Here is a 72,089-nt window from a genome sequence, read left to right as displayed (position 1 = left end):
AATAGTCACTGTTGATGGTTTTTCCCTTCTCAAGATAATCGTTAAAAATTATTCCATGCGCATCCCAAAAAACAGAGGCCATTACTTTGCCAGCGGACTTTTGAGTCTTTCCACGCTTCGGAGACTGTCGATTGGACTCAGGAGTGTAGTGATGGAGCCATGTTTCATCCATTGTCACATATCGACGGAAAAACTCGGGTGAATTGTTTTGGTCAAATGTGAGCTCGCGCGGCACCCATTTTGCACAGAGCTTCCGCATATCCAAATATTGATGAATGATATGACCAACACGCTCCTTTGATATCTTTAAGGCCTCAACTTCATTTTACGGTCATTCAAAATCATTTTGTGGATTTTTTGATGTTTTCGTCGGTAACCACCTCTTTCGGGCGTCCACTGCGTTCACCGTCCTCCGTGCTCATTTCACCACGCTTGAATTTTGCATACCAATCAATTATTGTTGATTTCCCTGGGGCAGAGTCCGGAAACTCATTATAAAGCCAAGTTTTTGCTTCCACCGTATTTTTTCCCTTCAGAAAACAGTATTTTATCAAAACACGAAATTCCTTTTTTTCCATTTTTTTTCACAATAACAAAAGTTGCTTCACAAAAGACGCTCTATCTCACAAACTAATTGACTTACAGACGTCAAATTTTGACACGAATCGTTTGAAGGTTGGTACTATATAAAAATAATATGCATTTAATACTAGCGACGCCATCTGTGTGTCAGACCGGGGACTTATCAGCCAACCTGTTACAGACGTCAAATTTTGACATGAATCATTTGAAGGTTGGTACTATATAAAAATAATATGCATTTAGTACTAGCGACGCCATCCGTGTGTCAGACCGGGGACTTATCAGCCAACCTGTTAAATGAATATCAACTTTCCTAGAATGTTGGACTAGCAGATGGGCTGGATCGATCCATTTTAATGCCCATATCAATTTATTTGAAATATTTCGAACAATCGAAATAATTTTTTTTTTAATTTTATTTTAAGGCCATATACATAAGTGGAATATTGGCAGAAAATTTTTTCAAAGTTTTTTTTTATAGAAAATTTTGTCAAAATGTTATTTCTATAGAAAGTTTTGTCAAAATTTTATTTCTATAAAAAAATTATTCAAAATGTTATTACTACAGAAATATTTTTTTTCTATAGAAAATTTAGTCAAAATTTTATTTCTATAGAAAATTGAGTGAAAATTTTGTTTCTATAGAATATTTTGCAAAATTTTATTTCTATAGAAAATTTTAAAAAATTTTGTTTGTTACACAAAAATTTTTTCAAAATTTTATTTCTATTGATAATTTTATTTCTATAAAAATTTAAGTCAAAATTTTATTTCTATAGAAAATGTTGCCAAAATTTTATAGTAATAGATTTTTTATTAGAAAAAATCTTTTGTTTGCTACACATTTTTTTTTTAATTGTGTTTCTATTGATAATTTTTTCAAAACTTTTATTTCTATAAAAAATTTTGCAAAATTTTATTCAAAATTTTATTTCTATATATTTGGTCAAAATTTGATTTCTATAGAAAATTTTGCCAAAATTTTATTTCTATAGAAAATTTAGTCAAAATTTTGTTTCTGTAGAAAATTTTGAAAAATTTTTTTTCTATATAAAATTTTGCAAAATTTTATTTACTAGACAAAAACTTTTCCAAAATTGTATGCTCACTGATACTCACTGCTAAGTCGAAAACTTGTAGAAATGACTCAAATTTTTCAATGAATGAATGATAAATGCATTTTTGCGAAATTGTCTAAACAATTATAAATATTTCCCAAATATTGTCCGTGATTTTACCCGAAGTCGACTCCGGAGTCGAGCTGATGAAAAATGCTGGAGTCGGAGTCGAGCAAAATTGGCCCGACTCCACAGCCCTGGTTATATATATGTCCCGTTGTACTTCACACAGTCCTCCATAAGTACCATGACATTGTTCTTCACTCAAAATAAAGTGAATTCTTTATGACACTATGGTAAAGTCAATTTAATTCGATTTACTAAATTCGTGTCTCCCACAAACTAGTTTTGTATTTCTTAAAATTTGTACATTTTTCGTGAACTTCGTATGGTACACAGAAAAAACTGAAGCAAAATAAAAATCAATTATTGGCATAGTTGAATGAAAAATAATATCAAATACGATTTTTATTAAGTCAAACATGAAAATAATTGGTTGAATGAAAAAGTGGCAAAAATATCAAAATTCACTGGTAGTTGAATTCACAACACATCAATTACTATGTTCAACTGGACCAAGTATAAAAGTTATTGATTTAAGTATAATGCGTAATTGCCTGATAAAACTGTTTATGACGTTGCTACGTAACGAAAAATAAATTAATACAATTAATTGTTATTATTAAGAATCTTCTTAAGAACATGGTCGAATTTATCCGCAAATAAACCGTGGTATCGGTACCGCAATTCGAAATGTTAACATTTACAACATTTTTGGCGCACCATTTTGCATTTTTATCGCAGGTAAGTACCTTTATCTAAATACCAGTTTTTTTGGTCAAGCGCGTTTTTTGGAAACTACACTGAAAGAATTCTCTTCGTAAAAATGAACATTTTCATTGTGAGTCTAACCTGTGACGTGTTGGTAGAATTCTTTCTCTCTCTCAAGCACATTCACGAAATACTCATGTACGTTCACGCAAACAGAACTTTTAAAGACGATTAACGGTTCACAACAATTTTTAGACTCACGAGAATTCTCGTGACTTCGACTATTAGTAGGGATCACGACGAATCACGAAAGTATCACAGCGCAAACTTTTTACATATTTTCAGAATTTCTTTTTTATAATAAAAAGCATAAAACCTTTTTTCAGAGTGTATTTATATAATTTTCTTAAATTAATATAGATTATATAGTACAAAGATTGTATTGATTAACATCGTAATAAACACAATTACGATAGGAATTGTATAGGTTACAAAATTCTATAAACATTGTACTCAGTTCAATTACGACTGTAATTGAAAACACTTTATATACTTCAAATACTAATGTATTTGGATTGAGTACTATGTCATTTGAATATTTTGACAAATTCCAATTACATTTATACTCAACGCAAATATTACTTCATTTGAAAATAGTTTTATGACAACCTTACAATTTGGGTAATTGGATTTACAATTTTCGCCATAAGCTGAAAATCAAATACAAAAATAATTGAATTCACAATTTTTGTATTTGATTCAATTATTCACTTTTTTCTGTGTACTAAAGACTACAAAATAATTATGTCTAATAAATTTTCTGAATTTGTTCATGAATATTTACTTATTTTCGTGAAATCAACGTGGCATCTGTGTTTGTAATATAGTTTAGTTAAAATTTTCTATTTTCTACAATTTTGTAGTTTCAATTCGCTTTCCTTTGTACCTACTGTTGGTCATCAGAAAATAAAAAAATAATTGGGAAAAAATAAAAAAATATATAAAACTATTTAAAACTATTTTGCTTTAAATGATTACAATAAAACATAATACAGATAATAATAAAAAATAAATAAAAAAATAAATTTTCATTACATGCAGCGGTGCCAACTCTGACAACTTTTCGTCGTCATTTGGACGATTTTTGATGGTAAATTTGGCTTGTGACGATTTAACGACGATTTTAAGCAACGTAGTCATAAGTTGACGACTTGTGAAAATGTTCAACTCAATTGTTTTCTATTAACGTTTTTTTATAACGATTTCACGATTATTCAAAACAACGTAGTTATAGACTGCCTTTTAATAAGTATGACAACTATGACAATTTGTATCTAGATTGCTCTCAGCCACATTCGTCTCCAATGTAGAAAGGAATTTCAAAGCAGCCAATATTAATAAAACTAAATTTTGGAATTCCTTTGAATTTTCAAATTTAGAACAACTATTTAAAGGTAAATAATTCTGAATACAATGAAATCAGTTTAATTAAATGGTAATAATAATAATAAAAATTGTACATAAGCATGAAAAAGGATTTTAAATCCGCTATTCGCTCTGAGAATAGGAAATTTTGCAAGCAAGAAACCTGTATTAAACATTTTGAATCGGAACATTTAGTGCTTAAAAATGTAGTCACTATTAAAAATAAATTTACACTGAAAAAACAGTGAACCCACCAGGAAGAAACATTTTGGTTAATTTTAGAAAATTTCGATTATTTGTAGAAAATGTTAACTAAACTGTATTACAAACGCTGACATCTCGTCGATATCACAAAAATAAGTAAATATTTTTCGACATATTAAAGAAAATTTATTAGACATAATAATTTTTTTTCACTTGTTAAAGAAAATTTTATAGTTTGAAGGCAAAAATTGGAGTTCAAAATTGCAAGAATGTCTTTAGTGCCATACGAAGTTCAAGATGGGCGCATTATTTGTAAAATTTACAAATTTTAAGAAATTTTGAACTATTTTGTGGGAAACACGAATTTAGTTATTCTTTATGCTTCATTTGTGTATAATTTTTTCCTCTGTTTTAGTTAATTTAACTAACGCACACAACAAAATATTACCGTCATGGAAACTTTCTTAAAACTTAATAATTCCATGAACTAAAGGAGAGTTAAATAAGCTTTAGTGAAATACAGGGTTCATATTTTTTTGAGTGTACGTTTAGGAAAACTGGAAGTTAGATGACTGAATTAGAGATTTACGGCCATTTTCATGTAGCTCCGTTAGGCTTTAACTGCCAATTAAAAGAAAGTAAATTGCAAAATATCTCTCCTACGGTTAACTTTAAAAATTTTCAGCAGTTAAGTTCCTAACAGACATATGGAATATATAGGCATATTGACAGATAAGTCCATAGAACGTAGCGCTAACGGAAGTTGATGAAAATGGGGGTTAAACTCTATTGTTGATTTAGTAAAATTAAATTAAAGCCTTTTCTTATGTTTTTATTTGAATAGAACTTGTAAGTTCTTCCTAAATGGGCTGTTTTATGGGTAAAAATTTTTTGGACGGCTTGACGGTTTTGATGAAAAATATTTTATAAATTTACGATTTTCAGCTCAAAACAGTTGACACCATTGATTACAAGTGTTGTTTCTGAAGTATAACTTTTTCAAAGATGCTGACACTTGACACCACCTGACAGACTTGTTAAAGTCCTTATCTATTAAATAATTCGATATTATGAGGTTGTTTTTATTTTTATGTAGAATGTAATTTATATACATTTTCGTGGGGGAAATATTTCTTTTGGGGTTATACTATCGAATTTTGGGGTATCTCTCTCGAAAAAATCTTGCAACCGTGAAAATAAATTTCAAGTTGTAGAGGGCTATGAAAAAAAATGACCTGATGTTCCAATTCTTTTCAAGGCAACTCTGGCCAGGAATAAACTAAAACAGCAACATTCTCAAAACAAAAACAATAAATATTCTCTTTACAACACACATCTTTCTTTTTTTTTTAATTTTCTTTCATCCTTTTGTGGTTTTTAATTCTATAATTGATCAAAAAACAAATGTTATTGGTATTTTCCTGCGCAAAACGGCCCTTTGTATTGCAATCGATTGGTGGCTAACCTAATCCCCCTTTTGCAATACGATACGCAATCATGAACGTGTACTCAGCATCTTACATTTTTATTTGTTGTAATTAAACTTGCAGTTTTACATACATATCTATACATCTCTTTCGTTATCTGCATCCGTCGCCATCTGGGTGTGGAGGAAACCCAGAGAATGTTAGGTTAAAGGTCAGGCTCACTTAGACTATTCAGTCCATTGTGATACCACATTAACTAAAAGTACCTATTACATATGGGCACTTCTAACCGTTGAATTATTTTCTTCTGTTGAACCAATCAGATTGTTCCAAAAACATTAGCAGACTGCTTAAGTTAACGTTTTCCAGGTCCGCCAGTAATCTAAAGCTAAAATTTGCTTACGCCTTACACAAAATGCAGGACACTCACACACGAGGTGTCATTATACTTCGCGCCAATTGTTTTTGCAAAATCGCCTATCAGGCAGCGACCCGTTATAACAGATATCAGGAGTGATATCTGACGTGTCGAGAACACTAGCATATCTAGTGTGCGGTTTAAGTTTAAATGGGGCCATATTTGCTTGGTGTCGTTACAACCCTTGTAATTCTCCCATCGAACATTTGCCATCACAACGGCCTTATCATGCAGTAAGAGCTTGCAAGTAGCCAGAGGCATACCAACAGATTCTAGTTCCCCTGGAATATGTAAGGTAGTTCCTAGCCTTGCTAACTCATCTGTTTCGCAGTTCCCCGGTATGTTCCTATGGTCAGGCACCCATATTAGGTGAATATTGTACTGATCAGCCATCTCGTTGAGAGATTTGCGGCAGTCGATGGCCGTTTTTGAGTTAAGGAACACAGAGTATAAGGATTTTATTGCAGGTGGACTGTCTGATTATATCTTAATGCCAACATTTTTTGGAACATTACTTCTCATCCAATTCGTCATCTCTCTTATTGCTAATATTTCAGCCTTAAAAACAATAGAGTGATTAGGTCATCTTTTCGCTATTCGAAGTTCCAGATCTTTAGAATATACTCCGAAACCCACTTGTCCATCAAATTTGGAGCCATCAATGTAGAAATCCATATAACATTTATTCACTGGGGTTTGTGTGCACCACGCCTCACGGTTGGGAATTAGAGTTTCAAACTTTTTGTCGAAAAGTGGTTTTGCCAGGGTGTAATCCACTACGTTAGGCACATCTGGCATTACTTTGAGGACCGAACTATGACCGTAAATTTTTTCCGACCACAGCGATAGCTCGCGCAAGCGCATAGCCGTTGTTGCAGCTGACTGTTTGGCAAAAATGTCTAAAGGCAATAGATGCAGCACATTAAGGGAATCTGTTCCTGTCTTACTGAATGCGCCTGAGATACACGAGCAAGCCATACGTTGAACTTTATCTAAATCTAAATATCGGCTGCTGAAGTGCCCGCCTCCAAACTACAATATCATATAGCTAACCACTGCCAATGCAAAATTTTCGGATTTAGTCCTCACTTTTTTCCTATTGCCCTTTTGCACTAATACAAAGCTACCGTGGCTTTTCTCGCCCTTTTTTTCAATATTAAGCCTAAATTTCAGCTTCCTATCCAAAAATAACGCCAAGGGTATGGGCTTAACCGCGGGAGTTTTACGATCTTTGCAGTACATGACTAATTCTGTATTTGCAGGATTTACTCCAAGACCATTCACTTTCGCCCATTTCTCAGTCATCCGGAGAGCTCTCTGTATAATATCTCTGATTGTGGATGGGAATTTTCCCCTGACTGCTAGCGCCACATCATCTGCGTATGCCACCACTTTTATCCTTTCTTTTTCTAGGGAAACCAGAAGGTTGTTTATAGCAACATTCCAAAGAAGAGGTGATAGAACTCCTCCTTGGGGAGTGCCTCTGTTCACATACCTTTGTATGTTTGCTTGGCCTAGTGTGGCAGAAATGCGTATCTGCGTTAGAAGTTCGTCTAACAGCCTAAGTATACCTGAATCAACATTCAGAGCTGTCAGTCCATTTAATATCGAGCTCGGATGGATGTTATTGAACGCTCCTTTGATGTCTAGAAACGTTACGAGTGTGTATTCTTTGACAGATAGTGAGCTTCCAAGCTGACTAATTCATGTAATGCAATCTCAGTAGACCTGCACTTCGAGTACGCTGCTGTCGTTTCGAGAGCAAACTTGAATCGACGCTAGTTCTAAGATATATATCTATCATCCTCTCTAGAGTCTTAAGTAGGAATGAGGATAAGCTGATTGGTCGGAAATCCTTCGCACTCGAGTGAGAGGCTTTTTCCCACTTTAGGTATGAAAACGACTTTTGTTTCCCTCCACTTTCCTGGAATATATGCTAAGTTGATACATCCTATATATATCGCCGACAACCAGGGGATGATTCTGTCAGTCACTGCTTGTAACTCCGCCGGGGTAATTCCTTCAGGTCCGGGGGATTTAAGTAGTCCAAAGAGCCAGTGTGGCACCGCCAGAACTTCGTTCGACCGTCTTATTTCCAGGAAAATGTGTGTCCAATAGTAACACCAGCGTCTCCTCATTGGACGTTGTCCAATTGCCCTCCGATGTTTTAATGAAACCTGAAGCGGAATTCGTGGATGCTAGTACCTTCCGTAGTCTGGAAGCCTCGGACGTATTCTCAATACTGCTGCAGTAATCATTCCAAGAGTTGTGCTGAGCCTTTCTCAGTTCTCGATTGTAGCCTATCAGATTCTTCTTGTAAGCGTCCCAATCCTCAGGAGCTTTGGTGGACTTTGCTTTGCAGGACTTCCTCATACTACTTGACTCCGTAGACCACCATTGGGGTCGATTTTTCTCCCCTGGCTTCCCTCTAGGGTATGTAGCTTTCAGTGAGATGTTGAAGGCCTTAGTAATCCTTTCCACAGCGTGTTCGATATCTTGCACAGTGCTCATATTTGTGTCTGGTATTTCCGGTATCATCATATTGAACGATTCCCTATACCTATTCCAATCAGCTTTCCTAACATTTGCCGGAAATATGGTCTTGGTGGTATGAACATCAAATTTGAAACTGATGTAGCGATGATCTGAGAAGCTACATCCAGAAAAAAGTGACCCCCTCTTTAAGTTAAAATGAACTAATTGTGAAGAAAGTTGAACTTCGTATAGCGCCAAAGGCATTGATATTTGTTTGGACGATGTGATTTTCGTAGAAATTAGGTAGAATGCATTCCATATATTAGTTAACATTTTCCTATATTTATGTACCTCTATACTACAGGATGAAAAAAATTAACTGAATTGAATTCATATATGGAATGATTTTATTGAACTTTTTTCATTCATTGGGACAAATCTTACATATTTGTGGTAAACCTTTTTACTTCAAACTTAGAACTGCTTACCTTCGTTTTTAAATACAATTTTATTTATTTACGTAGGCAATGTTTTCTTCAATAAAATACACGTTTTATTATTATATGAAATTTATTTATTAAGAATCAACAGCATCGACTGGCCTTGATATATTAGTTTATTATTCCACTATGTCCAAATTCCATGCAATGTCATCAACTGTAAACGCATTTTTCTTCTTCTTGTACCTTTCACTTTTAATAAGTTGCTGTGTAACGATTTTGTCCTCTTTTTATACCCTCCACCATAGGATGGGGGTATATTAACTTTGTCATTCCGTTTGTAACACATCGAAATATTGCTCTAAGACCCCATAAAGTATATATATTCTGGGTCGTGGTGAAATTCTGAGTCGATCTAAGCATGTCCGTCCGTCTGTCCGTCCGTCCGTCTGTCCGGCTGTCCGTCCGTCTGTGGAAATCACGCTAACTTCCGAACGAAACAAGCTATCGACTTGAAACTTGGCACAAGTAGTTGTTATTGATGTAGGTCGGATGGTATTGAAAATGGGCCATATCGGACCACGTTTACGTATAGCCCCCATATAAACCGATCCCCAAATTTGGCTTGGGGAGCCTCCCGGAGCAGCAAAATTCATCCGATCCGGTTGAAATTTGGTAAGTGGTCTTAGCATACGGTCTCTAACAACCATGCAAAAATTGGTCCATATCGGTCCATAATTATATATAGCCCCCATATAAACCGATCCCCAGATTTGACCTCCGGAGCCTCTTGGAGGGGCAAAATTCATCCGATCCGATTGAAATTTGGTACCTGATGTTAGTATATGGTCTCTAACAACCATGCAAAAATTGGTCCATATCGGTCCATAATTATATATAGCTCCCATATAAACCGATCCCCAGATTTGACCACCGAAGCCTCTTGGAGGAGCAAAATTCATCCGATGCGGTTGAGATTTAGTACGTGGTCTTAGTATACGGTTTTTAACAACCATGCAAAAATTGGTCCATATCGGTCCATAATTATATATAGCCCCCATATAAACCGATCCCCAGATTTGACCTCCGGAGCCTCTTGGAGAGGCAAAATTCATCCGATCCGGTTGAAATTTGGTACCTGATGTTAGTTTACGGCCTCTAATAACCATGCAAAAATTGGTCCATATCGGTCCATAATTATATATAGCCCCCATATAAACCGATCCCCAGATTTGACCTCCGGAGCCTCTTGGAAGAGCAAAATTCATCCAATCCAGTTGAAATTTGGTACATGGTGTTAGTATATGGTCTCTAACAACCATGCAAAAATTGGTCCATATCGGTCCATAATTATATATAGTTCCCATATAAACCGTCCCCAGATTTGACGTCCGGAACCTCTTGGAGGAGCAAAAGTCATCCGATACGGTTGAAATTTAGTACATTTGGTCAATATATGGCCTCTAACAGCCATGTAAAAATTGGTCCATACCGGTCTTTAGTTATATATAGCCGATGACTTATTACACAAAAATTGGTCCATATCGCCAAAAATAATCTACCAAAACTTTATTTCCATAGAAAATTTTGTCAAATTTTATTACTCTAGAAAGTTTTGTCAAAATTTCATTTCTATAGAAAGTTTTGTCAAAAGTTTATTTCTATACAAATGTTTGTCAAAATTTTATTTCCATAGAAAATTTTGTCAAAATTTTATTTCTATAGAAAATTTTGTAATCTACCAAAACTTTATTTCCATAGAAAATTTTGTCAAATTTTATTACTATAGAAAGTTTTGTTAAAATTTCATTTCTATAGAAAGTTTTGTCAAAAGTTTATTTCTATAGAAATGTTTGTCAAAATTTTATTTCTATAGAAAATTTTGTAAATAATTTATTTCTGTAGAAAATTTTGTCAACATTTTATTTCTATACAAAATTTTGTCAAAATTTTATTTCTATACAAAATTTTGTCAACATTTTATTTCTATAGAAAATTTTGTCAAGTTTTTATTTCTATAGAAAATTTTGTCAAATTTTTATTTCTATAGAAAATTTTGTCAAAATTTTATTTCTATAGAAAATTTTGTCAAGGTTTCATTTCTATAGAAAATTTTGTCAAAATTTTATTTCTATAGAAAATTTTGTCAAACTAGATTATATACGTATTTAATTGGCTTTTTTTTGTTTAATATATACCCCGTATGGGCTAACTTACAATTTAGAAGACAGTGTTAAAAAGTTTTACGATACCTTGCCATCGGCAAGTGTTATCGCAACCCAAGTAATTCGATTGTGGATGACAGCCTTTAGTAGAAGTTCCTACGCAATCCATGGTGGAGGGTACATAAGATTCGGCCTGGCCGAACTTACGGCCGTATATACTTGTTTTTGTATCAAAAGTCACATTTTTGATTGAAATTTAACAAACTTAATGGCTTTATTTCACTTAAAATGCATATTATTTTAATTGTATTCATTTTATTTCCATTTCTGTGAGACTGTAAGAAAATCTATGTCATATTAGCTCTGTTTGCGTACTCGATACATTTTGATTACTATCACAAATTTTTACTGGATGTCCTTCATTTATATTTCCTAGTAAAAACTTTTTTCCCGGTAAACTTGCAATTATCAGCTGGTTAATCATCAACAAGTGCAATGTCACATAGAACTGCATTAGAAAATATCAATATATTTCGTTTTAACTGAACTAATGATAAATTCGTGAACGTGTACACTTCTCCTAATATTACCCAAGAGAATAAAACCCATTCTAACTGTCTTGCAAGTTTATACTGAATAACTTTTATTCGAAAATTTCCCATACAAAACTATTATCCAATTTTCGTAAATGTAAATCCATTCCATTAATAAATAACAGATTTGTTTTGATCCTATCACTACGAATTTTTTATTGCATTTTTTTGATGTTAAAAAAATAATACCACCTTCAAAACTTTATTTCCTTTATTATTTTATGTTCAGTTCCAAAGATTTTGTACACTAATGATTTTGGTATTGATTCAGAGTCAAATTTGAATTTATTCGTTTTTTCAGCTTTTCCTTCATGAGCTATCACAGTGCTTTAAAAACGTGCTAACGACAACTTAAATTTCCAAATTCAGACTCGACTTTAAGTAGAAACTATTCTGTGTATACGTTTTTAAAATAAAATGTTGAAAAACCTCTTCTATTTTTGAACGCTGTTTTGGTTTGTGGTCAAGATACAAAAACTCCACAAATTTGAAGACTATTTAATTAATTTTAAGAATTTTTTAGAATTGACGCTAGCCTTCTTTCATGAAAAGATACCCATATTTAAGTTGAATCACTTAACTATAAGGACAAAACGAAAACAGTTTATAACATATAAGAGAAATTCACAAATGCTATTATAACCAAAATTCGCGTTCGTATTTTAAAGACATGAAATCTTTGGCCTCATGACAATATTTTTTCAGTGAACAAAGCATTTCACATCTACTATTTTAATTTAGTAATATCATAATAACTTTAGAATATGTATTAAAATAACATAAAAAGGATAAACGAGTCAAATGCTATTATTCCTAATAATTTACTGACAGTTTATATAAGGAATTTGTATGGTAATAGTAGATTTAAAGTTTACTATAACTTTTATGAATACGAGGAAAAAACTTTACAACAAGGTGTATTTGCTGCAAAAATGCCCGCATAATGGCTGGAATAATTATTAAGACTTCAATTGAGCTTTGAAATATGCGGAAAACCTTATTCTGGCAGCAAGACTTAGATAAAAACGAAGTTTTATCCATATTTCAATAGGAACATGTCGAAAATAAAAAAAGCCAAAATAGCTAAACGGGTCATGAAAAAAAGCCAGAAAAAAAGCTAAAAGCTAAATGCATTTTTTCCCGCTAAACGTCTTCAAAAAAAGCCAAATCTAGCGGGAAAAAAGCTAAATTGGCAACGCTGTCTTGGAGGAGCAAAATTCATTCAATCCGGTTGAAATCTTAGTGTAAGGCCGCTAATAACCATGCCAAAATTGGTCCATACCGGTCTATAGTTATATATAGCCGATCCCCAATCACACAAAAATTGGTCCATATCGGTTCATAATCATGGTTGCCACTCGAGCCAAAAATAATCTACCAAAATTTTATTTTTATAGAAAATGATGTCAAAATGTTATTTCTATAGAAAATTTTGTCAAAATTTTATTTCTATAGAAAATTTTGTCAAAATTTTATTTCTATAAAAAATTTTGTCAAAATTTTATTTCTATAGAAAATTTTGTCAAAATTTTATTTCTATAGAATTTTTTTTTTTCCAAATTTTATTTCTATAGAAAATGTTTTCCAAATTTTATTTCTATAGAAAATGTTGTCAAAATTTTATTTTCCCAAAATTTTATTTCTATAGAAACTTTAAATTTAATTATATACGTATTTAAATGGCCGTTTTTAGTTTAATATATACCTCGTATGGACTATGTGGTATATATTACGGTGTTAGGAAGTTTTAAGATACCTTGCCATCGGCAAGTGTTACCGCAACCCAAGTAATTCGATATTGGATGACAGTCTTCAGTAGAAGTTTCTATGCAATCCATGGTGGAGGGTACATAAGCTTCGGCCTGGCCGAACTTACGGCCGTATATACTTGTTATGATTCCAATACCTACAAATAAAAAAAATCATAAACCAAATTTTTCCTAAAAGGTTAGCGTAACCGAATGTTACCTGTTAATTGAAGATTCCAAAATGAAGACGAATGAAGGGGTTCTTATTCTGTTTTCTTTCTTTATACACCATCACGAACATAATTTTTTCTCACTAATTTAAAATAACAAATATTTTATACAGTCGACTCCGCTTTACTGAAACGTTAAAAATGCAGCCATTTAATTTCAGTTATCCGAAGTTTTTGCTAAAGCGGACTACGGATAACTGAAAAAAACTTCCAGTAATGCGAACTTCGGATAACTGAAAAAGTTTCAGTAAAGCGGACTCCGTATAACTGGAAAAAAATCCACTCAATTTCAGTTAACCGAACTTATGACCAATGCTATGTACATAAAATAATAAAAACAAGGTGTTTGATTCCGTGTGTGTGCCATCTACAATTTTACCTTTCAGTTGATTTTATTTACAGAGTGATTTAAACTGTTTTGAAAGTGCCATCTTCACTTGAAATAAAGCGTTCTCAATACGGAGAAGAAAATGTACTCTCTCTCAATAGCGAGAATGTGGCATTTTCAGTAAAGCGAAGTCATACTAATGTGACGAAACTCATTTGAACACAAAAAACTTTTCAGTAATCCGATTTTTTCAGTTAAGCGGAGTTTCACTAAAGCGGAGTAATTTAAATGAAATGGACAGAAAAAACAACTGGGGAATGCGATCGATTTCAGTTATCCGAGGTTTTTCAGTAAAGCGCATTGCGCTAAAGCGGAGTCGACTGTATATTTTGTTTGTTATTTATTATGTTATTTCACTATATTATTTTTAACAATCCCTCCGTATACCATAACAACGCGATTCCAACTAAAAAACCAACCCACGCGCAAACATATCGATTACATCGATGACAGGTATCGATTACAGGTAGATAAAAAAAAATGTAGGAGAATTTCCTATATTCTAACAAGTGTGTTTCCTTAAGTTTTAAACGGATTGAATACTTTTTAGTACGAATAAACTAAAATATTTTTCTATGCCAAGTGTTATTCGTATGTATGATAAGCTTTCTATAATAAAGGAAGTAAGAATTATCATTTTATAAGAAATTTTACTAAACTGGAGGAAACTTGGTTTTAGTTCATATTTTGTTTATTTTTACGAATGCTTTGTTATCAGTGCATAAAATTGTCTTGTTCAGTAGTAAATTCTTATACCCAGCGAAGAAAACAGTATTAATAAAATTCTATGCCTTATTCTAGTTAATGAACTATTCCTAACTGCTTTCAATTTAGGATTTTTACTGAAGCAAGTAAATTTTATTATTTTAAACAATAATTTAACTTAATGGAAATAAATTGGCTAAACTAAATTGATGAATATTTTTTCCTTTAGTTCCGAAGGCATTTTTTCTGGGAGTATGTTCACTTGAAACTAGAGGTGTGCACGTGAGCAATAGTTTACTCACGCACACTCACGACTGAAAAAAATGATTAATTTACCTCACGACTGAAAAAATGATTAATTTACCTCACCGAAGTGTCTGAAAACATGAGCATTATTAAAATCGAGAGTGTTATTAAACTCTTAACATCCCGGGTGTCACTAAAATTGTAATTGAATTTAACTCTTAAGCGTTATATGTTGGTGAGCAGGAATATTTTCGTGAGTGTAATTCGTTTCTCACGCACACTCACGAAGATATTATTTTCTTGACTCACGCTCGCGCACGACATTTTGGTTTGTTAATCACGCTCACGCACACTCACGCTGTTGTCATGAGCGTGACTCACGACTCACGCACGAAAACTTTCGTGAGTCACGACAATTTCGTGTCACGAGCACACCTCTACTTAAAACCTGCCAATCAGATATCAATTCATTCAGTTCTTGCGAGGGTTTTAGTGACAAAGGTTGAGGCATATCCCTTATTGCAAACTACCAAATTAGCACACAAAATTAACTCTAGGAGTGACTCTCCTCTTGTTTAATGTCACCACTTCCCCGTATACTATGATGTGCATTTGCATCGCCAATTGGTTACTTCCATTCTTTTACTTGCAGCATACTCTCTAGGTCTGTCTCTCTAAACACATATATGCTTATAGGCTATTTCTAAATTAATACATACTTGCATCCAAGCATATTATTTTATGTCCCAAACATAATATGTTCTAACATATGTGTTAATATATGTCCCAAAAATGTTATGCTAGTTTATGAACATTATATGCTTGCACTTAAAAATATTGTTTTAAAAAATTTGAGTTCCAAACATACAATTTTTACACCCAAACATAAGAAAAACAGTCTTTTTCGTCCGTGTACTTCCTTCGCTTACCAAGTTGCACTTCTGCAAGCTTTTTGTATTTTTTATCACGACTTCTTATGAACGAACAATTTTGTGCGAAGATATATTGGTAAAAATAAATTTGTTGAATTCTTGTGTTTGAAGGACAAGGATATGTTATGCGAACGGTTCAACTCACTTCGTGTTCTCTTATTGTGTATATTGTTTAATTTAATTTAAGGTAAAATAACTTTCGGGCCAGAAACGACCGTTTTTTTCTAAATCTGTGCTATTTTTTATTGCACTATTAATGATAATTTCAATAAATTTAATCGGTAAGATTTATTTTAAATATGAATATTTACCCATAATTTCCTAGTGGGTTGCACATCAAATAAAACAAATAAAGTCACACGTGCTCATATATTTATGGAACACCATTTACGGACTACAACTACATACGTTCGTGCATTATAGAATTTACGTGTTATTGCGGTTATAGTTTCAGTTGTAACTATTAACATAATTAGTCACGTTTAAATTATGCTTGGGCTTAATGTTGTGGTAAATGTTATAATAATGCCACGTAAAATATGGAAACGATTTAGCCAGGTATTATGTTTACGCATTACAGATGCACGACCATATAAATGGCAAATTTGAGTGAAAAAATAGTTTGCATTATTACGCGTTCGTGAATCTCTCACATTTTAAAGTTATTACAAGAAAAACCCCTACACACTAATCAATTCGCAAACAAAATTTATCTATTTCTTTATAGAGAATATCAATTATTTGACAGAATGAGTATCAGCTTTGCCGAAGATATTTCGATTAGTAAAAAGTGAAATTCATTACAAATCAAGTGAATTTAGCTTATACCTCATTCACACTACACTCAAAAAATAGTTTACTTGGATCCAAAGATTTTGACCTTCCTTTAATGATTTTGGTATTGATTCCAAGCCAAAGATGCGGCTTCTTTAAAATAAAGACATTTTTAGGGACCTCCCTGGCTTTAACTCTAGGATCGATAAAATTAAAATTGGATACAGATCTCATTCATCGAATTTTTATTCTCTGTTTGTGATATATTAATAAAGGTATTCATGTACAAACAAATTCCAGTTTCAAAATCCAAATTATACCAAGTACTTCAAAGTAAAAACTGTTTTCTTAATGCTAAAAAAACTTTAAACCAAAGATGCAAATCTTTAAAATAAGTCTTAGCCTATATTTGAAGCATTTTTATCTTAAATTTAAAAATTCAATATGTCAGTTGAGTTAGAGACGATTTCTTTAAATTAAAAATGTTTTTCTTTATTTTAAGGAACATTTGCCTTACTTCAAAGATCTACAACTTCAACAGAGGGACGCAAAATTTCAAGATTTGTGTCCTAAACTTTCTTTTAATTAAAAAGTCATTATTTTAAAGAATTTTGTCCTTAACATTGCGTAAGTTTCAAGACCTAAAATTTAAGTTGCATAATCTTCCATATTAGGTCACTATTTTTTTCAGTGTACACTTCCACTATCCACTTTAACTAGATATGTTATCAACTGTCATTTGCTTTATAAAAAAGGGATTTCAAATCTACTATTAGTAGATTTCTGCGAATTTAAATTTGAAGTAGGGATACAAAAGTCGAAAATCATTTAGCTCTTAGATTTAGCCCTTAAGATTTTTTTCGACTTGTCTAGTTTATAATTTTTTTAAATTTTAGTTCATCGAAAACATTGTATTTTAGTTCATTTTTACAACACCATAAGATTTATATACCCCTACCAAGTTAAAAAGTCAGTATTATTTTGGTTTACTTGCTTATTTTTTGGGAAACCCGATAATAAAAATCGGTTAACAGTCTCTTTAAAATGTCGACGACTAAACTATTTTTAAATCAATCATTCCACAGTACAGAGAAATTAAATAATTAAAGGACCAACAAACCGTTTTACTATTAGAAAATTTTTCATACATTAAAATTAAACTTTCTTTAAGCAAAAGTACTTTATTAAAGCTAAAATTTAAAATTTTCTACAAATATTCAAAATGAAGAGGAAGCACGCTCAAAATAAACCCAGCCAACTGAATTCAAATCGATGATTTGACAGTGGCATAGGAAAAGAGATATGTTTGTTTTGAATTTATTTCGGCATAAGCCGGCTATCATACAAAACCTTTTTTCGGGAGGTTCAAGTGTGGTTCAATGTTGGGTTTAATGAACTGCCTGAATTTATTCTGATAATTGGTTGATAGTTTTGCTGCAAGTAGAGGATGCTGATGAGGAATGTGGTAATTCCGAAACGTGCGTCCATCCAACCATCTTGCAGTCTATAGGGCTTTGCCCAAATAAATTTGACAAACATTCTTTTCCTCTGTTGGTTAAGCTACACTTGTAGTTTAGTTAATGTGTGGTTTTAAGCTGCAGCAACAATATTCAAAAATTAACCGAAAGTTTTCTTCCTGGTGGGTTCACTGTTTTTTCAGTGTATATTATTGGATACTGTCGAAATAATATGTTTGTTTTATGTGAACATATTATATGTTTGAAAGCATTTTGAGCCCAAAAATATTATATGCTTGGAAGGATTTCCCCCAAAGAAGCATATATAGCATAGTTTGCAGCGCCCACGAGTCCATGCAAACATAACATTATTTAACAGAAACATACATTTGTTGGCCACGTGGAGCAGTGGTTAGCATGTTTGCATTGCATGCAAAGAGTCGTGGGTTCAATCCCTGATCCGACCGAACCATTTTTTTTTGTACACATTTATATTAGGTTAGGTGGCAGCCCGATGTATCAGGCTCACTTAGACTATTCAGTCCATTGTGATATCACAGTGGTGAACTTCTCTCTTATCACTGAATGCTGCCCGATTCCATGTTAAGCTCAATGACAAGGGACCTCCTTTTTATAGCCGAGTCCGAACGGCGTTCCACATTGCAGTGAAACCACTTAGAAAAGCTTTGAAACCCTCAGAAATGTCACCAGCATTACTGAGGTGGGATAATCCAAACGTTTTGGTGTTCGGTCGAAGCAGGAATCGAACCCACGACCTTGTGTACGCAAGGCGGGCATGCTAACCATTGCACCACGGTGGCACATTTTATACTATATTAAATTTTTATAATGAAACTTCGAAATGTGGGTTATTAAAGATTTATAGTCAGAAACAGTGCTTGATATAAACGAAATGGATAAAATATTATTTTTGTATTGCAAACATAACAATTTTTTAACAAAAAACTGTTTTTGGCATAAAAGTTTGAAATTTTGGAAGAAATTCCAAAACTCTAGCAAAAGAAGAACGTGGAGTCGAGTATAAACATACATAAATAGTTTTATAATATACACATAAATTTAACATAGTTAGGCGTGAACAGTTTTTTACTAGCATTTAACAAAATTTTAAATGCATTTAAAACTTAACGTGTTTTGTATTTAATTTCATTTTTACCTTTAAGGCCGGTATTAAGTTGGAATTATCGCTCTAAAATGACGCTGTTTTACTTTTCTTTAATAATTCATTTTAAAGAAAATAAACTTTTTCAATTATTTTAGCTGCAAAACTCGAACTTAATGCCTGCTTTTATATTTGAAGGTGTCCGTCAACTCCTCTTGGACTACTTATTAATAAAGAGGAACTAATTTTTTTTTTTTTTTTTACTGTTTCCTCCTTTTTTCATTTTACTGCCCCAACTCTAAAAAGAGTATAGTGCCCCTCGTTATTTTTATGATGATCCCTTTGTAATTGTTGTATATTTTCCACCTTTGTTTTTATACCCACCACCATAGAATGGTGACAGGGGAATAATAAGTTTGTCATTCCGTTTGTAACACATCGAAATATCGATTTCCGACTATATAAAGTATATATATTCTTGATCAGGGAGAAATTCTAAGACGATATAACGATGTCAGTCTGCCTGTCTGTTTGTTGTAATCACGCTAGTCTTCAATAATGAAGCAATCGTACTGAAATTTTGCACAGACTCGTCTTTTGTCTGCAGGCAGGTCAAGTTCGAAGATGGGCTATATCGGTCCAGGTTTTGATATAGTCCCCATATAAACCGACCTCCCGATTTGGGGTCTTGGGCTTATAGAAATCGCAGTTTTTATCCAATATGCCTGAAATTTGAAATCTAGAGGTATTTTATGACCATAAAGAGGTGTGCCAAAAATTGTGAGTATCGGTCCATGTTTTGGTATAGCCCCCATATAGACCGATCTCTCGATTTTACTTCTTGGGCTTATAGAAACCGCAGTTTTTATTCAATTTACCTGAAATTGGAAATCTAGAGGTATTGTAGGACCACAAATATGTGTGCCAAAAATGGTGAGCATCGGTTCATGTTTTGATATGGTCCCCATATAAACCCACCTTCCGATTTGGGGTCTTGGACTTATAGAAACCGTATTTTTTATCCAATTTGCCTGAAATTGGAAAACTTGAGGTATTTTAGGACCATAAAGAGGTGTGCCGAAAATGGCGAGTATCGGTCCATATTTTGGTATAGCCCCCATATAGACCGATTTCCCGATTTTACTTCTTGGGCTTCTAGAATCCGAAGTTTTTATCCAATTTGCCTGAAATTGGAAATCTAGAGGTATTTTCGGGCCATAAAGACGAGTGCCGAAAACGGTGAGTATCGGTTCATATTTTAGTATAGCCCCCATAAGAACGATCTCCCGATTTAACTCCTTGGGTTTCTAGAAACCGTAGTTTTTATCTGATTTGCCTGAAATTGCAAATATTTTGGTATTTTAGGCTCACAAAAACGTGTATCGGATTAAGTTTTTATCGGTCCATTTGGTAATGCCTCCATATAGACCAACTTCACTTCTTGAGGGTGTAGAAGGCGCACTGATCATGAAAATTGCTTGAAACTCAATGTAAAATTTCCAGATTTTACTTCTCGGGTGAAAATCTACAGATTTAAGATTTCAAATCAAGACGTTATTTTATAATTTTCTTGCACACTTACAAGAGATGTTAATGATTCCTCTAAAACTCAAACAAAAATGGTTCTTATAAATCCAGAATCTGATATAGTCCTCATAGGTGAAATCTTTCAATTTATCTTCGGGAAGTGTCCTCAAGCCCTCCTGAAATTTCAAAGGAAATCCTAATATTTGGTTCATGGTGGTGGGTATTTAAGATTTGGCCCGGCCGAACTTACTGCTCCATATACTTGTTTTAATTTCCTTTGCTTGAATATTTTGACTTACTAGTCGTACGTTCCCATTTCTTTTAACGAACCAAGAAAAAAATTGTGCCCATAATGATAAACACATCCCCACATACATAAAATGGTGCTCTCAAGACAAAAACACATGCTGTTTTTTTTTCAAAACTCTACCCCGAATACCCATTCCAATATTCAAATTAAATAATATTTAGACTTGAGCATATCAGATTTTTGACCTTATCATAAAACAGCCACAAACACAATATATTCTAACATATTAACATATGTGTCCCAAACATTTAGTGTTAGTTTAGGAACATTACATATTTGCACTTAAATATAGTGTGTTTACAAATTGTGCCCGAAACACATTTTGTTTATATCGGAACATATGAAAAACATATTTTTATAACAGTGTAGAGAAATAATGAAGTATTCTATATAAACTCATAAAACTGTGTTGTTATCGATGTGAAGGATGTATTAAAATAAATATTCTAGTTGAAAGAAAACCAAAGTTTTAATATAAAACTTACCAATTCTCTATTAAATTGTACGCTGAGGGGAAATATAAAAAGTTGTCCAAATTTATTTGGGTTACTCTGAAATTAAATATTTATTTTTTATCTAATTATACAATGGACGTCAATTGCCTGTTTCGGTATCAGGCTAACATGTAATATTTATTTTTTACATTAAATAAAATTATTAAATAGGTTTGCAAAAAATCGAATGAAAAAAAAATAATAATATGCATAAAAAACCAAATATTCTGGTTAACCCTAGACAGTCATCATTCGTCAAAATGACGACACGTAATTTCATTTTCGATTTAAAATGCATTTTAGTCTATTGGGAAACGGTAAATTTAAGTTATACTAATTCGACCGTTTTATGAATTTTTGTTTTATACTAATTAAAACCAAATTGAATAAGAAAATAAATTCAAGTTTGGTTCAGTTTTTCGTTCAAGATGAAAATTATAGCGTCTTGAAATGAGCCATAGTCAAAATGACGAAGGATGACGTTAATGTACAAAAAACAAGGATGACTGTCCAGGGTTAAAAGAAAGTTAAAGAATCCTTACCAATTCACTATTAAATTACAAGCAAAGGAACACAAAAATTTTTCCAATTTTTTACTTACCAATTCTTTATTTTTTAAATTTGTTCGAATCCATCTGGAGTTGCTCTGAAATTAAATATTGCTTTTAAAACAAACAAAAACATGGTTTCCAAAAAAAAAAAAAAAAAAAAAAAAAAAAACAAGTATATACGGCCGTAAGTTCGGCCAGGCCGAAGCTTATGTACCCTCCGTCATGGATTGCGTAGAAACTTCATCTAAACACTGCCATCCAAAATCGAATTACTTAAGTTGCGGTAACGCTTGCCGATGGCAAGGTATCTTAAAACCTCCTAACACCATCTTCTAAATTGTATGTAAGTCCATACGTGGGATATATTAAATCAAAAAAGATCGATCTAATACGTATATAATTCAGTTTGACAAAGTAGACATAACATTTTGACACAATTTTCTACAGAAATAAAATTTTAACAAAATTTTCTATAGAAATAAAATTTTCACAAAATTTTCTATAGAAATAAAAATTTTGACAAAATTTTCTATAGAAAGAAAATGTTGACAAAAATTTCTACAGAAATAAAATTTTAACAAAATTTTCTATAGAAATAAACTTTTGACAAAATTTTCTATAGAAATAAAATCTTGGTAGATTATTTTTGGCTCGAGTGGCAACCATGATTATGAACCGAATAAAATTTGAACAAAATTTTCTATAGAAATAAAATTTTGACAAAATTTTCTATAGAAATAAAATTTCGACAATGATGAAAATTTTATTATGAACCGAATAAAATTTTAACAAAATTTTCTCTAGAAATAAAATTTTGACAAAATTTTCTATAGAAATAAAATTTTGGTTGATTATTTTGGCTCTAGTGGCAACCATGATTATGAACCGATATGGACCAATTTTTGTGTGATTGGACCAATTTTGGTATGGTCGTTAGCGACCATAACTAACACCACGTGCCTAATTTGAACCGGATCGGATGAATTTTGCTCCTCCAAGAGGCTCCGGAGGTCAAATCTGGAGAATGTTTTATATGGAGGCTATATATAATTAAGGACCGATATGGACCAATTTTTGCATGGTTGTTAGATACTATATACCAACATCATGTACAAAATTTCAGCCGAATCGGATGAAATTTTCTTCTCTTTGAGGCTCCGCAAGCCAAATCTGGGGATCGGTTTATATGGGGGCTATATATAATTATGGACCGATGTGAACCAATTTTGGCATGGTTGTTAGAGACCATATACCAACACCATGTACTAAATTTCAGCCAGATCGGATGAAATATGCTTCTCTTAGAGGCTCCACAAGCCAAATCTTGGGATCGGTTTATATGGGGGCTATATATAATTAAGGACCGATATGGACCAATTTTTGCATGGTTGTTAGAGACCATATACCAACATCATGTACCAAATTTCAGCCAGATCGGATGAAATTTTCTTCTCTTTGAGGCTCCGCAAGCCAAATCTGGGGATCGGTTTATATGGGGGCTATATATAATTATGGACCGATGTGAACCAATTTTGCGTGGTTGTTAGAGACCATATACTAACACCATGTACCAAATTTCAGCCGGATCGGATGAAATATGCTTCTGTTAGAGGCTCCACAAGCCAAATCTGAGGGTCCCATTATATGGGGCCTATACGTAAAAGTGGACCGATATGGTCCATTTTCAATACCATCCGACCTACATCGATAACAACTACTTGTGCCAAGTTTCAAGTCGATAGCTTTTTTCGTTCGGAAGTTAGCGTGATTTCAACAGACGGACGGACGGATATGCTTAGATCGACTCATTTCACCACGACCCAGAGTATATATACTTTATGGGGTCTTAGAGCAATATTTCGATGTGTTACAAACGGAATGACAAAGTTAATATACCCCCATCCTATGATGGAGGGTATAAAAAAAATAATTAACAAATAATAATATACATAAAAAATATTCTTTTTAAAAGAAAGCCATATTAGAAAAAGATACTTACCAATTTATGACTAAACTATACGCTGAAATATAACAAATATTTTCCAAATTAATCGGGAATTTAATATTGAATAATAAAAATTTCGATACACTTTCAATTTCAACATATTTTCCTAAATATTCTTAATAACTTTTTTCTAAACTACCGATAAAATATTAATAACTTTCATTTAAAAGGTTTAATAAACAAACACCAATATATGTCTCAAACATCCAAATATTCCATGCCTTTATATTCCCTTGTTGCATACCTGCTTAAAAGATGCAACAGCCCACGCCAACGCCAACTATACAACTGAAGCATGCCAAAAAAACCAAGCAAAGTCAAAACATTCCTACAACAACAAAAACACATGTGCCTTTATTGAAAACAAGACCTCATCCAGCCAAATACACTATTAGAAAAATATGTTTTTCATATGTTCCGACATAAACAAAATGTGTTTCGGGCACAATTTTTAAACACAATATATTTAAGTGCAAACATGTAATGTTCCTAAACTAACACTAAATGTTTGGGACATCTATGTTAATATGTTCGGTTAGGTTAGGTTATGTGGCAGCCCGATGTATCAGGCTCACTTAGACTATTCAGTCCATTGTGATACCACAGTGGTGAACTTCTCTCTTATCACTGAGTGCTGCCCGATTCCATGTTAAGCTCAATGACAAGGGACCTCCTTTTTATAGCCGAGTCCGAACGGCGTTCCACATTCCAGTGAAACCACTTAGAGAAGCTTTGAAACCCTCAGAAATGTCACCAGCATTACTGAGGTGGGATAATCCACCGCTGAAAAACTTTTTGGTGTTCGGTCGTAGCAGGAATCGAACCCACGACCTTGTGTATGCAAGGCGGGCATGCTAACCATTGCACCACGGTGGGTTAGAATATATTATGTTTGGGGCATGAATGTTTCATAAAAATCATATGTGTGAATGCAAACATATATAAATTTACAAATTTCGACTAAACATACATATGTTGTGATATTTTATTCAAAGCGACAGAGAGAGTATAGAGAAATTAATAGAGATGAAAACCGGGAGAGTTGACGAAAGAATCAACATAACACAGCGAAAGAATCAAAAGAGAACACTTTCTGTGAAACCGCTTGTATGTTGTTTCGGAAAACTGTTTTATGATAAGACCAAAAATTTGATATGCTTAAGTCTAAATATTATTTAATTTGAATAAGGAGAATAGATATTCGGAACCAAGAGAATAGACATTCGAAAAACAAGTATATAGGCCGTAAGTTCGGCCAGGCTGAAGCTTATGTACCCTCCACCATGGATTGCGTACACAGAAAAAAATATCACCAAAATATTTCCAATTAAAAAGTTAATTGAAGTTGAAAATTTTTTCAATTAATAAATTAATTGATACAATTAACTTTTTAATCATGATAGAAAATTAAGTTAATTAAGTCAATGATTGAACATTTTAAAATATATAATTAAAAAATTAATTGATACAATTAACTTTTTAATCAAATTCGGAAGACTAATTCAGTTAAAAAAAGTGCTGATTTTTATACCCTCCACCATAGCATGGGGTATATTAACTTTGTCATTCCGTTTGTAACACATCGAAATATTGCTCTAAGACCCCATAAAGTATATATATTCTGGGTCGTGGTGAAATTCTGAGTCGATCTAAGCATGTCCGTCCGTCCGTCCGTCCGTCCGTCCGTCCGTCCGTCCGTCTGTTGAAATCACGCTAACTTCCGAACGAAACAAGCTATCGACTTGAAACTTGGCACAAGTAGTTGTTATCGATGTAGGTCAGATGGTATTGAAAATGGGTCATCTCGGTCCACTTTTACGTATAGCCCCCATATAAAGGGACCCTCAGATTTGGCTTGTGGAGCCTCTAACAGAAGCATATTTCATCCGATCCGGCTGAAATTTGGTATATGGTGTTGGTATATGGTCTTTAACAACCATGGAAAATTTGGTCCACATCGGTCCATAATTATATATAGCCCCCATATAAACCGATCCCCAGATTTGGCTTGCGGAGCCTAAAAGAGAAGCAAATTTCATTCGATCCGGCTGAAATTTGGTACATGGTGTTGGTATATGGTCTCTAACAACCGTGCAAAAATTGGATCACATCGGTCCATAATTATATATAGTCCCCAGATTTGGCTTGCGGAGCCTCAAAGAGAAACAATTTTTATCCGATCCAGCTGAAATTTGGTACATGGTGTTAGTATATGGTCTCTAACAACCATGCAAAAATTGGTCCATATCGGTTTTTAATTATATATAGCCCCCATATAAACCGATCCCCAAATTTGGCTTGTGGAGCCTCTAAGAGAAGCATATTTCATCCGATCCGGCTGAAATTTGGTACATGGTGTTGGTATAAGGTCTCTACCAATCATGCAAAAATTGGTCCACATCGGTCCATAATTTTATATAGCCCCAATATAAACCGATCCCCAGATTTGGGTTGCGGAGCCTCAAAGAGAAGCAAATTTCATCCGATCCGCCTGAAATTTGGTACATGATATTGGTATATGGTCTCTAACAACCATGCAAAAATTTGTCCACATCGGTTCATAATTATATATAGCCCCCATATAAACCGATCCCCAGATTTGGTTTGCGAAGTCTCCAAGAGAAGCAAATTTCATCCAATCCGGTTGTAATTTGGAACATGGTGTTAGTATATGATCTTTAACAACCGTGCCAGAATTGGTCCATATCGGTCCATAATTATATATAGCCCCCATATAAAACGTTCTCCAGATTTGTCCTCCGGAGCCTCTTGGAGGAGCAAAATTCATCCGATCCGGTTAAAATTAGGAACGTGGTGTTAGTATATGGTCGCTAACAACCGTACAAAAATTGGTCCAATCACACAAAAATTGGTCCATATCGGTTCATAATCATGGTTGCCACTAGAGCCAAAAATAATCTACCAAAATTTTATTTCTATAGAAAATTTTGTCAAAATTTTATTTCTAGAGAAAATTTTGTTAAAATTTTATTCGGTTCATAATAAAATTTTCATCATTGTCAAAATTTTATTTCTATAGAAAATTTTGTCAAAATTTTATTTCTATAGAAAATTTTGTTCAAATTTTATTCGGTTCATAATCATGGTTGCCACTCGACCCAAAAATAATCTACCAAGATTTTATTTCTATAGAAAATTTTGTCAAAAGTTTATTTCTATAGAAAGTTTTGTTAAAATTTTATTTCTGTAGAAATTTTTGTCAAAATTTTCTTTCTATAGAACATTTTGTCAAAATTTTTATTTCTATAGAAAATTTTGTGAAAATTTTATTTCTATAGAAAATTTTGTTAAAATTTTATTTCTGTAGAAATTTTTGTCAAAATTTTATGTCTACTTTGTCAAACTGAATTATATAGGTATTGGATCGATCTTTTTTGATTTAATATATACCACGTATGGACTTACATACAATTTAGAAGATTATGTTAGGAGGTTTTAAGATACCTTGCCATCGGCAAGCTTTACCGCAACATAAGTAACTCGATTCTGGATGGCAGTGTTTAGCAGAAGTTTCTACGCAATCCATGATGGAGGGTACATAAGCTTCGGCCTGGCCGAACTTACGGCCGTATATACTTGTTTTTTTTTTTTTTTTAATTTTTAATGAAAAATGTATTTCAACCAATCATTTGTTAATCCAAATAAAAACTCTAAGCCAATCTAACAAAGTAATTAAAAATAGTCCCTTTTTAATTAATAAATTAATTGCGTTTCGCAATCAACATCAATTAAACTTTTAATTGAATCAATTAAAAAATTAATTAATTAAAAATTTTGCTGAAAAAAATCAATTAATTTTTTAATCAAGAATTTTTTCTATGCCCAATTAAAACTGTGATTAATACTATCATTTTCGTGATTGAAGACATTTCAATTAAAAAATTAATTGGATCAATTAATTTGGTGATTGAATCAGAAAAAAATTTTTTTGTGTGTAGAAACTTCTACTGAAGACTGTAATCCACAATAGAATTACTTGGGTTGCGGTAACACTTGTCGATGGCAAGGTATCTTAAAACTTCCCAACACCGTAATATACACCACATAGTCCATACGTGGTATATATTAAACTAAAAAAGGCCGATTAAATACGTGTATAATTATGTTTAAAGTTTCTATAGAAATAAAATTTTGACAACATTTTCTATAGAAGTAAAATTTGGAAAAAATTTTCTATAGAAATAAAATTTGGATAAAATTTTCTATAGAAATAAAATTTTGACAAATCTTTCTATAGAAATAAAATTTTGACAAAATTTTCTATAGAAATAAAAATTTGACAAAATGTTCTATAGAAATAAAATTTTGACAAAATTTTCTATAGAAATAAAATCTTGACAACATTTTCTATAGAAATAACATTTTGACAATGTTTTCTATAAAAATAAAATGTTGGTAGATTATTTTTAGCTCGAGTGGCAATCATGATTATGAACCGATAAGGACCAATTTTTGTGTGATTGGGGATCGGCTATATATAACTATAGACCGATATAGACCAATTTTGGTATGGGTATTAGCGGCCTTATACTAACACCACGTTGCAAATTTCAACCGGATCGGATGAATTTTTGTTCACAAAATATGTTCACAAAAAAACAAACATATTAATGTTTCGGCAGTATCCAATAATATATGTGCTTCCTGCAAAATATGTTTGGAACATATGTTAAAGAAGCGATTTTTTTTGAGGGTGTATGTATATACAACAAACATACCCAGCCCTCGCTACCATTTCTCATTAATGCATTACTCTCACTCAACCAAAACTCAAGTAAAATTTGCAAAAACTTTATGAAATCTTATCTACCATTTTTGACGAAAATGTCTATAAATTTAATTACATGTGAACTAAAAATATTTCATTGGGTAATTTTCTACCAACAATTATTCACTATAGGAATTGTCAGTAAGAAATTGCTATCCACTTTCAAGTCCATTTTTCGTAAAAAAATATTTTCTCATACAAAAAAATCTTATAGTAAATTGCACTTATTATTTAGAAAGTACTACAAACGAAGTAGTACAAACGAATTTTTACCTACCAGTTAAGAAATTTTTTAAGGAAATTTCCATCGTATTTTGTAGGCCATGAACTAAACGATTGCTACTTAGAATTTGTAAAATTTCCTTTCGAGTACTTAATTTTCGTTGAAGATACGAAAAATGAACTAAAATTCTGGAAAATTCTTGTAATAAATTATTGTAAAAATATTCTTAAATTTACGGGACACTTTTCTGTGTAGGATTCGAAGGAAAAATATTTATATATATACTCGACTTCACGTTCTTCTTGTCTAAGAGTATTTGAATTTCTTCGAAAATTTCAAACTTGTATACAAAAACCTTTTTTTGTTACAAAATTTTTCGATATATTCGATATAGCGATGTCCGTCTGTCCGTGAAGATTTAGATATAGCTCCCATATATATCTTCCGCCCGATTTGGACTAATATGGTCCCAGAAGCCAGAGTTTTACTCCAATTTGGTTGAAATTTTGCACTAGAGTACAATGAGTAGTGTAGTCAAGTGTGCCAAATTTTATTGAAATCGGTTCAGTGGCCAATCTGTTACTCCGATTTACTTGAAATTTTGTACACACTTAGAAAAAAGTGTCTTCGAAACTAAAAGAAAAACATTCATCAATTTAGTTTAGCCATTTTATTTCCATTCAGTTAAATTTTTGTGTGAAATAATAAAATTTACTTGTTTCAGTAAAAAAAAATCCTAAACTGAAAGCAGTTAGGAATAGCTCATTAACTAGAATAAGGCATGGCATTTTACTAATACTGTTTTCTTCGCTGGGTATAAGAATTTACTACTGAACAAGAAAATTTTATTCACTGAGAAAAAAAAGCATTCGTAAAAATAAACAAAAACCGAACTAAAACCAAGTTTCCTCAAATTTAGTAAAATTTCTTATAAAATGATAATTCTGACTTCCTTTATTATAGAAAGCTTATCATACATACGAATAACACTTGGCATAGAAAAATATTTTAGTTCATTCGTACTAAGAAGTATTCAATCCTTTCAAAACACACTCGTTAGAATATAGGAAACACACTTGTTAGAATATAGGAAAATTTCCTACATTTCTTTTATCTACCTGTAATCGATACCTGTCATCGATGTAATCGATGTGTTTGCGCGTGGGTTGTTTTTTTAGTTGGAATCGCGTTGTTATGGTATACTGAGAGATTGTTAAAAAATAATAATATTGATAAAAAATAAATTAATATAATAAAAAACAAATAAAACATATAAAATATTTGTTATTTTAAATTAGTGAGAAAAATGTTCGTTTTTTGAAAATTGGTTTATAAAAAAAGAAAACACCAGCAGTATAACAACCCCTTCATTCGACTTCAGTTTGGAATCTTCAAGTATCAGGTAATATCCAGTGACGCTAACGTTTTGTGAAAACATTGGTTTAGAATTTTTTTGTTTATATTTGTAGGTATTGAAATTGTAAAAGGTGGACAAAATTGCTATGAAGCAACTTTTTCAAAGTGAAAGGTACTAGAAGAAGAAAAAAATGTGTTTTAATATTTCAAGGCCAGTCGATGCTGTTGATTCTAAATAAATATATTTAATATATTAATAAAACATGTATTTTATTGAAGAAAAAATTGAAGGTAAAAAAAACGAAGGTAAGCAGTTCTAAATTTGAAGTAAAAAGTTTACCACAAATATGTAAGATTTGTCCAAATGAATGAAAAAAGTTCAATGAAATCATTCCATATATGAAATCAATTCAGTTAAATTTTTTCATTCTGTAGTATAGTGGTACATAAATATAGGAAAATGTTAACTAATATATGGAATGCGTTCTACCTAATTTCTACAAAAATCACATCGTTCAAACAGAAATGTCTTTGGCGCTATACGAAGTTCAACTTTCTTCAGAATGAGTTCATTTTAACTTGAAGAAGGGGTCACTTTTTTCTGTGTGCAGGGAGTAGAGTTAGCAAAATACCAACATTTTCCTTGTAAAATCGCCACTGCTTAGTCGAAAAGTTGTAAAAATGACTCTAATTTTCCTAAACTTATAATACATATACATCGAGCGATAAATCATAAATAAACTTTTGCGAAGTTTCCTTCAAATTGCTTCAGATTTAAATGTTTCCCATATTTTTTACTAACATTGTGCTCCACCCCAGTGCGTGAGCCGACTTTAATTTTGAGTCTATAGATTTTGTAGAAGTCTATAAAATTCTGTCCAGATCGAGTGATATTTATATGTATGTATTTGGGACATTAGTGATGTCCGTCCGTCTGTCTTCTTTCAATCTTCTTCACATTTCGTATATTCAAATATTTTGTTAGTTTCATAATTTTTGCAGAATATTAATAAAATCGGTTCAGATTTAGACACAGCTCCCATATATATCTTTCGCCCGATTCAGATTCATATGACCACGTAGGCCATAGATGCATTCCGAAAATTTTGAAATTTTGCACAGAGGGTGCTACTAAAATAGTAATGTGTTCCAAATTCTTCTCAGATTTAGACAAAGCCCCCTGTGGTATCACAATGGACTGAATAGTTTAAGTGAGCCTGTAATATCGGGTGCCAATATTCCTAACCTAGACAAAGCCCATGTATATATATTCTTCCTGTTTGGGAGAATGTTTCCAAAATACCCACATTCTCCTTGGAAAATCGTCACTGCTAAGTCAAAAACTCGTAAAAATGATTCAAAGAGTATAGGTAAACTCTAATTCGAATGTATCGACCGATAAATCATAAATACAGACTTCCGAAATTTTATGGCTTTAGATTTAAATATTCCTATATTTTCTTAACTAACTTTGTGCTCAGTCCCTGTCATAAGCCGATTTGAATTTTGAGTCTAGAGATTTTGTAAAATCTAAAAAAATTTGTCCAAATCGGTACATATTTAAATATTTGTATACGGGAATATAAACTTGTATACAGCTCCCAACAAATTTGAACGAGTTAAGATAGTATCAAAAATTTTGTTATACATAGTGGTGAAGGGTATAATATAGTCGGCTCCACCCGACTTTAGACTTTCTTACTTGTTTTTAAATACGTTTATTTAATTTATGTATGGCCAATACTATTGAAGATTTGTTCCCGATTCGAGGTTAAAATAATATAAGTTCAACAGAATTTTCTTTTGTGTATAGGTATTCATTTGAAAGACGAATTTCCTGATATTAAGGACAAACTGCCTACATTGAAAAGTTTATAAACTCTTGTTATCGGAGAAATGTGTCTTCTTTGTTAAGCAAAACTATCAATCTTATTTTAAGGATATTAAACCTTTGTGCTTAAGACAACATAATTTTTAGTGTATATAATTTGGCGTCAAGGATCAATATGTTTAGTATCCATGTGGTCAGTTTATATTAGACAAACAAAAGAAACGTCTTCACATTGCCCCACATTATAAAATCAAATAATTTGATTTTTAACATGGTACGAAACCCCATTCGTTTTCGTTTGAATTCGATTTCGCTGTCATTGAAAATCGGACCAATTCTGCGTTTTTGCATGGGACAAGTAAATTACAACGTAGCCGTACAACGTTTCAGAACAATGTTAAACTGCAAACCATATTACAATTACAAACATCAATATGTTTGACTGCCAATATGTTTGAGCTCTTGAATATCAACTGATAGCTTGAGGTGTGCACGTGAGTAATAGTTTACTCACGCACACGCACGACGGAAAAATCTTACTCACGCACGAAAAGAAAAATGTCGTGACTCACGAAAAATACCGTGACTCACGAAAAATATCGTGACTCACGAAAAATATCGTGACTCACGAATAGTTTTATAAGTAATTTACCTTAGCGACGTGTCTCAAATCATGGGCATTATTAAAATCGAGAGCGTTATTATACTCTTAACATCCCAGGTATCACAAACATTGTAAATGAGTTTAACTATTAAGCGTTTTATGTTGATGAGCAGGATTATTTTCGTGAGCGTAATTCGTTACTCACGCACACTCACGAAGATATCATTTTCGTGACTCACGCTCACGAACGAAATTTTGATTTATTAATCACGCTCACGCACACTCACGCCGTTGCCATGAGCGTGACTCACGCGTGAGTCGTGACAATTTCGACAATTTCGTGTCACGTGCACACCTCTACTGCTAGCTTAAGGCTACCTCGTAAATTATTTGTACCATCGTTTTTTCTCTTTTTGAAAGTTAGTTTCGTTTGTACGCGTATACATTGATTTCGAACAATGAGCACTTTTAAATTTTTGGCCTAAGAATTCATTCATATTTTAAAAATGGTTTTACTTTTTTCTTGACACATATTGTTTATGTTCGAATCCTATGCTGACAACAAAATATGAGTGACTTGCGTTTCGAAATAGAAGAAAAAATAAAATTTCTTTCGTTTGAAACACGAATGAAAGCTTTCGTATGAGATAGGGGAACGGGGCATTACAGGCGCTTATTTAACGATTTTTAAAATCAAATTAAAAGCTATTGTCAACATTGAGAAATTTGAATTGTATGTAATTTCGAACTTTACACATACAACAATCCTTAGCACACTGTATTAATCGTTAAACATTAGCTGATGTACGATGACTACCTTTTATGTTTCGAGATTAGAGAACAACACCAAATATTAATCATCGAAAATTGCTTTATTATTTTTCAAAATATTTCCCATTAAGATCTATACACTTTTGCATGCGTTCGATCCAATTATCGAGGTACTTTTGCATTCTGAACGCATCAACCTCTTCTTCAGGTGTCGAAAAACATTGACCTCTCATTTTATTTTATACGTACAGGATTTCAACGATGTCCTTCGTTGCCATGTCAGGTCTACACTGAAAAAATTCCGTAGTTAAACCAACGCTAAATGTAACATATTTTTATTGGACAAAAATTATTTGCTACACTGAAAAAACAGTGAACCCACCAGGAAGAAATCTTTTGGTTAAGTTTAGAAAATTTTGAATGTTTTTAGAAAATTTTAACTAAATAGTATTACAAACGCTGGCATCACGCCGATATCACAGAAATAAGTAAATATTTTTCAACAAATTCAAGAAAATTTATTAGACATAAATAATTTTTTTCACTTGTTATAGAAAATTTTGTAGTTTGAAGGAAAAAATTGGAGTTCAAAATTGCAAGAATGTCTTTAGTGACATACGAAGTTCATGATGAACGTATTTTTAGTAAAATTTACAAATTTAAAGAAATAATGAACTATTTTGTGAGAAATACGAATTTAGTAAATCTTTGTACTTAATTTGTGTATAATTTTTCCCGTTTGTTAGTTCATTTAACTACCGTACGCAAAAAATTATTAAAGTAAATGATACTTTCTCCAAACATAATAATAATTTCATGAACGAAACCAAAGTTAAATTGGCTTTAGTGAAACAGAGAGTTCACTTTTTTTTTAGAATAGTGGTAAATTTTATTATTCTTTCGAAATTTTCCACAACTTAATGAAATCTTACTTTCTTATGGATGTCTCAAACATTTTATGAACTAAACGTGGCTATAAAGTTCAATGACAGTACACCTAAGTTCACTATGAACTAAAGCAAAAGAACATTTTCGTACGATTCCCAAAAATAGTAAGAATGAACTACTGCACGGACGAAAAAAGGCTGTTTTTCGTATGTTTCGGTGTGAAAATTATATGTCTGGAACTCAAATTTTTACACAATATTTTTAAGTGCAAGTACATAATGTTCATAAACTAGCATAACATGTTTGCGGCAAATATGGTTAGAACATATTATGTTCGCGACATAAATTTGTTTAAAAATAATATGAGTGCATGTAAAAAAACATATATTTAGAAATATCCTATAAACATATACAGAGATAACGAAATATATAAACACAAGACAGTGAGGCTAAAAGTCCATCATTAAAGAATATTAATTAATTAATTGATTTTAAGTGGAGGACATAGTAAAATTGAATATTTGGTATACGGTATGCACAGAGCATGTCGATGTACAGTGAGCATAAAAAAAGTTGTACACCAATATGAAATAAATTGTGAAACGATATGAAAAATATGAAGTAAATATATATTTACTATAGCTTAAATTATAGCTTCAAGATCTGGCATTGAAAGTTGGTCACTTCGGGGGTATAAATTTTTGTTTTAGCTGTTATGAACCGCAATTATGAACCGATTTCGATGAGTTTTTCTTTGCTGGATAGATCTTGTTAAACCCTTGAAAGTCTTATTAGTAGTACAGTTAAGTGCAAAATTTAATGGAAATCGGTTCAGATTTAGATAGCTCCCATATATATATATATATATATATATATATATATATATATATATATATATATATATATATATATATATATATATATATATATATATATATATATATATATATATATATATATATATATATATGGGAGCTATCTAAATCTGAACCGATTTCCATTAAATTTTGCACTTAACTGTACTACTAATAAGACTTTCAAGGGTTTAACAAGATCTATCCAGCAAAGAAAAACTCATCGAAATCGGTTCATAATTGCGGTTCATAACAGCTAAAACAAAAATTTATACCCCCGAAGTGACCAACTTTCAATGCCAGATCTTGAAGCTATAATTTAAGCTATAGTAAATATATATTTACTTCATATTTTTCATATCGTTTCACAATTTATTTCATATTGGTGTACAACTTTTTTTATGCTCACTGTACATCGACATGCTCTGTGCATACCGTATACCAAATATTCAATTTTACTATGTCCTCCACTTAAAATCAATTAATTAATTAATATTCTTTAATGATGGACTTTTAGCCTCACTGTCTTGTGTTTATATATTTCGTTATCTCTGTATATGTTTATAGGATATTTCTAAATATATGTTTTTTTACATGCACTCATATTATTTTTAAACAAATTTATGTCGCGAACATAATATGTTCTAACCATATTTGCCGCAAACATGTTATGCTAGTTTATGAACATTATGTACTTGCACTTAAAAATATTGTGTAAAAATTTGAGTTCCAGACATATAATTTTCACACCGAAACATACGAAAAACAGCCTTTTTTCGTCCGTGCAGTAGTTCATTCTTACTATTTTTGGGAATCGTACGAAAATGTTCTTTTGCTTTAGTTCATAGTGAACTTAGGTGTACTGTCATTGAACTTTATAGCCACGTTTAGTTCATAAAATGTTTGAGACATCCATAAGAAAGTAAGATTTCATTAAGTTGTGGAAAATTTCGAAAGAATAATAAAATTTACCACTATTCTAAAAAAAAAGTGAACTCTCTGTTTCACTAAAGCCAATTTAACTTTGGTTTCGTTCATGAAATTATTATTATGTTTGGAGAAAGTATCATTTACTTTAATAATTTTTTGCGTACGGTAGTTAAATGAACTAACAAACGGGAAAAATTATACACAAATTAAGTACAAAGATTTACTAAATTCGTATTTCTCACAAAATAGTTCATTATTTCTTTAAATTTGTAAATTTTACTAAAAATACGTTCATCATGAACTTCGTATGTCACTAAAGACATTCTTGCAATTTTGAACTCCAATTTTTTCCTTCAAACTACAAAATTTTCTATAACAAGTGAAAAAAATTATTTATGTCTAATAAATTTTCTTGAATTTGTTGAAAAATATTTACTTATTTCTGTGATATCGGCGTGATGCCAGCGTTTGTAATACTATTTAGTTAAAATTTTCTAAAAACATTCAAAATTTTCTAAACTTAACCAAAAGATTTCTTCCTGGTGGGTTCACTGTTTTTTCAGTGTAGCAAATAATTTTTGTCCAATAAAAATATGTTACATTTAGCGTTGGTTTAACTACGGAATTTTTTCAGTGTAGACCTGACATGGCAACGAAGGACATCGTTGAAATCCTGTACGTATAAAATAAAATGAGAGGTCAATGTTTTTCGACACCTGAAGAAGAGGTTGATGCGTTCAGAATGCAAAAGTACCTCGATAATTGGATCGAACGCATGCAAAAGTGTATAGATCTTAATGGGAAATATTTTGAAAAATAATAAAGCAATTTTCGATGATTAATATTTGGTGTTGTTCTCTAATCTCGAAACATAAAAGGTAGTCATCGTACATCAGCTAATGTTTAACGATTAATACAGTGTGCTAAGGATTGTTGTATGTGTAAAGTTCGAAATTACATACAATTCAAATTTCTCAATGTTGACAATAGCTTTTAATTTGATTTTAAAAATCGTTAAATAAGCGCCTGTAATGCCCCGTTCCCCTATCTCATACGAAAGCTTTCATTCGTGTTTCAAACGAAAGAAATTTTATTTTTTCTTCTATTTCGAAACGCAAGTCACTCATATTTTGTTGTCAGCATAGGATTCGAACATAAACAATATGTGTCAAGAAAAAAGTAAAACCATTTTTAAAATATGAATGAATTCTTAGGCCAAAAATTTAAAAGTGCTCATTGTTCGAAATCAATGTATACGCGTACAAACGAAACTAACTTTCAAAAAGAGAAAAAACGATGGTACAAATAATTTACGAGGTAGCCTTAAGCTAGCAGTAGAGGTGTGCACGTGACACGAAATTGTCGAAATTGTCACGACTCACGCGTGAGTCACGCTCATGGCAACGGCGTGAGTGTGCGTGAGCGTGATTAATAAATCAAAATTTCGTTCGTGAGCGTGAGTCACGAAAATGATATCTTCGTGAGTGTGCGTGAGTAACGAATTACGCTCACGATTTTTTTTTTCTTTGCTGGATAGATCTTGTTAAACCCTTGAAAGTCTTATTAGTAGTACAGTTAAGTGCAAAATTTAATGGAAATCGGTTCAGATTTAGATAGCTCCCATATATATATATATATATATATTTTTGTATATATTTTTGTGTCCCCAAACAATGCGATTGACATATATATATATATATATATATATATATATATATATATATATATATATATATATATATATATATATATATATATATATATATATATATATATATATATATATATATATATATATATATATATATATATTGTCTGATTTACACTTACATGACCAGCAGAAACTAAATTTTCATTCTGAGACCACAGTTTCACTCCGATTTACTTGAAATTTTGCACAGGTAGCAGAATTAACATTCTAGCTACGCACGTCGACTTTGGTTGAAATCGGTTCAGATTTAGATATACCCCCTATATATGTATGTTATCTTACGCCCGATATGCACTTATATGGCAACAGAAGCCAGGATCTTTCTCTGATTTCCTTCAAATTTTGCACAAGGAGTATATTTGATAGTATCGTCAAGTGTGCCAAGTTTTATTTAAATCGGTTCTGATTTAGGTGTAGCCCCATATAAACGTACATTTACACAAATTCACTATTATATATAGTTAGTGAGGTTTAATGCAAATTTTTGTCACAAAAGCCTACACCGAAAAAAAAGTTTACTATTTTTTATGAAAAATGAACTAACCCATAGTAAGAATGACCATGATTTGGCGCCAAAGATTTTTTTCATCTAGATAAGTTCATGATTTTCTTATAAATTAGTTCATGTATTGCATCGTATTTTAGTTCATCATTACTATGATGTGGGAAGAATATAGTTAAACTCATTCAAAATATTCCTGCTATCCAGAAAAATGAACAATTTTTTGGGAAACCTGTATTAAGAAATTGGTTTGAAATAAACTGTTTGTTAGTATAATTTTCAAAAAAGTAGAGAAATTGAGGAATCAAAGGTACAACAAGCCTCTATACAACTAAGAAATTTTTCGTACAAAGCAAGTCAATTTTCTATAACCACCAGTATTTTATTTCAAAAAAATTTTATAATATTACACATAACTATGGCTTATGATATACAACAAAGGAAATATTTTTATTCGTACGTTGGATGCAGTTACTTGTCGGTAGTTAGTAATTGCTTCTTCAAAAGAGTAATATTCTATGTTAATAGGACTAAAGTAATTAATTTAAATTTCCATGTTTTCTATCCATATGAAAGATATATGTGGCATAAGTTGCTATATTCAATTGAATTGTCCAATTTAATCGATTTTGGCTAACTTTTGTTGGGCGGATTTGTCTTTTAATCATCTGAAATTGCAAAGTTATACAAAATATAAGAAAAATATTATTAATTAATTAATTCTATCGTTCATATTGATTTTTAACTTACGGTTTTCAAGAGTATTTCTTAGAGCCAATAAGGATATCAGCTTAATTAGCATTAAACAGTAAGAATATTCAAAAATTACCATTACAAGACCTGTCTAACTGCAAGTGAAAAAAATTATTTTAAATAAATTGGAATTTTGGTTTTATTAAAAACGGACAAAATACTGTTTATAGAAAAACTTACCACATTGAAAAATCCATCCAGTAGGTACATTATTGGAATAATATCCATGGACATATGGGACGTTATTGAAATTATTCTCAGAATACATATATTTGAAATAAAAAATATTATGAAATTATACATAATTTCCACTTGTCAGTATAGCATTTAGTATTTAAGGTGGATATTAAGTTCGAGTTTAGCGGCTAAAATTGCAATTTCCATGATAAGTTTTCTTTAATAATCCATTATAAAAAATAATCTTTATAAAAAACTTGATTTGGGCTATTCTCCATCAAGTTATATTTAAATTTGTATCGAAGACGTATAATTTTATACTTTGCTTAGTGATTTATTTTTAATTTTAGCGGCTAAACTCGAACTTAGTACTCACCTGTAGGAATTGCTGTAACATAAAAAATATAGATTCAAAAAAATGGATGATTCTCAACCTGTGATCCAGATGTAGAATAAATATAAATCATTCTATTACCACTCATGTTGTATATTTTTTATGTAAATCAATTTAAAATCCGCACTAATTTTAAACTAACATATTAACAGAAATATACAGTTCCTTAATCTGTTATTTGTTTTTTATCAATAAAAAGCGTTTTTGATTCCTCTAACATCACTTCATTCACTTCTCAGTTTCTAAAATGTTTCGAAATAAATGTATTTTCATTAAATACCGCACGTACAATTTTGCAAAATTAAATCCACGTGTGCACTTCATAAATGCATCAACATAACTGAATGCAACAATAAAACTCAAAGGCACAAATAGTCATAAGGGATACATAGCTGCCGTAAAGAAAAACAACTCCACACACACACACGATCCCTTTCTGATCTCGCTATTGCAAGAAAACAACTCTCACCACAAAAGATACCAACAACACACAAGGAACATTCCATTGTCTCTAGAATCAAAACAACCAACAACAGCATAAATGACGCAATAACAAACACAAACAAGCATACGATATATACACAAAATGTCTCTAAAAACTCCATCACATGATGCACTCACATTTTCCAGTAGCACGTTTATTGATTAGTTGGAATTCTATCTATAAGTTAAGGTTAAATATATACCAAATCTATGAGGAATCTATATAAAATTATATACACCCGTCAAGGATTATATTAACTACTTTTTATTCTACTTTATCTAAAATTTTCAATGTGAGTAATTACACTCCAACATATAGTAAAAAGGGAAATAATCTGTAGGAAGCCATCGTACGAATCGGTAATGTCGTTAAGTTAATTTTTACTACAAAAATTTTTTTCCATACAAAATTTTTTCTTAGTAAATTGTCCACATTTCGTAGTAAGATTTTTATATTGCCCATGTATATTTATAATAGAATCAACGATGCATTAACTACTGTGTTGGAAATTTATTTAAGGAAAAATCCTTCCCATTTCGTAGTTAGTGAACTAAAAAACATTTACTGAATTTTTATAAGTTTTCCTTTAGCTAAGTTAATTTTCGTTGTGGTTACGAAAAATGAACTATATTAGAGTAAATTTGTTGAACTATGTGGAAGTTAAAATGGTCCTTAAATTTACAAGACACTTTTTTTTCTGTGTATGTATAATACGTCGCAAGAAAGGTACTTCTGAAGAGCTTTAAAACTTAAGAGAATTTTTCAAAACAAAATTTTTTTCATTTTTAAAAATTACCGATTTTGGGATGAGAAGAACTCATACTCTACTTAACCAAAATTAACGGTAAAAGCTTAAAACGCATCTCTATAGGGTGTTTTATAAGAAACAAACAAAAAAGTTTGGGAGATATATCAAAAAAAAATTTACGACATAAAGAATATAGGTGCCTTTTTCGAAAAAATTTTCAAAATTCTGTTTTGTTTTGAAATTCCACATTGTGGAGTTGACAATTTTTAATTTAAAGCACATAGGTACACAATTTTTCTTCTTAAATTCGTAGAATTTTGTAGGTAATGCAGTTAATAAAAGAAAATAAGGATTGGCTCAACGGCGTTCCACATTGCAGTGAAACCACTTAGAGAAGCTTTGAAACCCTCAGAAATGTCACCAGCATTACTGAGGTGGGATAATCCACCGCTGAAAAACTTTTTGGTGTTCGGTCGAATCAGGAATCGAACCCACGACCTTGTGTATGCAAGGCGGGCATGCTAACCATTGCACCACGGTGGCTCCCAAATTATTGTAAAAAAGAGATTAAATGCGGTTCTGAAAAATCCAACACAGAGAATACAGATTTGTTGGGACGATCGAACTTATTGCCAACCTCCTATTGGCAGTTGCAGCTACTCGGTCATGCCAATCGAACGATGGTAAGGAGAACTTAACAGGTTGGCTGATAAGTACCCGGTCTGACACATAGATGGCGTCGCTAGTATTAAATGCATATTATTTTTATATAGTACCAACCTTCAAATGATTCGTGTCAAAATTTGACGTCTGTAAGTCAATTAGTTTGTGAGATACAGCGTCTTTTGTGAAGCAACTTTTGTTATTGTGAAAAAAATGGAAAAAAGGAATTTCGTGTTTTGATAAAATACTGTTTTCTGAAGGGCAAAAATACGGTGGAAGCAAAAACTTGGCTTGATAATGAGTTTCCGGACTCTGCCCCAGGGAAATCAACAATAGTTGATTGGTATGCAAAATTCAAGCGTGGTGAAGTGAGCACGGAGGACGGTGAACGCAGTGGACGCCCGAAAGAGGTGGTTACCGACGAAAACATCAAAAAATCCACAAAATGATTTTGAATGACCGTAAAACAACAACGTGTTGATGAGCGGTGTTTGCAGCTGTTAACTCGTAATATACCCGAGTTTTTTTTGTCGATATGTGACAATGGATGAAACATGGCTCCATCACTACACTCCTGAGTCCAATCGACAGTCGGCTGAGTGGACAGCGACCGGTGAACCGTCTCCGAAGCGTGGTAAGACTCAAAAGTCCGCTGGCAAAGTAATGGCCTCTGTTTTTTGGAATGCGCATAGAATAATTTTTATCGATTATCTTGAGAAGGGAAAAACCATCAACAGTGACTATTATATGGCGTTATTGGAGCGTTTGAAGGTCGAAATCGCGGCAAAACCATATGAAGAAGAAAAAAGTGTTGTTCCACCAAGACAACGCACCGTGCCACAAGTCATTGAGAACGATGGCAAAAATTCATGAATTGGGCTTCGAATTGCTTCCCCACCCACCGTATGTTATTCTCCAGATCTGGCCCCCAGCGACTTTTTCTTGTTCTCAGACCTCAAAAGGATGCTCGCAGGGAAAAAAATCTGGCTGCAATGAAGAGGTGAGCGCCGAAACTGAGGGCTATTTTGAGGAGGAGTACTACCAAAATGGTATCAAAAAATTGGAAGGCCGTTATAATCGTTGTATCGCTCTTGAAGGGAACTGTGTTGAATAATAAAAACGAATTTTGACAAAAAATGTGTTTTTCTTTGTTAGACCGGGGACTTATCAGCTAACCTGTTACATGACATGCAGAGTTGATTTTGTCAACCAATAAATTCTACTGTAAGTACCACCATTCGGTTGTGTCGATCCCGTCCATGGTAAAGAGCAGATAAGACTCGATATTTTTGTCACACTTTCACATTTTGTGTGCTTTGTCATCTTTTGTTATAAAACATTCTCAATACAATACATTTGTCTTCTTCAATAAATGTTAATTTATAAAATGGCATTTAAAAAATATTTGAAATGACATTCGGTTGTGAATAGCATATGGAAATTGTGACTACTAAATTATAGTTTAGAACTCTTTACGGTTGGTCGTATCTACCAATTTGAAGCAACATTTTTCAAATGAGGTAGATTTGGTTGTCACAACCATTTATCGTGTGGCACGACAGAAAACCTGTTGAAAATCTCACCAGTATGAATAAATATATGTAAAAACAGAAAATTGGTATAAACAACTTATATTCATTTCTAAATGTCGAATGTTCATACTCGTAAATACAACCGAACTCCAAACAATCTCTTCTCTGTGTGTATAGGCACAATATTCATTCTCCACCAAATTCGAACCACAAGGAGATCTCCGATAAAAGTTTTCTCAAAACTAAGCTTGAGATTATTCTAAAATCAAACAATTACTCTCAAATGAATGTTAAAGAACATAGTACATAACAGAATATGTCTATTAAATTAAAAATTCTGGAAAAATGGATAACATTTTTGAAGTCAGATTAGTTATACACCCCCCCAAAAAAAAAACAAAAACGCTTATGTAACATATACTCCAAAGAGTATAAATAACTAAAGAGGGTCGAAATCGCTCACTTACGATATGCCCAAATGCCATAGATTAGGGTCAAACATGCAACATGTTTTATTTACGTTTGATAACATGGAAAAATTATAAGGCGTATTCTGCAATGTGTGCTAGATTTTCATTATGTTCAAATTATTTTTTCATTAAAAAACAAAACGAAAAACGCAAAAAAGGACCAAAAGAATACTTCTGTTTGCTAAATCTATGAAATCTTCTGTTTGCTAAATCTATGAATTCTATGTCCCAAAACATTCATTCGATAAGTTGTCGTGTTTTAGACAATTTATTAAAGATCGATAAACAATAAATTTACTGTTTTTTTATGACAATATGACTGTAACATCCCGTGTAAAAATTGGTGGATCTGGCCAGATATTATTAGATCTTCTGCCATATCTGATTAGATATGATAGTATATGTAGGCAGATCTGGACAGATCCGAAAAATGGTAATATCTGATCAGATCTAATTCTAAAGGAATTAGATCTGACCAGATCTCAAATTTGGCCCACATCTAATTATATCTAATTTGATATAATTAGATGTTAATATATCTAATTATATATAATTTTATCTACAAATTTCCAAAATTAGTGAAATAACAGTAATTAATAAAAAAGATTTATTTAATGGTTTTATAATGAAAAGAGTAGTTAATATTATAAGTTGGATCAAACATATGTACATTATATGTAAGTCTAGGTATAAAAGTCTACGAATTAAAAAAAAAAACAACAACAGCAAAAACAAAATATATATACATAGCCACCAAGGGTTCTGGCATTTAAATTTCTCAAGGCGTTAGTACATTGCTCTCTGCAAACATTTCTTTAAATGAGTCTCGCAATTCCTTTATTTGACTACTCGGTATGAAAACTCTGAAAAATATAAAATATACAGAAGAATTATCAGTCTAACATATTTAAAGATATATTTGCAAATAATACATATACTTACCAAAATTTGCTTCTCGTACCCAATAATTTAAGCCAGCGCTGTATTGAATGGTTTGTGCGAAGCTCCAAATACCATACTATGAATAATTGCACGGGAATGTATCCGGTTCACAATCCAAATCATCTTCAAATTTGTATTATTTTTGAAATTGGATAATACTTCCTTCTATCGCAACTTCGGATATGGCCTGGTCACAAATCTTTACATTGCTCCGCTGTCTTCTTTTAATCTTTTCCTGGACTACCACAAATTCATCCTCCTAAAACACAGAAAATATTCAATATATAAAAATAGGAACAAAACAATAAACTTACCTTCTCATACTCCTTTATCTTCCTCGAAAAATGAGATTTTTATATGAAATAAAAATATGAAACTCGCATTATCAAATATTTGATATATTTTTTTTTTCAAATTTAATAACAACAGGCGTTGCTAATGGTGATAGTTATGGGGTTACATTTTTGAAAACAAAAAGACAGTTGTGTCTGAAAGTTAAGCATTTTATGAAGACACTTCAAAATGATATTTAAAAGGGTTTCTTGAAACTGTCACAACATATAAAGATTGTTTGGTTATGTTCACCACTTGTTTGATGTGCGAAACATACGTGCTTGTAACCAAGTATATCACGTTAGTATTCTCGTAACAAACACATTATTTTTACACACAAACATATTCAAATATTTTTTTATCCGTGTTACACAGCTGGTTCATGATTTAACGCGATATATAATTAGATATGGAGCTATATATAGTATATATAATTAGATATGATGTCATATATGAAGATATATAATTAGATCTTACCAGATATGACTGATATAAATAGATATAACAACATATATAATGAGATCTTGAATCAGATCTAATCATATATAGCACTATACATAACATATCTCCGTAGATCTATTTATATCTACAACCATATCTGAGCAGATATAATTATATATAATTTGATATTATTAGACATGATTAGATCTCTCAATTTTTACACGGGATACTTAAGCAAACATTTCAAGGAACATCTGAATTGGTACCTACATGAAATTTCGGCTAAAGCTGAATACTACACCCTCACAAAAAATCGCTTCTGTAACATATACTCCCAAACATATTTTGCTTCAAGCATATACATGTTTGGGTATTGCCCAAACATTTATATGTTTGATCTCTTCCAATATATAATATGTTTGAAAGCACATTGGTCTAAACAATATATGTTTGGGTAGTTTAAGTTCCAAACATTTTGTATTTTTGCATCCAAATTCAATAATGTTGTCTTCCAAAAAACAATATGTTATGATGTGAACATATAATATGTTTGGAAGCACTTTGCACCCAAAAATATTATATGCTTAAAAAAAATTCTCCCAAACAATATTGTGCTCAAAATTTTATTTATTTATTTATATATTTACAATCATAATCAATTACGAAAATAAACAGGTAATATAGGTGCTAACAACATAGGTTTTCGACCTGAATGCTCAAAATTTTGTTTCTGCCTAATTGTATATTCCCACACATCTTTCTCACTTCCACGAGATTTTTTAGTTCTTAGCACCTTTTTCTGTAATACAAACATTGTAGAAGAAATTATTCAATTGTATGATTTTTTTTATTTTAATTTTACCTTTTGCCGGACGGGGATTCGAACAGCGGACCACACAGTTTGTAAGGATCAAAGAAGTAGCTGATCAATTGCCCAAGGAAAAATAAAATGTTAATTTTGTAATAACAAGCAACAACCACCAACTTAATTCAATATCGCTCCCTGTTAAATAGCGCTCCAAGCTACTAAACACATATATGTTTATAGGCTATTTCTAAATTAATATATGTTTGCATCCAAGCATATTATATTTACAAACATTTTATGTCCCAAACATAATATGTTCTAACATATTAACATATATGTCCCAAACATGTTATGCTAGTTTATGAACATTATATGCTTGCACTCAAAAATATTGTGTTTATAAATTTGTGTTCCACACATATAAGGTTTATAGCCAAACATATGAAAAACAGTCTTTTTCATCCGTGTAGGCTTAACGTGAAATACTCTAGAAAACTTTCACTTTTTCACTAGATTTTCGCGTGAAGTTGTTTTTTAACATTTATAAAAATTATAAGAATTCACTTCTTATTATAAATTAAAAAAATTTTTGATTACAAAAAGAATAATTTGATTTTTCAAAATCGAATCGCAAGTTACCGAATCAAAACCATGTGAAAAGCCGTAGATAACAAAAGGGAATACGAAGAAAATGTTGGTACCGTTTTGCAACATGTTCGACCCTAATCTATGGCATTTATACGATATTACAAAAATGAGACGTTTCGACCCTCTTGTTTATTTATACTCTTTGATATACTCCCAAACACGTTTATATTTTTAGAATTGTTTCAAACAAAATATTGTTTATTATATTTCATGTTAGCCTGATACCGAAACAGGCAATTGACGTCCAAATGCATTATATTAGTTATACAATTATTTTTCGAGCTTTTATGGACAGATATAGATTAAGGAACATGGTTAATAGAGCCATTGAAAAGAAAACGCCAGATACAAATCTATACACGCCTGGACTGTACATGTTTCGGTTCGGGCGAATGAACCTTTCCACAGCCTTTAGTATAGATCTGGCTGGGAGAGATAACTCAATTTTGGGCCCTTTATGCTAACTCCTTATGGAGAAAACATTTGGGAAATTTCCTCTTACAAATTGAATCATCTTTTCTCCCACTGTACATCATCTTTTCATATAACTTACAAGTCCGTGTATAGATTGGTATCTGGCGTTTTCTTTTCAATGGCTCTATTAACCATGTTCCTTAATCTATATCTGTCCATAAAGCTCGAAAAATAATTGTATAATTAGATACAAGTCCCTTAATCTTATTTTTATTTCGTTTTGTTACATAGTAATGCAACAACACGAAATTTATTTTTAGAAAGCTAATTTGTTAAAATTCACCTAAGTGGTGAACAGTCGAACAATGCTTATTGTTTCTACAGTCAACTACAACATATGACAATTAACAGAAACTGGTTTCCAGGATACAACAACAATTCTAACGCGTACATTAGTCGTGTTTTTCCTAGTTTTACGACGGGCTCATCGTTGCTTATTATATTTCATGTTAGCCTGATACCGAAACAGGCAATTGACGTCCAAATGCATTATATTTAATTATACAATTATTTTTCGAGCTTTTATGGACAGATATAGATTAAGGAACATGGTTAATAGAGCCATTGAAAAGAAAACGCCCGATACAAATCTATACACGACTGGACTGTACATGTTTCGGTTCGGGCGAATGAACCTTTCCACAGCCTTTAGTATTCTTTTCAATGGCTCTATTAACCATGTTCCTTAATCTATATCTGTCCATAAAAGCTCGAAAAATAATTGTATAATTAAAAATATTGTTTATATTGTTCAAACATATTATGTTTCACCATAGGCATACACTGGTTAAAAAAAAAAAAAAAAACTTTAATGAAATTTTCTTTGTGTGTATACTTTTGATGCGCCAATGGGTTACATTCACTTTTGTACTTTCTACACACATATGTGTTTATAAGCAATTTCAAAATTAATATATGTTTGCATCCACACATATCATATTTACAAAAAAATGTCCCAAGGTTAGGTTAGGTTAGGTTAAAGTGGCAGCCCGATTAAATTTCAGGCTCACTTAGACTATTCAGTCCATTGTGATACCACATTTAACTAAAAGTACCTATTACATATGGGCACTTCTAGTCTTAACCACTGAACCTTCTCTATTATTTACTTTTGTGGAACCAACCAGATTGCTCCAAAAACATTAACAAACTGCTTAAGTTAACGTTTTCCAGGTCAGCCAGTAATCTAAAGCTATATGCTCCTAAAATTCGCTTACGCCTTACTCAAAAAGCAGGACACTCACACAAGAGGTGTTTAATTGATTCCTTTTCCTCCACGTCATGACAGCTTATACAATAGTCATTATACTTCGCACCTATAGTTTTTGCAAATTCGCCTATCAGGCAGCGACCCATTATGGCAGATATTAGGAGTGCTATCTGACGCCTTGAGAACACTAGCATATCTAGTGTGCGGTTTAAGTTTAAATGGGGCCATATTTGCTTTGTGTCGTTACAACCCTTGCAATTTTCCCATCGAATATTGGCCATCATAACAGCCTTCTCACGCAGTAAGAGCTTGCAGGTGGCCAGAGGCATACCAACAGATTCTAGTTCCCCTGGAATATGTTAGGTAGTTCCTAGCCATGCTAACACATCTGCTTCACAGTTCCCCGGTATGTTCCTATGACCAGGCACCCATATTAGGTGAATATTGTACTGCTCAGCCATCTCGTTGAGAGATTTGCGGCAGTCTATGGCCGTTTTTGAGATGAAGAACACAGAGTCCAAGGATTTTATTGCAGGTTGACTGTCTGAGTATATATTAATGCCAATATTTGTTGGAACATTACTTCTCAGCCAATTCACCACCTCTCTTATTGCCAATATTTCAGCCTGAAAAACACTACAGTGATTAGGTAATCTTTTCGCTATTCGAATTTCCAGATCTTTAGAATATACTCCGAACCCCACTTGTCCATTCAATTTGGAGCCATCAGTATAGAAATCTATATATCTTTTATTCCCCGGGGTCTGTGTACACCACGCCTCACTGTTGGGAATTAGAGTTTCAAACTTTTTGTCGAAAAGTGGTTTTGCCAGGGTGTAATCCACTACGTTAGGTACCATTAGCGTAGCTAGACAATTTTCCTAGGGGGGGCTATAGCCCCCCTAGCTAAAAATGTATAGACTGAACTTATAGGTTCAATTAATGATTTATTTCATAAAATTGAATAAAAAATTAGACATCAAAATAACTCGACAATTAATTTATAATAAAGCAACTAAAAGTAGTTCCACACTTTTCCCAGCAAAAAAAAATGTGAGTTGTTCTAAAGGCACAACTTTAAAAGTACTTCCAAAAATGTCCTCAATTATTTTAACTACACAGGACGTTTTTTTACTTCATTTTTTTTCATATTTTAATGTGTAATTTTTGTTTTCTTTTTTTTCAAATAGTTTAAAAAAAGAGTACGAATAAATAAATTGGTACAAATTATTCAAATTTTGGCACAAAACTGCTAAATCTATTATAGAAAAATCGATTTTGGAAATTCTTCGAGGAAAAACGTTTTAAACAAGCGTCAGAATGCATTAAAAATCATAAAAACAATATAAAAATTATTTATTTGGCAAAAAAAATTTCACAAAATTTTTGAATTCACATTCAAAACACTGAATCTCATCTTAAGAAGTGATGCAAATTCATTGCAACGTCTGTTGAAACGGTGGACATTTGTTCTATGACAAGCTCATATTACATTCATTGCTTCTCCGCCAATTTTGCACCATTTTCACTACTTTTTTGGCAACGCTTTTTCGCAGCATTATTAAGATATTAATTTATGAAAGAATAGTTTTAATATCAATTACTATTTTTTTAATTAAATTAAACTAAATCATAAGTTCAACCACAGCTTTATTTCATAAATATCTGACTTCAAACATTGCCATCGGCAACTGCTACCACAACCCAAGTAATTCGATTGTTAATGAAAGTCTTTAGCGGAACTTTGTGCAATTGTATATTCTTGTTTAATTTTTATAAAAATTAAAAAAACTATTGACATTTATTGAAATATGGAAAATCATAAATAGAGTTTCAAATTCTGGGGGGGGGGCTAAAATTTTTCTGGGGGGGTCTAAGCCCCCTCCCCAGAGGCCTTCCTACGCTTATGTTAGGCACATCTGGCATTACTGTGAGGACCGAACTATGACCGTACATTTTCTCCGACCACAGCGATAGCTCGCGCAACCGCACAGCCGTTGTTGCAGCTGACTGTTTGGCCAAAATGTCTAAAGGCAATAGATGTAGCATGACATTAAGGGAGTCTGTTCCTGTCTTACTAAATGCGCCTGAGATACATAAGCTCGCCATACACTGAACTTTATCTAAACAAGTCGGTTTCTGAAGTGCCGGCCACCAAACTACAACACCATATAGCATTATAGGTCTAACCACTGCCGTATATAGCCAATGCACAATTTTTGGTCTAAGTCCCCACTTTTTCCCTATTGCCTTTTTGCACGAGTACAAAGCTACCGTAGCTTTTCTCGCCCTCTCTTCAATATTAAGCCTAAAATTCAGCTGCCTGTCCAAAATAACGCCCAGGTATTTTGCACACTCACCAAAGGGAATTTCAGTACCCCCTAAGGAAATGGGCCTAACCGTGGGAGTTTTGCGATCTTTGCAGTACATGACTATTTCTGTCTTTGCTGGATTTACACCAAGACCATTATCTTTCGCCCATTTCTCAGTCATCCAGAGAGCTCTCTGTATAATATCTCTGATTGTGGATGGGAATTTTCCCCTGACTGCTAGCGCCACATCTCTTGTCTGTTCCAAAACCTCTTGTCTGTTCCTGGTGACGAAGGATGGTGCATCTCCCTTATTGCAAACTACCAGGTTAGTACGCAAAATAAACTCTATTAGCGACTCTCCCCTTGCATTAGTATCACTACTTCCCCAAATACTATGATGTGCATTTGCATCGCATCCCATAATGAGTTTTGTCTTTGTTTTTAGTGACTCCTCAACTAAGGTCTTAACGGCACAGGGTGGCATCTCCCTATCATGTCCCATGTAGACCGAAGATACCCAATATTTGCATGTGGATATCTCTAGACTGGCTACGACAGTGTCTGCATTGCTCAATGAAGGAAGCAGAAACAAGTTTAGTTCGTTTTTAGCAATTATACATGCTCGATTTATATCGTTACCGGTATTATGCAAAAGTTAGAAACCCGGAGTGCTTAATTCACAGATCTTGTTCTTATATATGTATGGTTCTTGAATAAGAACTATATCTATGTCTCCTTTCATCAGGAGAACTTTTAAGGCAGCACAAGCGGCCTTACAATGGTGAAGATTTATCTGGAGGAACCGTAGAACCATCCAAATTTTCAACCACCGTCACATCAGCCGCTTCAATTGAGTCATCAAGGGCTTCCTCTTCACAGATCTCGGTGACTCTCGCAACAATCCGCGGTTCAGCTTTGGTGAGGCTTGAGCCTGTAGAAACTTCCCGCATATGATTTTCGCCATAGTCTGCAGGTTTTATGTCTCCTTCGGCTTCACTAGGAGATTTTTTCACTGCTGACTCTACCGGAGGCTTGTCCGCTTCGGTATCCTTTGGCTGATCGCTTTTGTATACCTTCATATGGATATCATGAAAGCCATAACTTACGCGTCCTTGGGTCTTGGCTAGATGTGGCAGCGACTCTATGTTTAATATAAACACCGCATGTCGTCTTGGTCCATCCACCTCATCCAAACGACCAACCTTCCAATCGGCGGTTGGAAGATCTGGGTTACATTCTTTTAGTCTCTCTAGTATTGACTCAGGATCAGGAGGGTTTGTCGGTATCCATGCATGTGCTCTAGGTTTAGCCGGTATGTCTTTTTTATCGACTAACTCCAAAGCGGCTCCTTCCCAAACTTCACCAATTAGCATCAATGCAGCTTTAAAGCAATCCATAGACCTCTGGTCTGCAAAAGCTATTAACTTATATCGTCCTTGATACCATCCAGCATCTTGCCGTCGAGGACTTGGTCCGGGAAACTTTTTTCGCACCTCTGAGTAGACACCAAACATCGCGTTCTCAATTTCCCCCCATTTTTGCCTTGGAATCATACCGTCCAATGCTCCTTTATTAATAATAGCCATCACAAGGCTGTCTTTTGCAACTGAGGCAAACGATCTTTGATCCCGTTTAGAGGATGGCACCTCATCCGGTGATCGTTCCCTTTTTCCAGCTTCAAGAATTCCTTGAGCCCATTTTAAGGAATCGCTTTGCTTAGCCGACAACGTGCTTGGGTCGACTGATCCTAATTTCTTTAGGATAAACAAAGCATTTCTTCGTTCCTTGAATCTCTTTCGAGAGGGATTGCCTCCTTTTGATGTCGTCACCTTAGAAAAGGTTCGACTTGCCAAAGTATCACCGCCAGTCGACCCGTCTACAGGTCGACTAATTGGGCCTGACTCTTGGTCGCTGCCCAAATTTATAACTTCAGTCGTTACCCGTCCACTGGGCCCTGAAGTTAGCAACCCAGTGGATGACTTTGAATTTCGCTGCATGGTGGTTTATTATTTCCACCACACGTGAAATTCGTAATAAGTACTTATTACGATGAAATACTCCGCTATTAGAAAACACGTCCGTTCAGTTCGACGGTTGAAAGGGCGCCAAACATAATATGTTCTAACATATTAACATATATTTCGCAAACATATTAAACTAGTTTATGGACATTATATACACTTAAAAATTATGTGCTAGAAATTTGAGTTCCATTTTTTCGTCCGCGTATGAGCCGCTGTTTCATAACAACAATATTTTTCAACAGAACTGAAAGTCACTTATTAAAAAGTTTCTAAATATATTCAGGAGCACTGACTCCTTTTACTACCCATGTCCTCCTACGCACACAAAATAATTCATTCATTTTACGAATAGTGTTCTCGAAACATTTTCAATGATGGAATTCATAAATTGTATGAAAAATTGAATGATTGAGTGATTACGACCACAAACATAACATTAATGAACTGGTTTATGTAATAAATGAAATATACATTTCTGCCGAGAATGAAAAATGTGTATTTTTGCATACTATTTATGGAAAACGTCATATATTACATGTAGCTTTTCCTTTTTTCAGTAAGATTTTTTTCGCTCTAATATTTAATAATGCATACATAATATGTGAATCTTAATGTGTTAAAAAAGTTCATAAAGTCGACCATAAAAAGAGAATAATTTGTCTATATTATTGTATTCAACTTCTTAACATGAACAAATGATCCTTAATTAATATTGTTTTATTCAATTACGCTTATTCAATAATAAATAACATGTCGATCGCCATTTCTATAGTTTTTAATAGTCTATGATACCCACTCTGTTAGAAAAATATGTTTTACATATGTTCCGATATAAACAAAATGTGTTTCGCGCACAATTTTTAAACACAATATATTTAAATGCAAACATGTAGTGTTCCTAATCTAACACTAAATGTTTGGGACACACATGTTAATATGTTAGAATATTCAACCGTCGAACGGAACGGACGTGTTTTTAATAGCGGATAAAATCATCGTAATAAGTACCTACTACGAATTTCAAGTGTGGTGGGATATTAGGCCACCATGCAGGGACGGGTATCGACTGGAGTTATAAATTTGGGCAATGACCAAGAGTTAGGCCCAATTAGTCGACCTGTAGACGGGTCGACTGGTGGCGACAATTTGACAAGTCGAACCTTTTCCAAGGTAGCGGCATCAAAAGGAGGTAATCCCTCACGAAAGAGATTCAAGGAACGCAGAAATGCTTTGTTTATCCTAAAGAAATTAGGATCAGTCGATCCAAGCACGTTGTCGGCTAAACAAAGCGATTCCTTAAAATGGGCTCAAGGAATTCTTGAGGCTGGAAAAAGGGAACGATCACCGGATGAGCTGCCATCCTCCAAAAGAGATCAACGATCGTTTGCCTCAGTTGCTAAAGACAGCCTAGTGATGGCTATCATAAATTAAGGAGCATTGGACGGTATGGTTCCAAAGCAAAAATGGGGGGAAATTGAGAATGCTTTGTCTGGCGTCTACTCATAGGTGCTGGAAAAGTTTCCCGGCCCAGATCCTCGACACCAAGAGGCTGGTTGGTATTAAGGACGATTTAAGCTAGTCGCATTTGAGGACCAGAGGTCTATAGAATGTTTTAAAGCTGCTCTGATACTAATTGGTGAAGTTTGGGAAGGAGCTGCTCTAGAGTTAGTCGAGAAGAAAGACATACCGGCTAGACCTAGAGCATATGTGTGGATTCCTGCAAACCCTCCTGACCCTGAATCTATTTTAAATAGACTGAAACAATGCAATCCAGATCTTCCAACAGCTGATTGGAAGATTAGCCGTTTGGATGAAGTGGATGGACCAAGACGGTATGCTGTGTTTATATTGAACACTCAGTCTTTGCCACATCTAGCAAAGTCTCAGGGCCGTGTATGTTATGGCTTTCATTATATCCAAATGAAGGTGTATAAAAACGATCAGCTAAAGGATTCAGAAATGGACAAGCCTCTGTCTGAATCAGAAGTAAGCGGATCCTCTTGCGAAGTCGAGGGAGATACCAAAGTTGAAGACATGGATAGATACCGTATGCGTGAGGAGACTTCTACTGCCTCAGAACTCACCAAAGTTGAACCTATGGTTATTGCGAGAGTCACTGATATCTCTGAAGACGAAAATCTCGATGGTCCTACGGATCCTCCAGATAAATCTTCATCATTGTAAGGCTGCATGTGCTGCCTTAAAAGTTCTCCTGATGAAAGGGGACATAGCCTTAGTTCTTATTCAAGAACCATATGTTTATAGAAACAAAATATGTGAATTAAGTACTCCGGGGTTCAAACTAAAGGGTGATTTGTTAAGAGCTTGATAACTTTAAAAAAAAAAAAACGCATAAAATTTGCAAAATCTCATCGGTTCTTTATTTGAAACGTTAGATTGGTCCATGACATTTACTTTTTGAAGATAATTTCATTTAAATGTTGACCGCGGCTGCGTCTTAGGTGGTCCATTCGGAAAGTCCAATTTTGGGCAACTTTTTCGAGCATTTCGGCCGGAATAGCCCGAATTTCTTCGGAAATGTTGTCTTCCAAAGCTGGAATAGTTGCTGGCTTATTTCTGTAGACTTTAGACTTGACGTAGCCCCACAAAAAATAGTCTAAAGGCGTCAAATCGCATGATCTTGGTGGCCAACTTACCGGTCCATTTCTTGAGATGAATTGTTCTCCGAAGTTTTCCCTCAAAATGGCCATAGAATCGCGAGCTGTGTGGCATGTAGCGCCATCTTGTTGAAACCACATGTCAACCAAGTTCAGTTCTTCCATTTTTGGCAACAAAAAGTTTGTTAGCATCGAACGATAGCGATCGCCATTCACCGTAACGTTGCGTCCAACAGCATCTTTGAAAAAATACGGTCCAATGATTCCACCAGCGTACAAACCACACCAAACAGTGCATTTTTCGGGATGCATGGGCAGTTCTTGAACGGCTTCTGGTTGCTCTTCACTCCAAATGCGGCAATTTTGCTTATTTACGTAGCCATTCAACCAGAAATGAGCCTCATCGCTGAACAAAATTTGTCGATAAAAAAGCGGATTTTCTGCCAACTTTTCTAGGGCCCATTCACTGAAAATTCGACGTTGTGGCAGATCGTAAGTCTATTCATGATGAAATGTCAAAGCATACTGAGCATCTTTCTCTTTGACACCATGTCTGAAATCCCACGTGATCTGTCAAATACTAATGCATGAAAATCCTAACCTCAAAAGAATCACCCTTTATTACAGTATACTGGTAATGATGTAATTCGAGCCTGTATAATTGCTAAAAACGAGCTTAACTTGTTTCTGCTTCCTTCAATGTGCAATGCAGATACTGTCGTTGCCAATTTAGAAATGGCCAAATGCAAATATTGGGTATCTTCGGTCTATATGGGACATGACAGGGAGATGCCTCCATGTGCCGTTAAGACCTTAGTTGAGGAGTCACTGAAAACAAAGACGAAACTCATGGGATGCGGTTGCGAATGCGCATCATAGTATATGGGGAAGTAGTGATACTAATGCAAGGGGAGAGTCGCTAATAGAGTTTATTTTGCTTACTAATCTGGTAGTTTGCAACAAGGGATATGCCCCAACCTGTGTCACTAAAAACAGGCAAGTGGTTTTGGACATCACCTTAGCCTCACAAGAACTGAATGAAATGATATCTGAGTGGCAGGTTTTAAGTGAACACAGCTTCTCAGATCATCGCTACATCAGTTTCAAATTTGATGTTCATACCACCAAGACCCTATTTCCGCCAAATGTTAAATAAGTATAGGGAATCGTTCAATATGATGATACCGGAAATACCAGAGACAAATATAAGCACTGTGCAAGTTATCGAACACGCAGTGGAGACGATTACTAAGGCCTTCAACATTTCACTGAAAGCTGCATGCCCTAAAGGGAAGCCAAGGGGGAAAAATGGACCACCATGGTGGTCTACGGAGTTAGGTAATATGAGAAAATCGTGCAGGAAGCTCTTTAACAAAGCAAAGTCCACCAGAGCTCCTGTGGATTGGGACGCTTACAAGTAGAATCTGAGAGGATACAAGCGAGAACTGAGAAAGGCTCAGCATAACTCTTGGAATGATTACTGCAGCAGCATTGAGAATACGTCCGAGGCTTCCAGACTACGGAAGGTGCTAGCATCCACGAGCTCCGCTCCAGGTTTCATTAAAACATCGGAGGGCAATTGGACAACGTCCAGTGAGGAGACGCTGGAGGTACTATTGGACACACATTTTCCTGGAAATCAGACGGTTGAACCATGCACTGGCGGTGCACAGTGGCTCAGCGGTCGTTACCTATCGATGAAATTGTATCAGAATCTAGAATAAAATGGGCGTTAAATAGCTTTGGATCATTCAGATCCCCCGGACCTGACGTAATTACTCCGGCGGAGTTACAAGCGGTGGCTGACAGAATTATCCCCTGGGTGTCGGCGATATATATAGGATGTATCAACTTAGCACATATTCCAAGAAAGTGGAGAGAATCAAAAGTCGTTTTCATACCTAAAGCGGGAAACGCCTCTCACTCGAATGCGAAGGATTTCCGACCAATCAGCTTATCATCATTCCTACTTAAGACTCTGGAGAGGATGATAGATATTTATCTTAGAACTAACGTCGATTCAAGTTTGCTCTCGAAACGACAACATGCATACTCGAAGAGCAGGTCTACTGAGACCGCACTACATGAACTAGTCAGCTTTATTGAAAGCTCACTATCTTTCAAAGAATACACAATCGTGGCATTTCTAGACATCGAAGGGGCGTTCAATAACGTCCATCCGAGCTCGATATTAAATAGACTGATAACTCTGAATGTTGATCCAGGTATACTTAGGCTGTTAGACGAGCTTCTAAGGAAGAGACGCATTTCAGCCACACTAGGACAAGCAAACATACAAAGGTATGTGAACAGAGGCACTCCTCAAGGAGGAGTTCTATCACCTCTTCTTTGGAATGTTGCTATAAACGACCTTCTGGTTTCCCTAGAAAAAGAAAGGATACAAGTGGTGGCATACGCAGATGATGTGGCGCTAGCAGTCAGGGGAAAATTCCCATCAACAGTTAGAGATATTATACAGAGAGCCCTCCGGATGACTGAGAAATGGGCGAAAGATAAAGGTCTTGGTGTAAATCCTGCAAAGACAGAACTAGTCATGTACTGCAAAGATCGCAAACAAACTCCCTTAATGTTATACTGCATCTATTACCTTTAGACATTTTGGCCAAACAGTCAGCTGTAACAACGGCTGTGCGGTTGCGCGAGCTATCGCTGTGGTCGGAAAAAAGTTATGGTCAAAGTTCGGTCCTCAAAATAATGCCAGATGTGCCCAACGGAGTGGATTACACTTTGGCGAGTCCACTTTTCGACAAAAAGTTTGAGACTCTAATTCCCAACAGTGAGGCGTGGTGTACACGGACCCCGGGGAATAAACGATATATAGATTTCTACACTGATGGCTCCAAATTGGATGGCCAAGTGGGTTTCGGAGTATATTCTAAAGATCTGGAACTTCGAATAGCGAAAAGATTACCTGATCACTGTAGTATTTTCAGGCTGAAATATTGGCAATAAGAGAGGTGGTGAATTGGCTGAGAAGTAATGCTCCAAGCAATATTGGCTTTAATATATACTCAGACAGTCAACCTGCAATAAAATCCTTGGACTCTGTGTTCCTCAACTCGAAAACGGCCATCGTCTGCCGCAAATCTCTCAATGAGATGGCTGAGCAGCACAATATTCACCTAATATGGGTGCCTGGTCATAGGAACATACCGGGGAACTGCGAAGCAGATGAGCTAGCAAGGCTAGGAACTACCTTACATATTCCAGGGGAACTAGAATCTGTTGGTATGCCTCTGGCTACCTGCAAGCTCTTACTGCGTGAGAAGGCTGTTGTGATGGCCAATATTCGATGGGAAAATTGTAAGGGTTGTAACGACACCAAGCAAATATGGCCCCATTTAAACTTAAACCGCACACTACATATGCTAGTGTTCTCGAGACGCCAGATATCACTCCTGATATCTGCTATAACGGGTCGCTGCCTGATAGGCGATTTTGCAAAAACTATTGGTGCGAAGTATAATGACTATTGTATGAGCTGTCATGATGCGGAGGAAAAGGAATCAATAAAACACCTCTTGTGTGAGTGTCCTGCATTTTGTGTAAGGCGTAAGCAAATTTTAGGGGCATTTAGCTTCAGATTACTGGCGGACCTGGAAAACGTTAACTTAAGCAGTCTGCTAATGTTTTTGGAACAATCTGGTTGGTTCAACAGAAGAAAATAATCGAGAAGGTTCAACGGTTAAAACTAGAAGTGCCCATATGTAATAGGTACTTTCAGTTAGTGTGGTATCACAATGGACTGAATAGTCTAAGTGAGCCTGAATCTTAATCGGGCTGCCACTTTAACCTTTAACCACTTTAGAATATATTATGTTTGGAGTATGAATGTTTCATAAAAATAATATGTGTGAATGTAAACATATATAAATGAACAAATTTCGAGAAAACATATATGTATATATATATATATATATATATATATATATATATATATATATATATATATATATATATATATATATATATATATATATATATATATATATATATATATATATATATATATATATATATATATATATATATATATATATATATACAGTATGTCAAGAAAGTCTTTTGACATTGCCAAATATTTAAAATTCCAGAAATAATTGAAGTAAAAAGCGAGTTGTTAATTCGTTTTGAGAAAAATAAAATATGTATACTTTGCAAAATACATAATAAAATATTTTTTAAAATTAAATTATATTTAATTTTGGAACAAAACATAAGTTTTATCCTATTGTCTAAACACTTTCTTGACATACTGTATATATATATACAGTGGGTAACGGATATAAGCACATCTCATATAAGAAAAAACGCATATAAGAAAGTGTAGCAAAAACACCGTGTCTTTTTGCTGTGTTTTGGTTTGAGAAATGTTTCATATAAGAAAAACGTGTATAAGAAAAAAACTGATAAAAGAACAATCTGGCAATCACCCAAGACCAAAATCCCATTAAAAAGAAATTCCTATAAGAAACTTTTTTTATGTGTCGGCAACACTAAATATTCTTTTTCAACGGCAACACTAGACATGCATTTCTATTTATTTTTGGTTTGTGTTCGGTGTTTATTGTACGTATGAAAGATGGACGCAATTAAGCAAAGGAACACATTACCATTGAAAACAAAAATTAAACTATTGCAAGAAATACAACGCGGAAAAAAAGAAGTGAAGTTGCAAAAGAATATAACATTGCGATCTCAACATTGTCAAAAATAATAAAAAAATCAAAAGAAATCGAAAAAAACTATTCCGTATTGAAAAATTTAAACAAAAAGAGAGAAAGAAAACCAAAATATGAGTCTCTAAATAAAGCAATGTCAAAGTGGTTTGAACAAATGAATCACAAGGGCGCTCAAGTGACTGGACCTATCCTCCTCGAAAAGGCCCAACAATTTGCTGTACAACTAGACATTCCAGACTTTAACGCTAATATTGGATGGCTTCAACGGTGGAAGAAAAATGAAAATATAGTCTTTCGAAAACGTCACGGAGAGGCAGCTTCAGCCGACACAGAATCTGCTGATGTTTTCAAAATAAATGTATTGCCTCGATTGTTGGACAAATATGAATTGGATGACATTTACAATGCAGATGAGACTGGTCTTTTTTATAAGGCACTGCCTAATGGATCTTTTGGTTACAGTGGTGAGCACACCAACGGACTCAAGACACCGAAAGACAGAATAACACTTCTTTTTATATGTAATGCAACTGGTTCCGACAAATACGTATATTCCATCGGAAAGTACAAACAACCAAGATGTTTTCGTGGCAAAAGCATTCCTATTCCTTACAAATATAACAAAAAGGCTTGGATGACCTGTGCTATATGGTCAGAAGTAATTAAAGAAATAGACGTAAAATTACAAAAGAAAAAGAGAAAAATTTTGCTTTTAATCGATAATGCTTCATGTCATAAACTTGATTTTATACCAGAAAACATTGAAATTGTATTTCTGCCACCATGTACCACTAGTTTAATTCAACCTCTAGATCAAGGTTTGTATTGGGAGCGTACAATATTTATTCACATTTTAAAAACTGTTTTGATTTATGGTTTAAGGTATCATCCAGTCATTCAAAGCTCATTATCGCAAATGCCTGATTCGAGAACAAATACTAGCAATTGAAGGTGATTGTATGCACAATTTTTTAAAAAGCATAACAATTCTAAGAGCGTTATATATCGCAAAACGCTCATGGTGGCTTGTAACACCACAGACTATAAAAAATTGTTTCAAAAAGGCTGGTATATTTAAGAACAACGAAACAGACGATATCGAAACTACTGAAAATCCGCTAGACGAAGAATACAGATCTTTCTTCGAAGAAATTGCAGATTTGGAAAACACTGACTGCTTTGGTATGCTATGCGATAATGAAATAATTAAAGAAATACAAGAAGAGGAAGAAGAAATACTCGAAGAAGAAAAAGTTGAGATATCGGAAACAAGTAAACCAAGCAGAGGAGAAGCTCTACAAGCCCTCTTTGTTCTAAAACAATATATGGAGTGTAATGACGACATCTGTAACATCGAAAAAATTTTATATGACGAAAGAGATAGGACATTAATTCAAAGAAAAATAAAAGATTATTTCAAATCGAACTTAAGCAATTAGTGAACTAGAAAATACTATGAAACCAAATACCCTTAAAAAGTACATACAGACTGAATTAGTTTTATTTTTGTTTTGTTTATTTTATTATATTGAAGTTATTTGTTACTTTTTTATTTTAAGATTCTTTTAAATCGAAGCTATACCATTAGTGGTATCACACAATACTGTAAAACTAAGCACCTATAAAAGGTACATACATTACTGAATTTTCTTAGATTTTGTTTATTTTATTCTAATTGTTCAGATTAGAGTTCTTAAATTTTAATTTTTACCTTTTTTTAATAAAAATATAATAAAACTATAAACCGAAATTTTGTTACATTTTTCTTAAAGAGATTTTTGTGAAATATATTCCTATAAGAAAGAAATTTCTTATAAAAATGTGTATGCTTATAAGAAACTTTTTTCTTATATACATATATATGCTTATAAGAAACATTTTTCTTATATGCAATAATTGTCTATAAGAAAAAAACGCATATAAGAAAAAAAATTGCGGGATTTTCTGACTTTCTTATATCCGTTACCCACTGTATATATATATATATATATATATATATATATATATATATATATATATATATATATATATATATATATATATATATATATATATATATATATATATATATATATATATATATATATATATATATATATATATATATATATATATATATATATATATATATATATATATATATATATATATATATATATATATATATATATATATATATTGTTCAAGAACACAGTTGCATTACACTGCTATGAATGAAAATAAACATCATGCTAGATCAAATTGGCATTTTGCATCATTGGCATTTTGCAACATTCATGGACTGATAAGACGTCAAGCAGCACTTAAATCGTCCTTGAAACGTCTAATTCAATCACCAGTCCAATCTCTATCTGCTATAGACAGATTATGGCAGAAGATCGAGACTATTCATTTGGACATTTGGGAAATGTGTGCCAACCCGGCGGCTGAGGGTTATGACAGCGAAGACTATGAAGCCTTAGAAGAGAACGTTGCAATTCAAATAGCGTCTCTTTCGAAAACACAATCAAGCGAAAACATAACTTCGGAATCAATGCAGCAAGCAAAGGGTAGTTGCAACCTACAGCTACCAAAGATATCCATACCAAGGTTTAATGGAGATTGCCTATCGTGGCAACCATTTTCGGACATATTCTCGAAAATGATACATGAGCAAGATATTCCGGCAATCCAAAAGATGTGGTATCTCAAGGCCAATTTGAGCGGGGAAGCAGAACGATTAATACGTCACCTGGATCTCACTGAAGGAAACTACACAACGGCATGGAACACGTTGAAGGACAGGTACAACAACAAGCGAGTCCTAGTGTCCACAATACTGCAAAAATTGTTTAGCTGGGGAAACTTAACGGCCGAGTCCAAATCTCTGAAAGAGTTCCACGACGTCCTCAACGAAAGTCTGTCCGCGCTGACGAACATTGGGATCGACATCGACAACTGGGACCCGGTACTTTTACATGTATTGGTCAAAAAATTGGATCGCCAGACACACATCATGTACGAACAATCGCTAGAAAACCCAACAGAGCTACAGACGTTAAACAATTTCCTGAAGGTTTTACGAAACCGCTTCCAAGCACTTGAAGCTGTTGGTGGAAAGGACAAAGCAAAGCAAGTAGCAACAACAACAACGTACAAATCAAGTGGATGTCCCCTGTGTTCGGAGGGCCATCCAATATATTACTGCAAACAATTCTTAGCAATGAACATTGCGGATCGCCTTAAGTGGGTACAAAAGAAAGGGTTTTGCGTAAACTGTCTTAAACCCGATCATCGTTCCAAGGAATGCACATCCAAGACATGCACTAAGTGTTCATGTAAACACAATTCGCTGCTGCATCTTGAAAAACAACAATTTCCCAGCAACAAACCCTCACAATCTAGAAGTGAAGCATTACACTCAACCTCAGTGGCATCAGCGAACGTTCGCCCGGCAAGGGTTCTACTCGCAACAGCATTAATAAGAATAACAGCCAACAATGGACGATCCGGAAAATTCCGAGCATTGTTGGACTCAGGATCCCAAATCAACATAGTCTCCGAAAGACTAATTCAAACCCTATCCATTCAACCAGAACGGGCAACACTAAGTATTCAAGGAATTAGTGGAAGATCCAGACAAGCTACACAGCGGGTAAACGTTAAGTTCGAGTCACTCACAAGTAAGTTTTCATCCAGGCTGGAGGCTTATGTTCTCCCAAACATAATACCACATCAACCTAGTGCATCGTTCGACATTTCATCCTGGTCTATTCCCGAAAATGTAATGCTGGCAGACCCATCGTTCCAAAATTCGGCAAAAATTGATGTGTTGCTTGGCGCAGAGTTTTACTGTCATCTTCTGCTATCAGGAACACTACACTTAGCAGACAATTTACCCGTCGTGAAGAACACAAACCTTGGGTGGATCGCCAGTGGACGATTGGCAGACGACAGCACAACCGAAGCAACATGTGCAGTTTTCAGTGAAGACGATATAGCAACAAACGAACTACTGGAAAAATTCTGGAAAATCGAGGAAGTCCCTGCAGAAAGCAATCTCACAGTTGCAGAACAGGCGTGTGAAACGCACTTCATTCAAACAACAACCAGAGATATCAATGGAAGATTTGTTGTGCGTCTACCCCTGTCTGAGGATGCCACAACACTTGGTGAATCAGAAACATCCGCATATTCCAGATTCCTTGCCTTGGAACGACGATTCAAACGCGATAACAATCTTGAAAAACAATACAAGGACTTCATGCAGTCATACGAAGATCTTGGCCACATGACTCAAATCGACCCCAAAAACCTGCCAGGCCCTCGGTACTACATTCCGCATCACTGTGTTTTGCGTCCGGAGAGCAGCACAACTAAACTTCGAGTCGTATTTGATGCTTCAGCAAAAACGTCAACAAATCGGTCACTAAACGACATTTTACTGACTGGTCCAACAGTGCAAGGGGACATATTTGGAATGCTTCTACGTTTCCGACTACCCAGATTTGTCTTCACCACCGATATTGAAAAAATGTATCGTCAGATTCTCGTGGACGAGCGAGACAGGAACCTTCAACTCATTTTATGGAGGGACAATCCAGGGAAGCCAGTACGACATTTTCAACTAAACACTGTCACTTATGGAACATCATCAGCTCCTTATCTGGCGACAAGGTATCTACAAAAGCTAGCGACTACCCGGATGGAAAAATATCCACTTGGCGCAACGATCCTGAAGCAGGACTTTTACGTCGATGACGGGATGAGCGGTTCAGATAGTTTAGTAGCAGCCAAGGAAATGCAATCTCAACTCACCGCCTTACTCAAGGAAGCCGGCTTCAAGTTACGGAAGTGGTGTGCAAACCATCGCCAACTCCTCCAAGACATACCGCAAGATGATCAAGAAGTCAACCTTGATTTTGAAAACGCATCAATCAAGGCATTGGGACTGATATGGAGCCCAGCATCGGATCAATTCTGCCTTAGGGCAAATCTTCAGCCAGTCTCAGTGATAACAAAGCGATCTGTCATATCAGATGTAGCACGAATCTACGACCCGTTAGGTATAGCAGGCCCAGTCGTAGTGGCAGCCAAGATATTCATTCAACAACTTTGGGAGGATCAAATATCTTGGGATGATGAACTCCCTGAAGATCGAAAAACAAAATGGCACGCCTTTCGTAATGCACTAAATATGTTAGACAATACCCACATCCCACGCCACGTTTTCGACGGCCAAACTGCGAAGCACATTCAAATGCATGTCTTTGTGGACGCATCAGAAAGGGCTTATGGAGCCGCAATTTACATTCGATCTAAACTCCCAAATAAAAGGATAATCGTCCGACTATTGTGCGCCAAATCCAGAGTGGCGCCTCTCCAAAGGGTATCGCTGCCAAGGCTAGAACTTTGCGCAGCACTTCTAGGAGCAGAACTGGCCAACAAAACAAAAAATGAACTAAGATACGAAGACAAACAGCTCTTCTTCTGGTCTGATTCCGAAATTGTCTTGCATTGGATAAATTATGATCATCACTCAAAACCTTTGTGGCTAACCGAATTAGCAAAATACAAGAACTCACCATCAACAGTCAATGGAGACACGTCGACTCCAAAAATAATCCCGCAGACTTAATCTCCAGAGGTTTAAAACCAGAACAATTACCGGAGTGCAACATGTGGTTCTATGGACCCCTTTTTTTTACATGGAAATGAAGACAGTTGGCCTAAGGAGTTCGCGAAGGAACTGCATCCAACAAGTGAATTAGAATTCAAACGAAAGCCTGTTATTGTCACTACAGCCACGCAAATGGGATTAGAACGAATCATTTACAAAATCAACCACCGCAATTCGTTCGATTATCTTCAAAGAGTTGTGGCTTATATCCAACGATTTATCAAAAACAGCAGGACATCGTCAGCCGATCGACCAGCAACCAAAGTACTGAGCCCAATAGAGTTAACTTCAGCGTTGCATCTAATAGTCAAAACCATACAATCAGCTGACTTCAAAGACGACATTAACAAGTTAAAGACAACCAAAGAACTCAGCAGATCCAGCCCAATTATCAGTCTATCCCCCTTCCTTGACAAATCAGATATTCTTCGAGTTGGCGGAAGACTAGATGCGTCAAATCTCTCATACGAAATGAAACATCAAATAATATTGCCTTATAATGACCCCATCGTCAAACTAATCCTCGTGATGCTGCACAATGAAAACCATCACTGCGGTCCACAAACGTTGCTAAATACAACAAGAGAAAGGGGATTCTGGATTATAAAGGGCAAAACAATGGCAAGGAACACAGTTCACAATTGCATTCGTTGTACAAAGGCCAAACCAAAAATGTATCAACAGATAATGGGTGATTTACCAGAAGACAGAATAACGCCATGTCGACCCTTCTTAAACACTGGAGTAGATTATTGCGGTCCATTTTGGGTACACTACAAGCTTAGGGGAAAGCGTCCACATAAGGTGTATATCGCAGTCTTTTGCTGTTTTGCCACAAAGGCAATCCACATGGAAGTTGTGACTGATCTAACTACAGACGCCTTTATTGGAGCCCTAAAAAGATTCATCTCGCGACGCGGGCGATGCCAAACGATATATTCAGACAACGGCACAAATTTTGTTGGGGCTAGAAATCAACTGAAGGAACTGGAGACCTCAATATTCGGGAAGGAATCACAAGAGACTATTGGAAGGGCATGTTCCAAAGAAATGATCGAATTTAAATTCATCCCTCCCAGAGCCCCCCATTTCGGAGGCCTTTGGGAAGCAGCGGTGAAATCAGCCAAGCATCTTCTTCTGCGTTCGGTGTCCACCGCCTCCCTTACTTATGAAGAACTGGAAACGGTAGTCATAGAAATTGAAGCAATTTTAAACTCAAGACCGCTAACTCCCATATCTTCAAACCCCAACGATCTAACCGCACTGACGCCAGGTCATTTCCTTATAGGGGAACCCCTGACCGCACAAATTGACGCCAGAACAAACCAGCCACCAACACCACTATCTAAAAGATGGAAACTCGTGTCAGAAATAAGACACAGTTTTTGGAATAGGTGGTCCAGTGAGTATTTGTCACAACTGCAACAGAGACACAAATGGAGGACGACATCAGCAAATATCAAACCCGACCAACTTGTCATCATCAAGGAGGACAACGTACAGGTCATGCAGTGGCCACTTGGACGCATCATCAAAACCTACAAAGGACAAGATGGAAACGTGCGTGTAGTCGATGTAAAAACTTCATCAGGTATAATTAAACGGCCAATCCATCGCTTAGCGCCATAATTCAATGATGATATCAAGGAAAAGGAGGATCACAAAAGAATAAGGCCACCAGATGAACAGGAACCAGCCACAACAAAACGATCGAGGCCCAATAACTTTAATTTATTGTGCACAACACTACTGGCTCTTCTGATACTACCGGTTGTATTATGTAATCCCATGCGACCACAACCATTTGAAACAAAACCCGGATTATATTTTGAAGGTATTGGTACGGCACGGATAGCCACAGCAGAATGGAAGCTCATGGTCTACTACAATCTTATACCCTTTAAATCAGAAATTGACAACTTCGCTGACGGTATAAAGATGTTCTCCGAACTATGCAAAATGTCTCCTCACGAAGCAATGTGCAACAACTTCGCATCTCATCTCAAGCAAACTAGAGCAGAATTAATCCAGGAAAGAGATATCATCATGCCAAGAAGATTGCGTAGAGGTGCTCTAAATATTATCGGTAATGTCGCAAGATCTCTGTTTGGAATTCTAGACGCTGACTATGCCACCGAAATGGACAATACGATACAAAGAGCAGAGATGGACAGAAGCCATCTCACATCGCTGTTACACAATCAAACCTCAATTGTCGACTCGACCTTAAATATAATAAAGGAAGATGAGTTATCTTTAAAAACTAGAATAAATGAAGTCCAAACCACCATATCAATGATACATAACCAAGTGGTAGAAGAAAAAGCTCAGCTAAAGATAGCTCACACAATAGCTCTTCTTGCCAACGAACTAACTCTAGCAGCAACAAGACTACGCCAAGTTGAAGCGGAAATCGTTGATGTTCTTACAGACTCCCATCATGGGAGGATTAGCCCATCCTTACTAACGCCGGATCAGCTGCAAAGAGAAATTAACGTAATCAAGGCTCATCTACCGGTATCACGAGTTCTACCTTTCGATCACATTGACCTCATTCAATTCTACAAAATCATGCGAACAAAGGCAGCAGTCACTAAAGACAAGGTTATGTTCGAGATACGACTCCCTCTAGTTGACCAGCAAACGTTTGAGTTGTTGAAGATATTTGCGGTGCCTGCAAACGAGAACGGCACCCTTGTTGCGATACACCTCCAAACAGAGTACTTGGCGATCAATCTCCATCGAGATGAATACATGCCACTCTCCAGTGATGACATTCGCAACTGTATTCAACCAAGCGGTGATACTTTTATCTGCGATAATAATCACGCGATATTCTCGAAGGGATCTATGGCGGCTTCGTGCGAAGTAGATATGTTCAGGCATAAACCAACAACCAGATGCAAACTCAACATTTACAAGGAGCCTATCATCTGGCAACAACTACATAATAAGAACCAATGGATTTATGCTACCACATATGAAATTGACGTCAGTACTGTTTGCGGAACAAAAACTCTACAATACACGCTCCAAGGTTCCGGGATCATCAACCTTGAACCAATTTGCACCCTCAAAACCTCTGAAGTCACTCTACGAGGCCATTATAATGCATCAAGTTTTATTCAAGCATCTTACTCTCGCTTTCCGAAATTCAACTTAACAACGCATGAGAAAAGGTCCACTGCAATTCTCAACTCGACTGATCAGCTATTAATAAACCATACCGAGCAGCTAACAGATCTCCAGAACAAACTTCAGGAAGCTGACATTTCAACTTTTCGCACCACCTACCACTCCGACAGACATCACCATATGGCAATAAGTTACACAGCTCTTATCATATCTTCAATGCTGTTGATGTTCTACCTTGGATGGATATTTCTGAAAAGAGGCGGTGAATCAATCCAACCACCCACGCCCACTCCCCAACCACGTCAAAGCGTTCCGGACACGAATGCTACCCAGTCACCCGAAATTTAAATGTCTCCGGCTAGTTGAACCTGCAGCGTTCAACGTGGGGGAGAATGTTCAAGAACACAGTTGCATTACACTGCTATAGGATATAACATAAATATAATTAAAATTAATTACATAGTAAATAGCATTTACGCTGCTATATTATAGAGCATATATGTTTAAATATCATTTGCATTGTAAGCAGCAGAAGTCAACAGCCGACCTATTTAAATAAAGAATCAAATTTCACCGACAATAATTGGTCAGGTTGTCGACTTCTGCTGCACTAGTTCATTAAACTAATATACTAAGTCAGCATAAATATTATTTAAGTCACTGACATAGCATAGGCTACATATCCAACATGTTAACTTAGTATTCTGACTAATCATCAGTTATTTAGTATAAATAACTTGAATGAAAATAAACATCATGCTAGATCAAATTGGCATTTTGCATCATTATCATCGACATACGGTTCAAGTACCCTATGTCCAACATCTAACAGTTCTTGTTTGTACTTGAACAACTTTAGGAATTTATACAGTTCTTGTTTGTACTTGAACTACCCTACGAATTATACATTATATATATATATATATATATATATATATATATATATATATATATATATATATATATATATATATATATATATATATATATATATATATATATATATATATATATATATATATATATATATATATATATATATATATATATATATATATATATATATATATATATATATATATATATATATATATATATATATATATATATATATATATATATATATATATATATATATATATATATATATATATATATATATATATATATATATATATATATATATATATATATATATATATATATATATATATATATATATATATATATATATTGTTGTGATATTTTATTCAAAGAGCGACAGAGAGAAAGAGTATAGAGAAAGAAATAGAGATGGAGACCGGGAGGGTTGACGAAAGATATCAACATAACACAGCGAGAGAATCAAAAGAGAGAAATTTCTGTGAAACCGCTTGTATGTTTTATGATAAGGCCAAAACTTTGATATGCTTAAGTCTAAATATTATTTAATTTGAATATTACAACGAGTATTCGGAGTAAAGAGTAAAGAGAATAGACATTTGATAAAAAAAAAAACAGCATGTGTTTTCGCCTTGAGAGCAGCATTTTATGTATGTGTGGACATATGTTTTGTTTATCATTTTGACATTATGGGCACAATTTTTTTCTTGGTTCGGTAAAAGAAATCGGAACGTACGAGGAGTAAGTCAAAATATTCAGGCAAAGGAATAAAAAAACGGTGGAAAATATACAAAAATTACAAAGGGATCTTCATAAAAATAACGAAAGGGCACTATGCTCTTTTTAGAGTTGGGACAGTAAAATGAAAAAAGGAGGAAACAGTGAAAAATTAAATAGTAAAATATATAAAAACAACGTTTACTTTCCCTTTATTAATAAGTAGTCCAAGAGGACTTGACAGACACCTTCAAAAATAAAAGCGAGCATTAAGTTCGAGTTTTGCAGCTAAAACAAGTGAAAAAGTTTATTTTTCTTTAAAATGAAGTATTAAAAAAAGTAAAAGGCATTACTATAACGCTTTTTATAATACTTATAAAAATTGAATATAGTATAAATATAAATGTGTAAATTTAAAAAAATGGTGTTCGGTCGGAGCAGGGATTGAACCCACGACCCTTTGCATGCAAGGCGGACAAGCAAACACATGTATGTTTGTGTTAAATAATGTTTTGTTTCAATAGTCTCGTGGGCGCCGCAGACTCTGCTACATAAATATAACTTGTAACGGTAATTGTGTATTGATGACCGTAACAGCTACGTAGACCAGTGGACAGTGTGTTGGCTTACAAACTGTATGGTCCTCGGTTCGATTCACCGTCCAGGCGAAATGTAAAATTTAAAAAATTGATAAAATTGAATAATTTCTTCTACATTATTTGTATTACAGAAAAAGGTGCCAAGAACTAAAAAATTTCGTGGAAGTGAAAATTATGTGAGCGAATGAGCACAATCTTCTTTGGGGAAAATTCTTCCAAGCATATAATATTTTTGGGCTCAAAATGCTTTCAAACATATAATATGTTCACATAAAACAAACATATTAATGTTTCGGCAGTATCCAATAATATATGTGCATCCTGCAAAATATGTTTGGAACATATGTTAGAGAAGCGATTTTTTTTTGCGGGTGCAGCTTTGAACACAAACATAAAATGCTGCTATATATGACTAGAACTATTTTCAACAAATATTTAAGCTTTTTTGGTCGATGATGGGGTTAAATGACGTTGATGATCTAAAAGGAAGAGTGGTCATACTTTAGTCAAGTTAAATATTTTGTGTAGGTATTGTTAGCGGCATTTGAACTAAAACCAAAAAAATATATAAATTTAAATTTAAAAAGGCATCGCTATGGATTACATTTACATACGCATGTCCTAGCAGGAAAGTACTTCCTCCCAGTGTAGGAGGCGAATTTGAACTTTTTCGATTTTTTCGACTTTTTGTTCATGTGCTATCAGAGTTCTTTAGAAACTTTTTAACGATAACTTAAATGCTATGTTCCAAGTAAAAACATAAAGTATAAACAGACATCTCGACAGATAATGGAGC

The 72,089-nt window shown here is 34.0% G+C and overlaps 1 protein-coding gene and 1 long non-coding RNA gene across 2 annotated transcripts; one reads left to right on the top strand and one right to left on the bottom strand.

Moving 5' to 3' along the window:
* Positions 1-44,564: 44,564 nt before the first annotated feature.
* Positions 44,565-45,670, bottom strand: LOC142241078 (uncharacterized). Its single transcript, XR_012723477.1, has 3 exons — positions 45,045-45,670; positions 44,731-44,989; positions 44,565-44,651 (listed from the first exon to the last, which is right to left on the bottom strand). It is a non-coding gene; the product is annotated as an uncharacterized LOC142241078 (long non-coding RNA).
* Positions 45,671-62,510: 16,840 nt separating this feature from the next.
* Positions 62,511-65,918, top strand: LOC142239875 (uncharacterized). The gene has a single exon (XM_075311623.1). The coding sequence runs from the start codon at positions 62,511-62,513 to the stop codon at positions 65,916-65,918; it is 3,408 nt and encodes a 1,135-aa protein (XP_075167738.1).
* The last annotated feature ends 6,171 nt before the right edge of the window (positions 65,919-72,089 follow it).

The sequence above is a fragment of the Haematobia irritans genome, chromosome 5 (genome assembly GCF_050003625.1).
Source record: "Haematobia irritans isolate KBUSLIRL chromosome 5, ASM5000362v1, whole genome shotgun sequence".
Taxonomy (NCBI): Eukaryota; Metazoa; Arthropoda; class Insecta; order Diptera; family Muscidae; genus Haematobia; species Haematobia irritans.
This window is presented reverse-complemented; position numbering and strand designations above follow the sequence as displayed.

What these genes read in the sequence shown, in the direction of transcription:
- LOC142239875 (XM_075311623.1), top strand. Translation starts at nt 62,511, where the DNA reads ATGAATGAAAATAAACATCATGCTAGATCAAATTGGCATTTTGCATCA.